Source organism: Coenobita brevimanus, chromosome 72 (genome assembly GCF_032717465.1).
Source record: "Coenobita brevimanus isolate Jiangsu-jjx chromosome 72, ASM3271746v2, whole genome shotgun sequence".
Taxonomy (NCBI): Eukaryota; Metazoa; Arthropoda; class Malacostraca; order Decapoda; family Coenobitidae; genus Coenobita; species Coenobita brevimanus.
Window position 1 is genome coordinate 3,370,676 of NC_137025.1, and position 72,089 is coordinate 3,442,764.

The following is a 72,089-nucleotide window of genomic DNA, read 5'->3' on the forward strand; positions in this document are numbered from 1 at the left end:
GTGTGTGTGTGTGTGTGTGTGTGTGTGTGTGTGTGTGTGTGTTCTTTATCTTTCGTGTGGCCCGACCAAATCTAATATTCTTATCCAGCAGACGATTTTCTTTTCTGGTAAGAGTGAGTCATAGGCGCCTGGGTGTTATTACATCGTTGGTGAATAATTATTTTGGTAATAATATTTAACTCAGCTTTATGTCGTGTCAATGTAAAGTTATATTCGCGTGTGTAGCCTAGGCAGTAGTAGTAGTAGTAGTAGTAGTAGTTGTAGCAGTAGTAGTAGTAGTAGTAGTTGTAGCAGTAGTAGTAGTAGTATAGTTGTAACTGAAACGAACCCAGCCGAGTGTAGACTAAAGTTGCTGTCCTTATACGATCCACCATCCTCCCTTCCGGGGATAGGGAAGTAGTTGAGGGACATTTGTACGACCAGGCAGTGAGGCCGCCTGGTTATATCGGTGCCGCCACGTGAAGGCGTCCCTCTCTTGCACCCAGCCCAGGCAAATGTTAGGAAATGATCCGTTTATGCAATCAAATCCCTTCTCTCTTTTAAAGCACGTTCAGATTCCCTCTTAAATAGCGTTTGAATAGATAGCAAAGATTAAACCTATTAAAACTCTCTTTATATGACTTGTTAAGAGTTGAGGAATTTATTTATGTTCATTTATTACCGGCTTCATAAATTTTCTTAGCGATTCTCCACCTGTAACCTTCAGCATTAATTAACCTTGAATGGCACGTATTTCTTAGGCTTGCTGTATCTGAGTGTTATATTAATACCGGAAAAAGATGGTATTATTTTGTCGTTCGCGAATTTTTATGTAGATTTATTATTATTATTATTATTATTATTATTGTTATTATTATTATTGGCAAACCACGAGTCATTTTGCTTTCACTTGATGGAACTGGGCACATCCAGGGACATGAATACTAGGGCTTATATTCTCGTTGGTTATGGAAGTTCCGTAACACCTCCTCCTTAGCAATTTATTTTTGGGTATGGATGGTTAATATCCTTTTGTACGTTATTTATGCAGAGTGTGGCGATATTGGAAGGATTTATATAACACAGAAGAGGATAGCAAGGTGTAACTAAGAAAATAAATCGCTTAGGAAAAGATGTTAGGGAGCCTCCTCAACGAAAGAGAATACGGGTTTAAGGGTCGTATGCTTACCCTAAATTTTTGACGGATTTTTTAAGTATCTGATGGTGATGGATCGTATTTGGCCTTACTGTGTGTGTGTGTGTGTGTGTGTGTGTGTGTGTGTGTGTGTGTGTGTGTGTGTGTGTGTGTGTGCTGGCAGCTTTCTGGGTAATGGGATGCGGGCTAACCATACATAATAATCACAGGCGTTCCATAAATGACCCGACAGTATTTAGGTGTTTGAACTCCACTTTGCGATTTAAGATTGAAGCATAATAATAATAATAATAATAAGAAGAAGAAGAAGATGAAGAGAAGAAGGAGAAAAGCCAACTCGACAGTATACTGGACACTTGTGATGTGGACACTTGGAGGATGTGACGGGAAGCGACAGGTGTGGTGGCGTGGGTGGAGGTGGGGGTGGAAGCTGGTGTGGAGGTGGAGGTGGGGGTTAGGTCTGTTGACTCACTCATAGATTACGTTGTAGTGAAGGTATCCGGTGAAGCAGAAAGATAATTATATGATGAGAGACTAGCAAGGGTAGATTGGTAATAAGAGGGGAAGGTGGTAGTCGAACTGCTCATGAAGGAGAGAAGGCAGTATCTGGAGGAGCCGAAATGAGATGAATATAAGGTAAAGTACTGGGAACGATGGAGTGTTCAAGAAACGAGGGAAGGTTATTTTATACTAAAAATGTTGAATTAACGTAAAATAATGTAGAATATCTGATTAAATGCCGAAAGAGGATTATATAGTGAGACATTGGTATATATGAACAACTAGGGAAGGGAGGAAGGGCATGATCGACTGAGGGAGTGTGTACAGTTAACCCAGAATGAAGATGTCGTTTGTATGCAGGATTGTAGGTATGCAAGGGCGTGGCTTCCTCACCTCTACCTCCTCACAGACAAATTCCTATACTTCTTGTACCTTAACTTGGCCCAGAGTTTTTTTCCTTACAGTTTATTTCACTTGACGGAGATTTTCTTCCTTACGCAGCTTACTTCCTTGGCCCGGAGTTTCTTCCATACGCAGCTTACTTCCTTGGTCAAGCTTTTCTTCCTTGCGCAGCGTATTTCATTGTCCAAAATTTTCTTCCTACACAGTTTATTTCATTTGGCCGAGAGTTTCTTCTTTATGCAATTTCTTTCGCTTGGCCCCAGATTTTCTTCTTTACACAGCTTATTTCCTTGTCTCAGATTTTCTTCCTTTACTCAGCTTATTTCACAAAGCTCAATAGCAGAAAAAGTGCTGCAACTCTACATCCTCTCCATAACACTTCTTCATGACTTGTATCATAACTGCAGTGTTAATCTATCGTTGCAGCATCACTGAAAGTGGACAGACTTCACTTTTAAGCCAAGTGAAAATGAAAAGAGTATATTTAAACATGAATAAGATGGACGGAAGGTGTACAGTTCGGCTGAGATAAAATGGATGGTTATACGCCGGGATTCTGATAAGGAGAGAGAGACCTTACGCAGGTTAAGATGATGCATTCTTGCCTGTATTCTTAGCTGTATTCTTGATATCACCAGACGATTTTATTCAGCATAGGGGAGACTTTTCGATCTGGAGGGGTTGGATATAGGATTCTTTTTATTTAGCAATTACATATAGCATTCAGTACTACTCCTTCTTCCCTGTAGCTTGGCCTAGAATTGCCTTCTCTCCACCTGTAATGCAGAGTCGTGACAATAGATTAACAGTAGAATAAGATGCTAACCATGAAGAAGTGCTGCGGGAAGGATGTAGAGTCATAGCAGTGCCTTTTTTTTTTTTTGCCGCTGAGCTACGTGAAATAAGCAGGGGGGGGGGGAAATCTGAGCCAAGTTAAGATGAAAGGAGTATAGTAAGCTGAATAAAATCGTCTGGCAGCGGTAAAAAATTAAATAAAAAATGATGTCCTTGAGCTGAAGGGGCTAGGCCAGGAGAGACTGAAGATGTAGAGTAAGATAAAGGATGATGGTTCGATCCTGCGGTATAGTCTGTTTATGTCCACCTGGTAAAGATCCCTAACCTCCTTTTCGTCCAGTTGGTGGCCAGGTGGTGTCAGGCTGGAGGATAATTTGGACTAGTAACCAAGGAGACTCACGCCTACTAGATATCCAGGTCTCGTCGAATTTCAAGCATAATTTTGACCAGTAACCAAGGAGACTCACACCTGCTAAAAATCCAGGTCTCGTTGAATTTCAAGCATAATTTTGACTAGTAACCAAGGAGACTCACACCTACTAGATATCCAGGTCTCGTCGAATTTCAAGCATAATTTTGACTGGTAACCAAGGAGACTGACCTACTAGATATCCAGGCCTCGTCGAATTTCAGGCATAATTTTGACTAGTCAGCAAGGAGACCCACACCTGCTACCGTAGATTTCCAGGTCTCGTCGAATTTCAAGCACAGTTTTGACTAGTAACCAAGGAGACTCACACCTACTAGTTATCCAGGACTCGAATTTCAAGCACTACTGATAAGGATAGATAAGGTACACAGATGCAAGTAACGATGGTATGTGTATTGTAGTAAGAAAAGAATGGGGATTATATACAGGAGATTTATAAAGAAGGATTAGGAGATTACGGGCAAATCCTAGTTGAGAAATGAGTTTATATGCTGGAGGAAGACGGATTGAGAAGGATTAGGGGATTACTTATATGCAGGAAGAAGAAGGATCACACACACACACACACACACACACACACACACACACACACACACACACAAACTTTTCGAAGGGGTTAAACTGGGTGAAATTCATAGACCAAAATAATGATGAGTTGAAATTAAGAAAACACAAATAACTCAAAGTCAAATGGCCACTCCTTATGGGATTATGGCGTCTGGCAATAGATAGATAGAAGTTCGTACTGAAGGACTTTATACAGCGAATCTTACACCAGTTAAACATCTGATTTTGCTAATGTGTCTTTCTTTCTCTCTTCCAGGTGATCCAGAAACCCAGGAACGAGAAGGAAGCAGCTAAAAAGAAACAGGAAAAAGAAGGATTTGAAAACAGAAAACGTTTTTTGAATTTTCCCAGAATCGAAGTGGAGCTAAAAATAAAAGAAAAAAAGAAGAACTCTGATTTGTCTCTTTCTGACGACTACAGACTTGAACTAAAAATTATCCTTCGTGAACGTAATTAAGGAAACGTAAGATGAAACAGTGCGAACAACATTAGTCAGGAAACTGTTTGAAAAGGCATGAAAAACGAAAGCTAAGTGTGAAAAATATATATTACTAACTATTTGGAGAGATATTATGAACGAAAGCCAAATAACACAGACAAAGAATATGAAAAGAATCATTTTTTTTTTTTTTATGAAAGGAATTAAGATTAGCGTTCATAACTTAACGAAAAAGCTGAAAGCGGTGAAAGTGACGAATACGATGCGCAACGAAACTAAGCGAAATCAGATGTCCATTAAGTAAAGAAAAGACTATTATCAGTGTAATTTGAGCTTAATTAAAGAAAAAAAAAGTGACAGTGATCGTTGAAGATAATATTAGGACGAGAGATAAGATAATTATTTAAGATAAGATGGAAGACAGATTGCGTAAGAGTGTATCAGTGAGCAGTGAGGAGTTTTATGACTGTGTGGAGGAGGTGGGGGAGAAGGGAGGAAAGGAGGGAAAAAATGGAGGAAAGAGGGGAGAAAATGAGAGACAAAGTAGAGGGAAAATGATGGGAAGTGGAGGGGAGGATGGAGAAATGGGAAGAGAAGGTGGAGAGAAGGATGGAGGAAAAGATGGAGAGAAGGAACTAGAAAGTGGAGGAAAGGAGGGGAAGAAGAAGAAAAGAGGAGGGAAGGAGAGAAAAGGTGGAGAGGAGAGGGAAGGTGGAGGAAAGAGAAAGAAAACTGGAGAGGTGAATGTTAGAGGAGAGAAGGATGGAAAAAGTGGAGGGAAGAATAAAGATGGAGAGAGAGAAGATGGAGGAAAGAAAGAGAAGAAGATCACTGACGAAGAGGAGGAGGTAAAAGAGGGAGAAGAGGAAGGTGTGGGGGAGGAGAAGGAATGGAAAGGTGAAGGGAAGGAGGAAGAGGAGGAGAGAAGTATAGAGGAGGAAGTGGAGAAGAAAGAAGCCGCCGAGGAGGCAAAGAAAGAGAAGAAGAAAAAGAAAAAGAAGAAGAAAAAAGATGAAGAAAGAGAGGTACAGAAAGAGACGAAGGAAAAGGAAGAGGGAGGGAAGAATGAGGAGAAAGGGAAGGAAGAAAAGAGTGAAAAAGATCAAGAAAAGGCTAAGGAGGGAGAGACAGAGGGAGAAAAAATAAAAGAAGGAAAAGAGAAAGGGGAGAAGGAAGAAAGAGAGAAAATAAAGGAACAGAAAAAGGCAGAAAGAAAGAAAGATGAGAGAGATAAGGAAGTAAATAGAGAAGAAAGAGAAAATAAAAAGATAGAGAGAGAGGAGAAAGAGAAAGAAGAAAAAGAAAACAAGGGAACAAAGAAGGAAGAAGAAAAAGATAAAAATGACACAGAAAAAGGGGAGACTGTAAAAGAAATTCCTTTCACTCCAAACACTGCTAACTCTGCTATGGACTCTCCCTACGACTCTGCTGACTCTCCGGCGGCCTCAGAGTCACCCATACACACCTCGACCACTGACCTTCCCCTCACTGACTTTTATCTCGGTGACTCTCCTCAAAGTGCGTCTGATTACCCCACGAACTCTGCTGAAAACTCTCCACTCCCTGATTCTCCTCTCCCTCCTGCATCAAATATTCCTCCAACTGACTATGCAGAAGATTCACCACTCGCTGATTCTCCTACCTTAACCTGTAATACTTCGAGTGATTCTTTCGTTACTTCATCTGGAAACTCTCCCCTCCCCGACTCTCCTTCCCCTACCCCTAATATGGCCGCAACTGATTCCGGAACCGCTGATTCTGCTGACAACTCCGCCTCCAGCACTTCTCCCATCGCCGCCCCAACAGACTCCGCAGACAAGTCGACACCCTGTAATTCGGCATCCTCAAATCTGGCATCCTCTAATTCGGCACCCTCAGATCTGGCATCCTATAATTCGGCACCCTCTGCTTCCACCCCTATCAGTTCCACTCCCTCTGACCCTTCCTTCAAAGCCCCCAAACGCCCCGCCGGCAAGCCCCTGGTCAAAAAATCGTCTGCTTTGAAGTGGTGTGCGGTGACGCGGGAGATGATACAGGCAGGTGAAGTGGAGAGGGAAGGAGACAGGAGAAGCTCAAGCAGTTCCTCCGGCAGTGAGAGGCGCATGTCATCCTCCGCCATGCTGGATGACATTGCACAGGTGAGGCAGGTGATGGGGAGCGTCTGGAAGGAAAGATCATGAGACAGGTGGTGGGGAGCGTCTGGAAGGAGAGAGCAGTGTCCAGACGAAGATGGGTACCGATATTTATGAAGGCATAGTGGTGCTGACTGTCTGTTTGGATGAGTCATGAGGCCTTGGGATGGAGAGAGGTGTGAAAGGTGACACGGTATAATTGATAGGATTGGCCAGGTTGTGTTGATTCAGGAGAGAGAGAGAGAGAATGCGGGTGAATGAGGTTGCTTTCTCCTGATTTCTGCCGACACCTCAATATTAGCGAGTAACAGCGACCTTGTAAACAGGAAAAAAGCACTTTATATTTACTTATTTATTTACTCAGTTGTTTATCTATTTATTTATTTATTTAATCATTATTCCTTACCATCATCGGATTATTAATATATATATATATATTTTTTTTTACCTAAGGGGAACCTCTCGCAGTGAAGGGGGTAGAAACATTTGTGATAAAATTCCAAGTTTCACAACTCCTCGCTACCGAAGTCCTGTCCTAAGCTAAATAAAATAAAATGTCGGTACCAAGAATTTATAGATGAATTTAGATGTAGATATAGATGGATGTGTATATAGATGGATTTTAATATGGTTGCATGTTTGTATGTATGGATGGATGGATGAATGCGTATTTAACTAGAATCATGGATATACGAGTGAAAAAAATATGTTTGCCGCAGAATGAACGCATGAAGGAGGGCGAATGAATGAATTTGTTGGGTATATGAATGCCTTAATGCATGGACTGAAGATCAGATGGATAGTTGGATTAAGTAACATATTATAAACAAATGAATTCTTTAATGAATTGACGATGGGGTGGATAGAGGAACTTATCGATAAACATACGAATATATGAATGAATGAATGGATGGATGAGGCGAAGAAAAATCTGGGCTTGAATTGATGAACTAGTGAAAAAATGAATGAAGCACAGTACTGGGGAATGAATGAGAGGACTTGAAGATGACTAGACACCTGGGGAAAAAAAATGAATGAGGAACTCGAGGATGAAGAATTGGTCAGAGAATTGCGTAAACCATGACCTTACTAATCTGACACCTATGTTTTAACCCCATATGCCCTGTGCCCTGTGTTTGATTCCATGTGCCCTGACCTCATCCCTAACCCCTATGTTTTGATCCCATATGCCTTGACCTCTGTGCCCTGTGCCCTTATCCTTATGCCCTGATCCCTATGCTTTGACCCCATATGCCCTGACCTTGTTTTAACCCTAATGGCCAGACTCTTTTATTCCTTGATCCCTTTGATGTCCTTCCTTGTATCAGATGCGCTTACCTGTGACCTGTCCTCCCGTAGGGCAACCTGGCCAACTGGGACGCGGAGACTTGCGTGGCCCTTCTCAAGATGCCCACCGTCTCCAACTACTCCGGCCTCAAGAAGCTCATGGAAGTGGTCAGTGTTGTGCCGTGTTTTAGAATGACCCCTTGTACTGGCACAGAATGTATAGTGTTTTCATTGCCGCTTTTTAGAATGACTCGTAACACATGCACGCATTTTTCTCACAACCCCCCGATTTTGCTCCAGTTGTATTCCTGGTTCCACGTTTTAGAACAACCTGTAACACTTGCACTCGCCTTTTTAATGTTGTGACACTTAAGGCTATTAAAACAACTTGCATCTTTGTGTTAGCTTGATTACACTTGAACTACTGGTATCACTGGTATTGTCCTATTTAATATCATTGTGCCTTGTTCAAATTATTGTTATTTTAATAGCTTATCCCTTGCCGTTTTATAGAACTACTTACTGTATAATATTGAATTCCCTCCTGTCCTTTTTAATGCTACTTCTTATATACTTCCCTCCATGGGAACGATGCAGCTTTCAAGAGACTGGTCACCACCCACAGGCTCCTCCGATGATTTCTCAGTGAGATTATGTTACTGATATATCTTTGCTGAGTGAAGTTTGGACCCTGGAATAATAGATGTTCAGTGCTGCCTGTGTGTTGTTAGCGTTACTGACTTGCTGGGTTGGGTCTGTGGTTTATTTTTATTTATTTATTTATTTATTTATTTAGCTTTGTTATGTTAGATACCTCAAAGGCCTTTAACAGAGTGTGGTACAGAGCTTTAGCTAATTTCCAAACTTACTCCTTATGGTTTCTATCACTCGTTTTATCTCGTTCTGTCACCTCTAGTTTCCTCTCTGGTTTTTCTGTATCTGGTTGTCGACGGTCAATTTTCTTCAAAAACTATCAGTATTGCTTTTCTTCAGGGTTCTGTCCTCTCACCATTTTTTTTTTTCTCCTATTCATTAACGACCTCTAGAGCCGTACATCTGTCATCGTATATGCTGTTGACTCACCTTTCATTTTTCCACCTGTTTCTCAAAACAACAGTCACCAGCGATCACAGGATGAGGCTTTGGCAGACCTAACTTCTGATTTCCTCTTATTTCTGTCTGGATCAAAAGAAATCTTGTTGCTTTTAATTTCCCCCAATAACTCGCTTCCTCAGTCTTTCATCTTGACATATCTTGCACGTGATTATCCCCTACCCTTCAGCAAGACACTTCAGCCTTTTATCATCTTTAGCTCTCGTGGATGCCTCCTTTTCTCGTGATGTATCTTAGAAAATTACTTCTCTGTCATAAATAAAGGTTAGATGTCCAGTATATTTTGTAATTCCACTCTGTTTCAGTGTAGAGTACAGCTTTCATGTGCATTTGCGTGTGGGGGGTGTCAATACACTACAGTACTTCTAAACAAGTTGGAGTCATTTTTTTTTTTTTTAATCGTCAGTGGGAAAAGCAGCGTTAAGATAAAGTTGATGATGATGTGTATCGGGTCGGGAAGGATAATGCTGATGACGATTTTTTTTTTTCTAATTTCTTACACTTACACCCACCTCTCTGACGCAGGCGGGGAAGGAGTGGCTGGAGGAGTTTCTCGCCCTTGGAGGCCTGGAGGTGCTGCTGGAGGCCCTGGAGCGGCTGAGTGAGAGGGGGAGGTCGATAGCGGATGCCGTGTTGCAGCTGGAGTGTGTTCTGTGCATCAAGGCCGTCATGAACTCACACACAGGCCTCGAGTACATCACTAATAATACCACATACACCAGGAAGCTGGCTAGAAGTATGTGCCTGGTGTTTATGGTGTTATTGGTGTATCATCTTCCTTGTCTTCGTGTTCATGTTCATCTTCTTCTTCTTCTTCTTCTTCTTTTTATTATTATTATTATTATTATTATTATTATTATTATTATTATTCCGTTTCTTCTTCTTCTTCTTCTTATGATAATGATGATTAGTAGTAATAGTAGTAGTAATAGCAGAAGTACTGGTAATACTAGTAAGAATAATGGTAGTAGTAGTAGTAGTAGTAGTAGTAGTAACAGTAGTAGTAGTGGCAGTAATAACAGTATGAGTATTAGTAGTGGTAGGAGGAGTAATAGCAGTAGTAGCAGTTGTAGTAGCAGTAGTAGTAGTAGTGGCAGTAGTTGTAGTACCAAGAGCAGCAGGAGTAATAGTTGTAGAAGTAGTAATGGGGGGAGGAGGAGGGGATAGGTTTTGGTAGTAAAGGAGGGTTAGAAACAAGCTATATTAACTCCTTTACCTGAATAAAATCGTCTGACACTACGAAATCAGTGAAAGAGTTAGTGAGGCCCCGATCCAACCCCCTGAATTTCAAAGAGTCTGCCCTAAACTGAGGAAAACCGTCTGGAGGCAGCAAATATGAAGTAAACGTGACGTCATAGGATTGGTGGGATTAAGAGTTGAGTAAATCCTGAGTCATGGTGGTGAGGGGATTAGCGTGTGTGTGTGTGTGTGTGTGTAATTCACCGGGTCGGTCAGGATCACTTGATGGTCGTGATGGTCAGCTTTTACCCTCCCAGAAGGGAGCTGAGAGCTCATATAGTCCGATCTAAGGGCGAGGCTGTGACCTTCACACATGCACACACCCGTCCCCTTGCTCAAGGGGGACAGTAACCACCCACTTCGTCAGTGAAACTTTTCGCAACCTGAGCGAGGCGCGAACTCCCGTCCACCAGTTGGCAAGCGGGAACGTTACCACTGCACCAGCGTGCGGTGTGTGTGTGTGTGTGTGTGTGTGTGTGTGTGTGTGTGTGTGTGTGAGTTAGGTGCGTTATTAGGGTGTGTTGTTTTAAAGTGTGTTTGTGTGATAGGGTGTGTTAAGGTGTATTGATGGGTAGGACTGTGCTAAGGTGTGTCAGAGAGATAGAGTGCGTTAGGTGTATTGATAGAAAAGGGGTGTGTTAAAATGTGTTAGGGTGATAGGGTGTGTTTGTTAGCTGTATGGATAGGGTGTGTTATTAAGACGTACAAGTATAGAAGGGTGTGTTAAGGTGTGTTAATAGGTGGAGATCCCCTAACATCACTCCCTCAGCGATTTATTCAGCATATTACATCTCAGTATCCTCATATATGCCATTTTAAAACATCAGTAACACAAGAGAAGATTAAAGTGTAATAAACAAAATAAATCACTTAGGAAAAGGTGCTTGGAGGCCTCCCTTGGCACCTACAGTACAGTACCTTCCCTGATGCACTGATAACCCCCTTACTGACAGCTGGAGATAGCCCTGAACCCTACTATCTCTCTTATCACAGCCACTTCACTACAGGACCGCTCTCACAGGTGGCTTGATAACACGTGAGATAAGGGATTGAGATGAAGGGCGATATTTTGGTACGGTTAGGAAGCTCACTAGCACCTCTTGCTTACCGAGTTATTTCCGATTCTGCTCTGGTACTGTATTGTTGTGTTATTCATGCAATTTATGTCGGTATTGAAAAGGCATAATAAACAAGCCAGAGGATATTAATGAGTAGTCTGGAAAATAAATCGCCAAGGAAAAGGTGTTAGGGAGCCCTGACGAGAACACGGGCCAAAGTTATATATATATATATATATATATATATATATATATATATATATATATATATATATATATATATATATATATATATATATATATATTTCCTTCTTACCTCCAGACGATTTTATTCGGCTTAGGATGTACCCATCCTCAAACTGAAAGGGCTAATTTATAAATCTAGGAGGGAGACGATTTTTTCCATTCTTGCTAAACCGTCTGAGGCCTAAGAGGTTAATGCTCTAAATCCCTGTGACGTCCCCGTTTAGTTTATTCTTGCTGATGCCAGACGGTTTTATTCAACTTTGGAAAGGCGTCTCGTACTGAAAGACGTCTATGAATGCTGCCTCTCACCCCTCCAGTTCGAAAAGTCTGTCAGAAAAAAATCGTCAGGAAACAGCAAGAAGAAAATGAAAAAGATATCTCTGGGTTCAACGGATTCTAAGTAACTGTTTTAATATATACTGCCGAAATGGACTTGGAGAACCACGGTAAAAGGAATGGCAACCCCAAAATGGAGTAGAAGGAAAAGGCAGACAGAGAATAAAGTAGATAGACAAACAACAGATAGGTCAAAGCTGGGAAGGATTGAGTACAAAAAGGAGTACAAAGGAAAACGAACAGTAACAGACCTACTGATTCTTTGAGGATGTTACAGGATACGTAATGACTAAAACGTCGAAAACTGGACTAGGAAAGTGGGAAGATGTGGGAGCATTTGTCTCTCAGCAAACCCTCTCAAACTGATGGTGGTGATGTTAAGCCTAATAATAGCCTAGACTGTCTCTTGTCTAAGCATTTGTATTATTGTTTAATTATTCAGATCACGAGAAGTTTAGCATTAACGTCAGTTTTACGAGAAAGCACAACAAACCGGTCTGGCCCAATATACACAACAGCTTCGGTGTCTCTCTCGCTGCTCTTCCTTACCAGTTTATCTCTGCTTTTGGCACTTAATTACACCCTTGTAGGTCATTCATGCAATCTGCGTCGATGCTAATAATATATATAAAAACTTTCCGGACATTTATAAGCCTTAAAATAAGAAATAAGTTACAATGAAAGCCTAAATTTACGAGAATGTGGGTGGTGGTGGTGTGGGCGGGTGCAGTGAGGGTAGTGACATCAGCCGCCACTAGGGGTCCAACACACCGGCTGATCTACACATATATGGAAAAGAAAATGCATAAGTATTTAATCCCATCGCTGTTTGAAGTTGCCTCTAAGCTAAATTCAAACTATGGTAAATTCAGTCGTCTCTCGGTAGCAAGAATAATACGGCATCCAATCTCTCTCTCTCTCTCTCTCTCTCTCTCTCTCTCTCTCTCACACACACACACACACACACACTAAATAGTCTGGTCGTACTGTGAATGGAATAAAAAAAAAAAAGGTAATGACAGTGAAGGGGTGGAACTTAGTATCCGGGAGATGGAATGAGAGGACGGGGTAACCAGAACCAGAGGCAGTCAAGGGTCAGGGGTCAATTGGATCAGCATGTGTCAAGGCCTGAGAGCAAAAAACGAGGTCAGGGAGGGGGGTCATTATCCTGATGATGGTGGTAGTGATGATGATGATGATGAAGAGGAGGAGGATAAGGATGAATTTAGAACAGTGACCAGCGTTTTAGAGCACATACAATTTACTATTTTCATGATATTAGTGACAGAGAGAGAGACAGACGATGCTTCTAACCCGTGGCCTGGTGGTGGGTGGTTGGGTGGGGTGGGGAGTGGGGGCTGGGGGGATTAAAATTACTTCCTGTTATTGTAAGTTCATTTTGACGATTGATACTTTGACTCTTATCTGGGGGTCGTCTCTCTCTCTCTCTCTCTCTCTGTCTCTGTCTCTGTCTCTGTCTCTGTCTCTCTCTCTGTATATTATTAACATTTGTGTATATATATCTGTGTATATCTACCTATCTCTCTATCTGTATTAATGTTATTTATCCTGCACTGTACATGCTATTTGTAATTTTTTTTCTATCATAATTAATAGACCTTTTGACGGTGAGCTGAGGCATATCCCCGGGTGGATGTAATAATCTGGGGCTGTTCAAAGTATAATGTTTACAGCAGGTGTGGCAATATAAGTGGAAGCTTCAATTTATTTTCAGAAACTGCATCATATAAGACGTGCCCTTGATAAAGAGAACTTATTACTGTCTATCCACACTCACCACACCCCGCCCCAATCTAGCCCCCATCTCCCCGCCCCGTCCCATCGTAGCCCCACTACCCTCCCCCGCTCCAGCCTAGCCCTCACCACCCCGCCCTTGCCGTACCTTTTCGCCCGTGTGGGAGGAACTGACTGCCGTAGGTCATATTCTAGAGCAGGGGTTCTTAACCTAGGGTCCATGGACCCCCAAGGGGTCCATGGATGGAATATAGGGGTCCGTGAAGGTCAGAATAATTGAGAACAATTTAGCGAGATTGCGTGATGCCGTTTGGCATCATTAACTTAAAACAAACAAACAAACAAACAAATTCGAAGTCTTGAAGAATTCTGGTGTTCGTTGACACAAGCCTACCCTCGTCTGGCAAAGCGAGGTATGAGTGCTCTGATTCCGTTTGCAACTACATACCTTTGTGAGTCAGGGTTTTCAGCGCTTGTTTCTATCAAAATGAAAAGTTGAAATCAACTGGATGTCAACGATGACATGCGTGTTGCCTTGTCAAAGACCACTCCACAATTTCGTCTTATTCAAGCCAAACAGCAACAACAACCCTCTCACTGAAATGAACTTTTGAGCAGACTTAAAGTTTTGTTTTGTTTGATTTGCTCAAGTTGGATGTATTTCATTTTTTCGAGTGGTCCTTAGTTTTTGCATGAAAAAGAGTGAGAAACATAATTCTTTGTGAAGATTGTTTTATACTTTGTGATACACTGCGTGAGGTACTTTTCAGTAAAATAATGTATATTCATTGCATGCAAAATGCTGCGTTTGTGTTTATGTGCATTTTTGTAGGGAAGGGGTTCATAGCGTTCACCAGATTCTCGAAGGGGTCCGTGACTCAAAAAAGGTTAAGAACCACTGTTCTAGAGACAAGGCAGGAACTTGGCAAATAATTAGTTGAGTGCAATAATGACTTTTGAGTAGATAAGGAATATAGTAATCTAAATTTTATCCTTGTTCCATGCACTGATATGAACCACCGTTACAGGCCTGGGTTCCAATAACATGCTGGTGAAGAAGCAGGTGTTTGAGCTGCTGTCTGCCCTCTGTGTGTACTCCCAGCGAGGCCACACACTCGCCCTGGACGCCCTCAACTATTACAAGGTGAGCAAATGTGGCCAAAGGTACAGATAATATTACTCTTCTAAATATTGCTCTACGTTTTCTGTTATTACTCTTCTAAATATTACTCTGTGTTTTGTGTAATATTTCTCTTCTAAAAAGCTGTATATTTTGTCTATTAATACTCTCCTAAATATTGCCTTCAACTCTCTCCGATATTACAAAGACTGATAATGATAAAATGAAGTCTGCTAAATACGTTCTGTGTGTGATTAAACTGTGTTATTGCTACAGTGGATAGGAATGGGTGTATGTGGTGATGTAAGGGTGTAGGGTGTATCTGGTGGTGTAAGGGTGTTGAGAATGGGTGTATCTGGTGGTGTAAGGGGGTTAGGAATGTGTGTGTGTGTGTGTGTGTGTGTGTGTGTGTGTGTGTGTGTGTGTGTGTGTGTGTGTGAGAGAGAGAGAGAGAGAGAGAGAGAGAGAGAGAAATGTGAAAAGGAACGAAATATAAATGCAGCGAAACAAAGGAAGGAAAGAAGGATGGATGGATGGACAGTAGGCTAAGAGGAAGGAAACAGAAGAAAGGAGGGAAAGAAGGAAGGAAGGAAAAAGGAGGATAGAAATGGAAGAATAAAGGAGGGTAGGAAAGAAGGAAGGAAGAAAACTGAGGAATGAAAAGAAGGCAACAAAACGGGAGAGGCAAAGGAAGGGAAGGAAGAGAAGGAAGGAAGGAAGGAAAAACGAAAAGAGGAGGAGAGAAGAGAAAAAATACTAAATAACTAACGTATATCTAGGTCAGCAATAACCGACCTTGTGGCATCGTGTCATTAAGGTCATTTGGTTATTGCAGTGATTGCGTGTGCCTTTTTACTGTTTCCTCCATTTACTGATTTTTATCCTTTCCTTCCCTCCCTCCTTCCCTCCCCTTCTCTCCCTCCATATTTTCCTTTCCCTCCTGTCTTTTCTCCCCTCTCTTTCTCTGCCTCCCTTCCCTCCTACTAATCTCTCCCCTCCCTTCCTACCTTCTTTTCTATCCCTTCCCTTCCCTTCCTGTCCCTCTTTTGATTATTCTCCATCCTATCCCTCTCTCCCTCCCTCTCTTTCTGCCTCCCCTCTTCCTACCATCCCACCCTTTCCTCTTTCCTTCCCCTCCCTCCTTATCTCCCCTTCTTCCTCCTCTCCCTCTCCTCCTCCCTCCCCTCCCTCTCCTCCTCCCTCCCCTCCCTCTCCTCCTGCCCCCTCCCTCTCCTCTGAAGGTTAAACTCATGAATATAAAACAAACGAACAATTATAAAACAAGGAAGAAAATTATTGATAAAAAAAAAAAAATGAGCGTGAAATGTAATCAGTGTTAAATAAAATCATGTAGTGTTAGTCTTAATTTCCGAAGTGGGACGCCTTCATGTGGTGGCATTGATCTGGCCGGGTGACTCCACTGCCTGGTTATACACACGTCCCTCAGCTCTCTCCCCATCCCCCGAAAGGAGAATGGTGGACTGCGGGAGAAGGGGAACTTTAGCCTGCAGTCCAATGAGTTCACGTTTCAAATGACCCCGTGAATATAACATCGGCAACAACAATACTACTGCTACTACTACTACTACTACTACTACTGCTACTACTACTACAACCTCTACTGCTACTATTACTACTACTACTGATTCTTTTGTAGCTGCAAAAGGGCCAGTGGATTAACCTCAGCTGAACAAAATTGCCTGTCATCCACATCTCCATTTACCTGTGCCACTCCGACATCTTTCCTCCACCTCTTCCACTCCCTTCCCTCCACCCCCTCCACTATCTTCCCTCCACAACCCCCTTTCCACCACCTCCAGCCCATTCATTTCCATCCACTTCTCTCTCTCTCTCTCTCTCTCTCTCTCTCTCTCTCTCTCTCTCTGTCATCTCCACTTCCTTTTCCTTTCTCTTCTTGTCCCCACTTACCAATTATTTCCCTACGTCGACCTCTCCTTCAACTTTCCTCCACCTCATTCCACTTTCCTCCCTCCCTCACTTCCACTGCGCCTTGACCTTCATTGCCCTCTCTTTCACTTGCCCAACACCTTCCTCCCCTTGCCCTCCTCCTCCCCCTTGTATCCCTTCCCCTCCCCTCTCACGTCGCCTTCCCTCACTCTTTTTTCTTTTATTTTCCTAATCTCCACTTCCTCCACTTTTTAAAAATTTTGTGATGTCTCTTCCACACACACATCCATTTTTGATTTTCAGAAATTTGCCCCGATAGATGATCAGAGTACATGCCAGTTGTCCTTGTTCTTATTTCATGTCATTTTATGCGTATTTTATTCTTATTCATATTCTTATATTCATATTCATATTCATATTCATATTATTATTATTATTATTATTATTATGTTTCCAGTGATGATGAAAAAGTCAAGATGATGATGATGGTGGGGGTGATGGTGCTTTTGTATAATTTTTAGTGGATGATATTACTTTGTTTAATTTCATTGGTCTATATTTTGATGTTCCCTCTGTAGTATATTTTTCTAACCCTCTCCACCACACCCCACAGACGTTCAAACGGAAGCGGTACCGACTGAGCGTGGTGGTGGAGGAGGTGGAGGCGGCGGAGGTGGTGGAGTATCAGTGTACCATCGTGGCCTTCATCAATTGCCTCGTCCTGAAGGCACCCTCAGCGGCCACCAGAACGGCACTGAGGCACGAGTTTATTGGTGAGTGTCATGAAGAGTTTACTGACGGTGTGCGTGTGTGTGTGTGTGTGTGTGTGTGTAAATAGACAGATAGATAGGTAGACGGACACAGATAGATAGACGGACAGACAAACAGACAGACACACACAGAAGAGGACGAATTGATAGTCAGACACACAAATAAATGGACAGACATACAGACACAGATAGATAGATAGACAGACACACACACAGATAGACAGGTAGATAGATAGTCAAACGCCCAATCCCAGAGTTCATGCATCCCTGTACCCTTAATAATAACTGTACCAATCCACTTATTAAAATTCCTTGACTACTATCTACCTTGGTCCATATGATGTCTACTGCAGGACCGGGCCAGCTCATTGAAGGGAGAGTGGTAATAATGCTGGAGAAGTACGAATGAAGGCGTGTGTAGTGAGAGTGGTGGATGTGAAAAAAAAATAAAATAAAACAAGTACTGAATTGTCTGTGTTTGTGTGTGCCAGTCTGTGTATACGAGGTAGGCGCAGAAAATGAGGTGAACACACTGCCAATGGGTATACTCTTGATTAACTTACTACTACTACTACTACTACTACTTCTACTGCTACTACTACTGTGGAGGGTTTTTACGTCTCTCAAACACACCCAACAACCCAGTCACCACAAAATACCACCAATCCCTTCCGCCAGGCTATGAGGGAGGATGGCTGACATGAACGTCGGTACAAAGGAGCATCTACTGACCTACCTTTGATGGGCCCTTGCAGTACGACGACATAGTTTTAATTCATTCTTTTTACTACCAGACGATTTTATCCAGCTGAAGGAAGAGAGAGTGAAGGACGTAATGGAGACAGTATCTAACCCTTGCACTTCGAACAGAAATATTTACCTAACTGTAGTTATTAAGACACAGTACCTTAAAAAATTAACAGTGTACGGTGAGGTGACACAGTACTATAGTTCGTTTACCTTAACTTGGCTCAGGATTTCGTCTCTTTGCAGCTTATTTCAGAGATCAGTGGCAGAATAGAACTATGCTACGGTTCTGCGTCCTTTTCATTGTATTTCATCGTGACTGGTAACATAGTCTAGTAATAATTTTGCTGTTGCATCTCAGTACTGACGATGGAGAAGGTTGCAGTTTTGGGCCAAGTTAAAGTGAAAAGAGTATAGTGTGAACAGGACATTCCTTCACCACTATGACTTTTTTTTCTTTTTTCTTTTATTGCTGCTGCCGATCGATTTTGATTAGCTGAGAAGAAGCTTTTCAAAATGGAGGAGTTATCTATAGTTTTCAATAATCCATTCACTACGAGTACCAAAGCTAAATATCTATAGCAGTATCAAGAATAATATACAAAAAAGACATCAGATGGAATGGTTATGTAACTAAATAAGACGTCCTAACGCTGAAGGCGCTCAGTGGATCAGGTACAGCTGGATGTGATGGATCAGAGGTGGAATACAATAGGTTATTAGTTGATAGGTAACGCTATTATCTTGCAACACAATTCATAGGTCTACAATATATCCTGAAGTTTGGTTCTTTCCGCCTGTAGCAAGGACCTCAGTAATGGCCTACAGTGGCCTTCATTTGTAATGAGTTGCAGGATGATGATGACGATGATGATGATGATGATGGTGATGATGATGATGATATTACAATACTGTTGTGAATATTGCATGGGCAGTCAGCCCTAACACTGCACACGACGGTCATAAAAGTAAGCTCAGAATACATACCTAAAGCCGTCAAATGATTATACAAAACAGTAGCCTTGGGCAGGGATCGACAGCTTTCGCCTGTTTCCAGTGATTTGTGCGCCAGTTTGCGGTCCCAGCTCTTGCTTTAAATACCTTAGTGATAAAACTGGTAAATAAGCAAATGACTGAAGCTAGGATATACTGAAACAAATTAATGGTTCATAAAATAATGAAAAAATCATTGTGAAACCCAGTTTAGGTAATTGTACTGATAGTGACTACGTGTAGGCTATTTAGAAACTAAAGGTAACCATTCGTAAAACTGATGTTTCGAAATGTTCCTTGTAGTAACACATGCTTATGAAGGACACAGGTACCTATATGCGATAAGCTGATGAAGATTCATTTTAACCTTTTCAGTCCAGTGACATACTGATACTGCTAGCGCTAAAAAGGAGCCTACACGTGGTGGCACTGTGCACCCTGGGTGGTGTAGCTGCACTGTCCATGTGGCAGCCAAAACTCGCATTTTCTTGCAAATCGCCATGGGAAGGACCTTGATCCGAGCCTGGTGGGGCGCTGTCTGCCACAAAGGGGCACCTGATCCCTGCACTGTCCACGCACCGTAGTGTGCTGTACATGTAAGACGGATACAGAGGCACTAGCTAACCTGTGGTCGACAGGTCTGCTCAGCCAGGCGGTCCGGGGTTATGCAGCAAGAACAACAACTCCTGATTATTAATTTCTGGCTTATCCTCTCAGGCCTGGACTACTTACGAATCCTGGATGAGTTAAAGAAGAAGGAGGACGAGCAGCTGAACCTTCAGGTGTCAGTGTTCGAGGCTCAGGAGGAGGAGGACCAGGGGGAGGGACAGCTGGAAGCACTTAACCACTACGAAGTCTTCAGTGCATTGTTTGAAAAGGTAAAACACACACACACACACACACACACACACACAAGGTATTACACGCAGGCGCACACAGAAGGTAGAAAACACATATATAAAGGTATTACACACACACACACACACACACACACACACACATACACACACACACACACACCGCTCGCTGGTGCAGTGGTAACGTTCCCGCTTGCCAACTGGTGGACGGGAGTTCGCGCCTCGCTCAGGTTGCGAAAAGTTTCACTGACGAAGTGGGTGGTTACTGTCCCCCTTGAGCAAGGGGACGGGTGTGTGCGTGTGTGAAGGTCACAGCCTTGCCCTTAGATCGGACTATATGAGCTCTCAGCTCCCTTCCGGGAGGGTAAAAGCTGACGATCACGACCATCAAGTGATCCTGACCGACCCGGTGAATTACACACACACACACACACACACACACACACACACACACACACACACACACACACACACACACAGTCCTTTGTATCGTCCCTGAACAAGCGTCGCACCTTTTTACATACATGCCTTCAGAAATTAAAATAAAACTGAAAAAGTAAACTAATAAAAAAAAGCCTAGCACAGGAGGTCAAAATACTATCTAGCATTATTCTTTAGGTTTCATGGTACAGCATAATTATCTAGGCAAACACGAGATGATTTTGTTCCGAGAGAAATGTTAGTAGTCAGAAGATTAAACGCTGGAATAACGTAACTAAATACACTCAGATCAGAAGGTTTTATTTAGCACTGTATTCTGTTTGTTTTCATCAGCTTGGTTTTATAGCTTAATGTAATCGGATCAGAAGGTGGAGCTGATTAGTAACCAAGGAGACTCAGTCCTACCTCATAACTAAAGCTTATTGAATTTCCTGCACCCGTAACTTAGTACTGAAGTTGTTAAAGTTGTCCAGTTCCATCAGATGAGAAAATATTAACTGTAGCTGATATGGACGAATTCAATCCTATTCCTTCTTATCTCAGTCTTAATCATTTTTATCTCAATCCCAGTCCTTTTTAACTCAATCCCAGGCCTTCTTAACTCATTCCTAATGCTTTTTAACGCAATCGTAATCCATTTTAACTCAATCCTAATCCTTCCTAACTCAATCCCAGTCCTCGCCCTTATTAACCCCTTCAGTTCGGTGAGGTGTTTTGATTATATGTTCTTCTTATCTGCAGTTGATTTTCGTCGAGTTTTGGGAGACCCTTTTTTTTTTAATTGTTTATTTATTTGAACAGGTAAACGAGGCCTACATCTAACATCGCCAGGCCTACATTTAACATCCCTAGGCCTACATCTAACATCCCCAGGTCGAAAATTACGTCTAAAGCTGAATGAAACTTTTTGGAAATAGTAAGGATAAAGTGAAAATGTGTCAGCGGATTGAAGGGGTTAGTAACTAGAAATATACGTGTTGCAGGTGCGGGACACTCCTCATGCACTGCAATTGCTGGCACTGCTGCACAACCTGTCACAACTCAACCCGGAGGACACTAACAGGTACGATCGTCGTTCTGTACGGCGGGTTACATGTAGGGTCAGCTTACTGTATCATAGGTCATGGATAAGGGTATCTTTCTATACGGTAAGTCACAAGAGAGGGGACTGCCTTTCTACATGACAGGTCACCAGTAGGGTCATCATACTATACAACAGGTCACTGGTAGAGCTGTCTTTCTGTATGGCATGTCACAGGTTGGGTCGTTATCTTTTTTATATGACCGGTCACATGGTTATATTTATTTTTTTTTTTACATAGCAGGTCACAAGTGGGGTCATTGTACACAACAGGTCATAAGGGATTGGTGCATCATTCTTCACGACAAGTTACAAGTATAGACGTCTTTCTACACAACAGATCACAAGCAGTGTTATCATTCTACACGACGTCATTAGTATGGTTATCATATTATCCGATAGGTCGCAAGCAATCATCTTTCTGCATGACAGGTTACTTGGGCATCACAAGGCAGGACACATAGAATAAGGGCATCTTGCTACAGGACAGGTTACAAGTTGGGTTATCATACTGCAGGACAGGTCACAAGTTTGGTTATCATACTACACGACGGGTCACAATTAAGGATATCTTTCTACGCGACAAGTCACATGGGGTTGGGTCACTTTCTACAAAACATGCCACACTTGTAAACAAACTCTCTCTCTCTCTCTCTCTCTCTCTCTCTCTCTCTCTCTCTCTCTCTCTCTCTCTCTCTCTCCTTTTAAGGTGAGAACATCCACCATCCACTTACTTGATGTAATACTGCCATCATGTGCCTCTACACAGAATGACAAGACAAATGGTTTCTTGTAGCCCAGGAAACCATTTACTGTGATGAACCCCTGGTGGTCTAGTGGGGTAAGGCACTCCAACTCCAGCACACAAAACAACTAATTAATATTGATCTGATTTGACCCAGACTTGGTGGAAGAGCTGAAGGTCAAGCAAGGAGGTGATTTTTTTTTTTTTTTTTTTTTAGAATTATAGATCGAAAGTCACGGTCACATAATAAAATTAATGATAAATAATAATAAAGTTAAGTAAATAAAGTTAACATCCGATTTTGGCCAACCTTGGTAGAATGGCTCAAGGTATTGCAAGGATGAAGGAGTGTGATTTTGATAACAACCAATCAAAGTTCAAGGTCATACGGTAAGGTCAAAGGTGAGGTCACGAGGCACAGTCAGCTTAAATGGTTTTGTACTTGGCGGGAAGGTTATGGATCAGGCAAGAATGAAGAAACAGTCACTCAAAGGTCAAAGCCACAGGGCAAAGTTTAGTCAAGTGTTGTAGGGCACGGTTGTTGTATTCGCTGTAGTAGTAGTAGTAGTAGTAGCCGTAGCGGTAGTAGTAATGTCATCATCATCAACAACATTATTTATATCGTGATCTTTACTCATGTCAGTGTTAAATGGAGAAAGGAAGAGAGAGAGAGAGAGAGAGGAAGGGAGTGGGAGGTGGGAAGGGAGTGAAGGAGGGGGAGGGAGAAAATGAGAGTTAATGGAGAGAGGGAAGGAAATGAGGTAGGGAGGGCGTGGCGAGGAAAAGGGGATGGAGGGAATGGGTGGATTGTGGAATGAAGGAGGGGGCCCGTATGGGAGGGAGGGAGGGAGGGACAGGGAGTGTGTGTCAGAGAGAGAGGGAGGGAAGGAGGAAAAGGGAAGTAATGGGGAGAGGAAGAAACTGTGAGGTACGGGAAGGGGCGAGAGTGTGAGTAAGGGAGGGAGGGGGTGAAGGAAGGGAGATGAGGTGGGGAGAAAGGGTGAGGGTGGGGTGGGGGAGGGAGAGAGTCGGGGGAGGAGGGTAATAAGGTGAGAGAGAGAGCGAGAGAGAGAGAGGTGGAGAAAATGAGAGCAAAAGGGTAAAGGTAGGAAGAACACCTGTAAAGAAAACGGTCATCAAAACACACATCAAATACAAACTTCATAACCTAACAAAACATTAAATACACCTTAAATAAGCCTCAGCGTATTCATTATCATTTATTTATCTCATCTCAGGACCGGATAAATAAACCACGAGATAAAGGGGTAAATAATTTGTGAGTAAAATCAGGTTGCGCGTGACGCCATCTACCAACTGAGGAAGGTGAGGGTAGTCATTAATCCAGCCACCATCTCTCTCGTTCACATCCGCCATTCCGATACTCGCTATTCACTTGCATTTTCCTACGTTCCAAATCACGACGGTCCTTCACGCAGCCGAAAAAGTCTTCAGATAGCATTATAAGTGTAGAATAAAAGTGTTAAGTGTGGTATGTTAATGTAAAAACTCGGCAAGGTTCATTTGAATTTGTGGTTAGTCATTCCTACTCGTGATCTGTACTTTTTGCACATCAAGACAGTCTTTTAAACACCCTGAAAAGTATGCAGATATCGTTATAAGTGTGAGCCATAGTCATTCAAACACTCAGAAAAGTATGTAGATGCCATTACAAGTGTGAAGAAAAAATGATGCCGCATTAAAACTGAAAACTAACAGGATCAGTTGAATATACCTAACCTTGCTGTGTACTTCTTAAAAAACCGAGATCTTTCGGGAACTGGGAAGAACACAGATACCATTAAAAGTGTGACTAAAGCGTGAAGAAAAATGCAGATACCATTATAAGTGTGACTCTAAAGTGTAAAAATATACAGATACTATTATAAGTGTGGCTCTAAAGTGTTAAGTGCTATATGAAAAGAAAAGGCGCTCTAAAGAAGTCGTTTGAATTTTGGTTCCTCCTTCCTGCACTTCTTCTTCTTCCCCCCAAAGTTCGGCAGGCTTTCAGGTAGCTACTGCAAGTGATTGAATGTTGAAAAGGAGTGTAGAATGTTGTAATAGAGTGAATGAGGGATGTTAATGGCCGTGTGGGAACTAGTGACTTGAAAAGGTTAATCTGAATTCGGATTGGTTGAAGGTGAATGTGGTGAAAGTACTCAAGTCTCGCAAGATTTTTTTTTTTTTTTTTTTTAATTCACCAAGTTAGGATTGCCTCTATGTCGTAACTAACGTCGTCTGTGCGAGAGGAATAAGGAGAAGTGCATCATTTTCCCGTGTCCTGTTTTTCCAGCTTCAAAAAAGGTCTTAGTTATGGGAGGGAAATTATCTTAAGTTGTTTTGTGAATAATTATCTGCTCTGGAGTATCCCTAGTGTGAAGTATATGTGTGTGGAAGTGTGTCAAATGTGTGCATGAGAAGAATATGCTACAATCCAATAACCTCGTCACATCTCTAGTTAAAAATACAGCCACTGACGAATTTCAGTGAGGTCTTATCTTGGATGCGATAGTAAAGCCGAGACTGTGAGGAAGTATGCAGTTATAGCATCAACACTACTTGATATCGAAACAGCAGCCTACTTCATTGTGCAATTACAAGCATATATATGATCAATTTCACAATGAGGACATCTTTATTGCCTCCGCCAAAGTAAGTGTAGGAGGTTATGTATTCACCATTGTCTGTCTGTTAGTTTGTAATCTTTAAAAAAGTAGCCTTCGGATTTCAATGAAATGTGGCGGATTGGTGGGCAGTGGGTAAAGGAAGAGTTTACTACATTTTGAGGTGGTTCTTTACCTGGATGCAGAAAATCATACAATTTTTTGGCGTAGGCGGACGTATGCACTCCCTAGAGGCCTAAAGAATGTTTAACAGAGGAGGACAAAACCGTCGACTTAATTGCCTATGTGAGACATTAAAAATTTTCGTCTGATTAGGTTTTGAGGTGATCCAAATCCGGATGCTGGCATAAATAATAAATTTTATGGGCATTGGCGGAGGTTTGTGCCCTCTGAGTGCTTTCCACTTCTGTTTCTATTACAGACGATTTTATTCAGCCCTGGTGCGCTTAAGTAGGGATGAGGTCAGTGAAAACCTCAACTCAACATCATTATTTCGAAAAGTCTAGATGAATAAAATTGCCAGGAGGTAGCAAGAATAAATAAAAATTACGTTCATGGGTTGAAGCTATTAAAACCAAAATCAGGCTAAAATTTAAGAGACTGCATATTGAAATAAGAAAAAAAAAATGACTTTTTTTTTTTTCTTTTTACATGAAAACTGCTGGCCTCATCAACAGTGAAATTTTAACTTTTAACCCGTCTGCATCTTCGTGAGATAGATATAAACCGGTTGTAACTTCAAAATCGTTTAATCTAGTGCGAAAATGTGACATACTACACAAGCCACGGCAGAAAGTTGATGGATGCAGCCAGATTCCTTCCTGCATACACACGAGCCTTGTCCACCACTCCCTGATTTCAAAATAGCGGGTGACACAACAGCTTGGCAGGGTGACCACACAACACCCGTTTGTTAAATACCATTGCAAATACAAAAACGCCTATAATGATTTTGTTTCCAGGTGTAATGTTTATTTTATTTTTATTTATTTGTTTATTTTATTGGAGAAAGGAGTGAGAAGAAAAGAATGAAATGTCAGAAGCGACAGTCGGAACAAGTGTCTAGTTTAGTAAAGGGAAAGGACGGGGGACTGATTTTTTTTTTTTTTCATTGTTAGGAATTATTAAAAGGCAAAATAATAATACTATGAAGTAAATATTTCCCTGGACGTGTGTGAGGAGTGTAGAGAAAATTTGGTGGAAATTACTGATGTGACAAATGAAACCAGTGTCTGCAGGAAAGTTTGTGTGTGTGTGTGTGTGTGTGTGTGTGTGTGTGTGTGAAAGACAATGTTACTCTTCGTATGTAAATACAACAGATGTGAGTTCCTTTTTATAGAACTGACGTGCAGTGTGTGTGTGTGTGTGTGTGTGTGTGTGTGTGTGTGTGTGTGTAAAAGACAATATTACTATTCGTATGTAAATAGTACAGCTGAACCATTTCCTATTTATAGAAATGACGTACTGTGTGTGTGTGTGTGTGTGTGTGTGTGTGTGTGTGTGTGTGTGTCGGTATAACTACTTAGTCGAGCAAGATGGTGAATCATACCTCTGCTCGCAAGTGTGTGTGTGTACGTAAGTGTGTGTGAGTGGAGGTATATGCACAAGTGTTTGTGTGTAAGTAACTGTGTGCGCGACTGTGGAGTTAGTGAGGTCTTAACCCAGGTGTGACTCGCACTGGCGCTTATTAAACTTACGAAATAGCTAAACAATACTTGAAATAACCGAGAATACGCACAAAAATATATAAAGAAAAGTATACCAGCGATAAAGTACTCTATCGTATTTAGAAACAAGACTCATTAGTGAAATCTATAAGGAAAAAAGCTGCATCATACAAATATTTAAACAGTTGTGCCGGTCAAATGCAGATTTAACTTGTTTTTAATTGTACTAGAACACGAACGCTTGGACACAGAGGCGAGGATATTCGTAACTTCAAGACGTAAATTCCTGCACGAATGATAAAGACATGGGAATGGAATATAAAGCAGTAAAGTGGAAGGAAATATAAGTGGACAAAAAGAAATGATGAAGGTGAACACTCGTAAAGCCAAGTGAGAGAATACGGTACTGATGTCTGGCCGAAACCTCCATGAGTCGTACCACCCTGCAGAAGATACGGTACGGAATATGAGTTATGGTACAGTATATGGGTAATATGGTTAATATTGTAAGGCAGTAGTTGTAGTTGCAGTTGTTGTTGCCCCAGGATCATTTGAAACGTGAACCTAGTGGACTGCAGGCTTCACCATTATCCTTTCGAGGGACAGGGAATTATTCGAGGGACGTTTGTATAGCCAGACAGGTGAGCCGCCCAGTTATGACGGTGCCACCACGTGAAGGCGTCCCTCTCCAGCGTCATATTGTACTGCGTCGTGCCAAAGTGTGATGGTGTGTGTTGGTGATACTTGTGTTGATGGTGATAGCGTGATGGTGACTGTGACGGTAATAACGGTGCGTGATGGTGATAGCAGTGTGTGGTGATGATAAACTCCTGTTCGAAAAGGTAGGTAATGAGAGAGAGAGAGAGAGAGAGAGAGAGAGAGAGAGAGAGAGAGAGAGAGAGTAGAATGTTGAAGGAAGATGTTGGAAGGAGGTCAGATAAGGGAAGAAGGGAGAAAGGGAGCGAAGGTAAGCAGAGTAGGGAGGTGGTGGTGGTGTTGATGTTATTACTATTGTTGTAACCCGACCGAGCAGACCCATCGACCGTTAGCAAGCAGCCGCCTTCGTGTGGCAAACAAGGCCTCGCTAGGGTTGAAACAGTGTCCTTCCACACGGCGATATGCAGGGGAAAAAGGAGTTGTAGTTTCAGTTCGAACTTTCACAACTTGGTAAATGTGATTGAGTTCCCCGCCTGCCAGTGTTGTGTAAGGCCAAGGTAGTATCTCCTGGGGCGATAGTAACCATCCACTTACTACCTTCTGACGGGCTGACGGGTGCTTCACTTGATCCAGGGGTGACCAGGGACTATGCAGGGCAGGGGCGTCCATCTTCCCTGAGCCAGACACACGCTCCTAATGGTAGGGAGTATAATTTCGAAGCTTGGAGGGTGAATGGAAGCAGAGAATGGATGATTTTCGTAGGGTATTGTGGTTGCAGTTCTTCCTTTTGTGTGTGTGTAATTCACCGGGTCGGTCAGGATCACCTGATGGTCGTGATCGTCAGCTTTTACCCTCCCGGAAGGGAGCTGAGAGCTCATATAGTCCGATCTAAGGGCAAGGGTGTGACCTTCACACACGCACAGTGTAATTCACCGGGTCGGTCAGGATCACCTGTATATGTGTGTGTGTGTGTGTGTGTGTGTGTGTGTGATGTGTATGTAACGACAGATCAGCGCCTGTAATGGATAAATTCGTAAATATAAAGAATATGCTCGTATGTGTTGCCAAGTGTGCTTACTGGATGTGACGATTGGACGGTAAATGTATGTGTGTGTGTGTGTGTGTGTGTGTGTGTGTGTGAGAGAGAGAGAGAGAGAGAGAGAGAAGATTGTGGAAGTACTGGAAATTAAATGTTGAACCCTTCCACTGTCAGGGGAATGGATGGGACAACTTACCAACAACATATCATTCAGTAGGTCAGAGTAGGGATGGAAGGTGTCTGTGGTTTGCAGGGGACGATCTCAGGCTTTTGATAATGACAGACCGTGGTTTCTGTAGTCAGTTTGCTTTCATATGAGGGAACTGGGTCACGCTTACAATTTTCATACGAAGTTGAGGTCCATAAGATTAAGTGGACCTTAAATGAGATAGGAATGAGTGTCCTTGGTTAATAGTCATATTCCCCTCCAGTCGACTTACACTTGGCCATCACCTTCTCTCACTACTCCAAATGCCCCTCTTGCTTTGTGGGCATGTTACTCCATCAGTGATAAAAGAGAGCATCCTTCAGCCCCGCAGATTAATTTCCCTTCAGATGTGACCTTTAAAATATCTGAAACGTGCATAGTGATCTCCACCCATTTGAAGGCACGAGCAAAGATCATAGCTTCACAAACAGCATACGGCTTATTGCTGACGACAGCCCTCAACTAAACGTAACTGCTAGAATAAAACATCAGCATCCATCCATTACAGCTGAGGGACTAAGGAAATTATGTGAGATGGGATGTCCGGGAACTTAAACACAGGGCAAGAGGACGTGGAAGTAGGCACAGTAGGATGGAAAGGGCGAACCAGGATTTGCTAAAATAGTATGACCGAACGTAAAGACTAAATGTTGAAAGCTTAATAAAGAAAACATACAAGGCGGAAGTTGAGAAGTGGAAGTAACCTGTCTTGGGAGTGTGAGTATCCAGAAGAGTGACATTGTGCATATACTAAACGGAGAAAATTCGGATGATATGACAGGCAAGCAGTAAACTGATCAGGAATAACCGCAAGGTAATGAGAGGAACTCTTTGTGGACGTTTATTTTAGTGTTAATGTAGATTTTGAACCATCATATACGCCAGCTAAGAGTGGGACTGCGAACAAGGTTTTATTACACCCGGGCTTAATTACGGCCACGTGTATTATATCAATCGGCGTGTTTGTGTGTGTGTGTGTGTGTGTGTGTGTGTGTGTGTGTGTGTGTGTGTGTGTGTGTGTGTACAAAATGACCAGTTCTTATACAATTTATATAAAAGTTAGTGGAAGAGTTAAGAGTCAAGCAATGCGCTTAGCGACAGGGGGGGCCTTGGGGAGGTGGGGGTTGCCCCTTAGTAAGACCCTAGGTCCCCACTGCCTCCCTCTCATTTGAATCCTCAGACTGTTTAATATGTGATTATAGGGAAGCAATGGGCGGCCAAAATTGAGGCATGCCCCTCCTGCTCCCTCCGATTTGTGAAAACCTGGCTACACCACTGAAGCGAGGATGAAATGATTTAATTTTGAGGAAGATAGGTCAGAAGTCAAGGTCACAGGGCAGTTTCTACTCTCACAGTCTTCATCTGATTTAAACCAAACTTGGTGGATTTCAGGCTGAGTATTTTGAATAATAATCAGTATATTTTTATCTATCTATTTATCTACTAGTTTATATATGAGGACAGACAGTTTAGCTTCTGTGGTTTCCATTACTGATCCTGTTTGTTTTCATTACTAATTTTAACAAACATCAATTTCTCATTATTTCATCTTAATTCATATTGGTGTATCCTGGCAGTGATGCAGTGTGGGCGCTACTGGACAGAATTGGGCTGCGTGCGGTAGAGGGGAGGGTCACTCCAGAATGGGCCGAAGCTGTCACACAGCCCCAGTTGAACTACCTCAATAATAACAAACCAGGACGTTCCCTCTCACGCCGTTCCTCCCGCCGATCCTCCCGCAGGTCCTCAAAGTGTCGCCCTCCCTCCCCCCTCCCCCCTCCAGAAGTCCCCCTCCACACCCCAACGCCAGGACTGGAGGACTTTGATGTTCGGCCATTCCCCACATCCAGCCTGCCCCCTGGTTACCAAAGAATCTCAATATCCTCCAGTGAAGACGAAAACAGCACTGGACGATACCATATTCCCAATGGCTCCATCCCAGTCACCTCAGTCACAGATGGAGGGGAAGATGTGGATGTGCTTGGAAGAAAGGAGAGAGAAGTGGGAGACAATGAGGTGTTCAGAGACAGTGTGGAGGGAGAAGAGAGTAAATATAAGGACATTACCCCTCTTACCACGTCTCCTGAAGACCATGATGTGAAAGAATCATCGGTTATCCCCACGCCCCCTTCCCCTCCACCTTCAAAAATTGAGAATTCTTCTATTCCTACTCCTCCGCCTCCTCCTTCTTTCCCTCCATGTGTACCTCATCCTCCATCATCTCCCTCCAGTGCAGACATTCCCCCTGCCCCTCCTCTTCCTACGAGTTCCAGCATACCTCCCCCACCTCCTTTGCCAGACAGTACAATTCCGCCACCCCCTCCACTCCCCGGCAGTGAGATACCCCCACCTCCTCCACTGCCTGGTAGTATTCCTCCTCCCCCTCCTCTTCCTCCTGGTTCTGGAATTCCTCCTCCCCCTCCTCTCCCTGGTACTGGCGGAATTCCTCCCCCTCCTCCTCTTCCCCCAGGTACTGGTGGAATTCCCCCTCCACCTCCTCCTCCTGGAAGTGGTCCCCCACCTCCTCCCCCTCTCCCTGGCACTGGTCCTCCCCCTCCACCTCCCCTTCCTGGCACTGGCCCTCCTCCTCCACCTCCTTTGCCTGGTGGTGGGCCTCCACCACCTCCACCACCACCTGGTAGTGGCCCCTCACCCCCACCACCCCTTGGTGGGAGGGTTGGTGGCGTCATGGCGCCAGTGGGGTGGTCTGGCCCACGTCCCAGCACCAAGATGAAGCACGTCAACTGGTCTAAGGTCAGCGGTCACACCATCACCACAAACTCACTCTGGCGTGGCATACAGTCCGACCTCAGAGTCTCACCTCCACCCACCCTTGACTACACACAGATTGAGCAGCTATTTTGCCAGGTGAGTCATGTATCACTTTGACAGTGAAGTACTGTGTTATACAACAATAATTTTCAGTGAAATAGGCTATTTGGGTCACACAGAAATTGAGTATAAATAATATATACAGGAAAAAACACACACCCAGTAACACACTGATGTGTAACACCCAGTATCACAGTAACTGCCATCGGTAGTGCAGAAGGCTGACACATTGCATACATGACCAAGGTCTTCAAAAAATGTAAATGTAAACATAACCATTCAAGCTCCTTCCCACCATATGTAGAACAGCAGGAATAGTTATAGGATGGTAATGAATAATGATACAATTTATAGATAACTATGTAACCATTTTATTCATGCCATGTTCTGCAGGTGAAGCCTGCCCCACCAACCAGCAGTGGTAAAACCAAAAAGAAAGTATCCAGTGAAGTGATGCTCCTTGACTCAAAGAAATCCCTCAACGTCAACATCTTCCTCAAGCAGTTCAAGATGTCCCACAAAGAGATCGTGGCACTTGTAAGGGATTGTCGCAGTAGCCAGATTGGCAGTGAGCGGCTCAGAGGTCTCCTTAGGATTCTTCCAGAAGACTCGGAGGTATGTGGGTGTATTAAAAGCTCTCCTCAATTAACCCCTTCAGTTTAATTATGTGATTTTCATTTTCATCAAGCTACCACCTGACAGTTTTATATAGCTGTGGATAGAGTTTTCAGACTGGAAAAGCTATATGTAATCGTGTAGTAGCCTTCATTAACCTATCCAGTACCAAACTTCTGTCATCAGTTGAACAAAATCATCAGGAGATATTAAGCATTAAACTAAAAATACATCACTGTAGTGAGGCGGTTAACTTTTTTAGCCTGGGGGTGTCTTTTCTTTTTCCTCTAGCAAAAGTTATTGTTTTATTCAACCTGTATCAGGTAAAGCAGCTTAAGTGCATTAAGTTTTCACACACACACACATACACACACACACACACACACACACACTCGCTGGTGCATTGGTAACGTTCTCGCTTGCCAACTGGTGGACGGGAGTTCGCGCCTCGCTCAGGTTGCGAAAAGTTTCACTGACGAAGTGGGTGGTTACTGTCCCCCTTGAGCAAGGGGATGGGTGTGTGCATGTGTGAAGGTCACAGCCTTGCCCTTAGATTGGACTATATGAGCTCTCAGCTCCCTTCCGGGAGGGTAAAAGCTGACAGTCACGACCATCAAGTGATCCTGACCGACCCGGTGAATTACACACACACACACACACACACAGCCTTATTAATTGTCATCTTGTTCTTTGTGCCACAGGTGGGAATAATCAAGGAGTACCAGGGTGAGGCCTCTAAGCTGGGTGATGCTGAGAGGTTCTACTATGAGCTGATTCAGGTGCCCAGATACCAGGCACGCATTGAAGGCATGATACAGGTTAGTTTCCCGTATTAGGAGTTTTCTGTACCAGTGATTTGCAGCCAGTGTGCTGTGTCATACTAATGTGCCATGGCATTCTAGTGTGCTGTGACAATTCTCAGTATGTGATGCAGTGAGAGAAGTCTCATTTGTATTGAACGTGTGAACAAGTGTATCAACTGTTGTGGATAGTATTCTGGGAGAAGATTGGAGCTTAGGAAAAACTGATTATCTGACTTAATAGCTCTTGAGCAGTTGATAGGCATTAATCTGAAGCATTCTTCTTTCTTACTGACTCTTGCACTGTTGATAGGCACTGATCTTAATTCTTCTCTTCTTGCATTTTTGTTTGGGCCATCAGATGGAGGAGCTACACCCAGCAGCAGATATCTTACGGCCACAGCTGGGTGCATTGCTGGCCACATGTGACAAGATCATCAACAACAGTAGCATCAAGAACTTCTTTGCCTACATCCTCACCCTTGGCAACTTCATCAACACTGTAAGGCAACCCACTGTATGGGACTGTGTTCTTGACCACTTTAACCCTTTCAGTCCCACAACATATTTTATATTTTATTCTTTGCTACCCCCAGACAGTTTTACTTAGCTTTGGAGAGACTTTCTGAACTGCAAGGGTTAAATATAGCCTTCATTAATCCTCTCACAGCTAGGCACCATTTTTAAATTAAAGAAAATATTCTGGAGGCAACAAGAACAAACCAAAAAATATGATCAGATCTCTCTCACTAAATATGATCAAATCTCTCAACTGTTTCTTTGATACCACGTAAGGTCTGCCTCTTCCATCAATGCTCTGATTTTATAACACAGAAAGTTTTCTGTCATTCACTGACTTACGGCCTGGGTTTCACTTCCATACAAGATTGTCAGCAATAACAGAATTTCACATATGGTCCTCTTCACTTCCTACTAACCACCTTGCCCTATGAAATACCCCCAAATTCTCCAGTGACATTTCTCCTCTGAGGCAATCTCTCCTGAACATCACACTTCATTTTGCTAGGCTTATTTAATTTAGCTTTCAGATAGTGAAAACTGTCAGTCTTAAAAAACATCACCTCCCATTGGTATTTAGAAATTCTTCCTGTGTCCTCTTCTCTCTTATGCTGCATACCAAAATTTATTGTTATTATTATTATACTTTAATTATTTTTTTCTTTTTCTTTCTGTGTATCCTATTCACCCCAAGGCAGTTATGTCAGTAAGGCACTGTGCTTCCAGTTGCTAAGTTTTGCTCCTTTTTGTCTTCTAGCTTTCCATTCTTCCTCTTCAATCCCTTGGGAAGCTAGGCAGGAAATACTCTGGGCTTCCAGTTGTTAAATTTTCCTCCTGTCTTTGTTTTTAGTCATATTACTCTCCTTTTATTCTCTCCACTACCCCAGGGCAGCTATGCTGGTAATGCACTGGGCTTCCGGTTGTCAACAGTGTCAAAGGTGTGGGAGACACGAGCCAACCAGCCGGGCATGACTCTACTCCACTATATTGTACAGACTGTCAAAGACAAAGACCTTGACATTCTGGATTTTGTTGAGGAGCTGGGAGACCTGAGTGGTGTTGCCAGGTGAGTGTAAATAGTGTTGAGGTGATGCGTTGTGTATTGTGTTGTTTGGAGGAGCATGTAACTGATTTAGCCAGGTGAATTTAAACAGTGTTGTAGTCAGGTGAGTGTAAGCACTGTTCAGGTGAGTGAAGTCAGTGTTGAGGCAATGAAGTGCGTACTATAAATGTTATGGATGAGCGTGTAGTTCATGTAGCTTGGGAGAGAATGTTGGTTTTTATCAAGGCAAGCACAATCAGCTATGAAGTAATGTCTTCAGTGGGCATGTTACTGGTGCAGTCAGAGTGAGAATGATATGTGGAGTGCAGACATAAGATGTATGTGCATAATGTGAGCAAAAAATTACTTTGTATATGCACAGAGTAGAGTCTTACTTTGGTACATTATTTTGGCTATTGCTAGATGATTCATTCATCCAAAGGAAGTTCCTGCACTTTGAAGGGTTATAAGTAAGAATGAAGAGATTGATGTGGTAATGAGAAATTAGAAAAGTATCTAGAGCACTGGAGTGAGTAGTGACAGAAACTGAATGCAATAGGAACTACTGTTAAGTAAATTACGTAATGATGAGTTGGTCATGACACTGAATGCATAGAAAATACATTAGTAGCATGACTGAACTGGTTTATAATAATTAAATTCCTCAGTATCAAATAAGATGGAGAAAAAGTGCTTATGAGCATTGAGTTGGATGTAAGGGGTAAGCTGAAGTTAAAACTTAGCATTAGGTGAGATAATTAGGTTAGAAAAGATTGTGTGATGGTATGTTTATCACAGTCACCTGAAATAAAAGATATGATAGAGTTCAAGAAAAAAAATCAGATATTGATAGGTATACACCTGTTTTTAATAACTTTTCATCAAAAGGTTTACAGTTTAATGCATTAAGTCTGGTGTATCACTATTTAATGCATATAATTATCTCATGATCAGAACTCTGCAGTTGAAGTTGTTTGTTTGTTTGTTTTTTAGAACATTATGTGAATTATAGTGCACATTACTGAACAGTTTGTAGCTGTACTTATAACAGCATGTACAGTATTACTGCACTGCTACTCTAGGGGACTACTGTACTTGATACATGAACCCCTTCAGCCTGACACTAAAAGGGAGCCTACACATGGTGATGCTGTGCACCAGGGTGGAACAGCTTTGGTTTCAGCCTGGAAGCCAAGCCTCCCCATATTTCCTTGCACCTCACCACAGAAAGAACCATGGGCTGACCCTGATGAGGTGCTCTCTACCACACGGGGTGTGCTGAATTCCCATGTGGCATGTGTACTTGATGTAATGCTGCCTACTTCTTCCTTCGCTTTTATCAGTCTTTTTATGTGTCTACCCTCTTCTCTTCCTATATCTCCCATCTTTCCTGTCACTTTTTATTACAGTACTCTTCTTTCCTTCTCAGGTAGCATTACATTGAGTGACAAGCCAAATGGTTTCCTGTAAGCCAGGAAACCATTTACAATGCTAGGTGGTAACCATATACTCAACCCATATGTGTTCCCTATGCATCAACAAGTGGGCTGGTGGAGGGTTAGTGCCCCTCTCCGTAAAAGAACTAACTCAAACGGCCACCTCTTGCAGGATTATGGTGTCTGGCTATAGATAGATAGAGAGATAGACTTTAGCAGGTTTCCCCAAAGTTCGTTAAATCATATGAAAGTAACAAGCATAGAATAAAAAAGATGTAATTATTATGAAAAGGGTAACTATGACACATGACTTGAAGGGCTTCCCCCTAACAGGTTATCAGTGGAAGGTTTGGGCGGTGAGGTTGGTGCTCTGCGTGGTGACCTGACCAAGCTAACCCGCACACTAGAGAATGCACCAGAGGATCTACAGCAACACTTCTCAGGTGGGCATAAAAGTTTTGCACAACAGGGATTTTGGGTCTGTATGCTCAAAATTTGAGAGTGTGAGAGGGAAGGCACGTCTGGAGCGACTAATGGAGATAGAATATGCTTGGTTTTTGTGTATTTTACCTGGATTCACTATGTGATGTGGGGTGCAAGTTATTCATATCTAATAGCCATAGACATCTCACAAATGATCTTCAGTAATAGGGGGGACTGCTTTCCCCTTTAGATGCCCAGTGATGCAATTGGTAGAGCACTCCAGTTGGAATGTGTGCCTGTTAAAATGTACTGCCTGGTTGTTTCAGAATTTACAGTGAAGGCAGATGAGGTGCTGAGGGACTTGGAACAGAGCCTGAAGGAGGTGGAGCGGTCAAGGGTGAAGCTGGCTCAGTATTTCTGCGAGGATGAGAGCAAGTTCCGTCTGGAGGATTGTGTCGGCATCTTCCACACACTCTCCTGCAGGGTTCATGATGCTCATAAGGTCAGTAATAATTACTATATCATGATTATCAGAATGTTGCTAGTGTAATGTTAAATTGATAATGCTGTTGGTACTATACATATGGGGTAGTTGGCTTTAGTTGAAGGTAATGACTGCCACTGATATGGGAGATATGACAGCAGAGAGAAAGTTATAACTACAGGTTTGGTAACTATTGGTAGTCATGCATATAACTATGCTTAAGCAGAAAACTCAGCCACAAATACATTGACACCAAGTTCAAGCTGAGATTAGGACTTACACATCTTCACACATATTTCTTTCAACTTTGCTGTTATCCCTAGCACTGGTGGAATGGGAATGTAACCCATGAATTCTTGTGTGTTGTGGAGAAAAAAAAAAAGGAGGGGGAGGGAGTATGTGAACCAGGAATCTCCTAGATAACCAACAACTTGGAAGTGTACCAGAAGCCTTGGCTGTGATTTCCATGCTTGACCAGGGCTCAGTAAGACTAGGCAGGCTATTTTTGCAGTGTGGAATGCTAAGAGAAGTGAATGAGGTGAAAAAGTGCAGGTCAGTAAAGTGATGCTGACAGAGTAAAGAGGAGTGTGCAGTACTTAAAGCACTGTGAACATGTAGGGCTATCAACATCTGGCACTCACATTTATCCTGGGTAGTAAAATTTTCCCCAGTAAACTTTATCCTGGGTGTAAAATTTTCCCCAGTAAACCAGTCATACCTTGTGCACTCTATTATGTTACAAAAAATGCTTAATTTCTCTTTCAAATAATTTCATAGACATATGAAACCACCTAGCACACACAATGTGAGCAAAATATTTCCAGCTTTATGGTAACCCCTTGAATTTAGTGACTCTATAATCACAAAGGTACAGTAAGCATGACTCCTGTAATTAAAAAAAAAAAAGGCAGGTACAGTAATTATTTTAAATTTGCATGAAGAATAACTTTACAGTAACTGAACCTACCTATTTAACCTAATACCTAGTCATTACATCAGTGAATCAACTTGTGACTTAAAGAACTGAATTCTACCAACCCCAAATTTGTCAGTTCATAACATACACCGAAGCCAGAATCTACTCAGAGTCATGAAACCATTTTCACAGACTTTCATTCCACTGTATATGAAGGATTTCGAACTCTGCTGCTTCTTCACCATGGGACATCTTCAGTCTGCAGCTATGTGCCCTACAGTGTCTGAATTCAACTGACTCTTGGCTCAACTTGTCATTTGCATTTCTTTAGCCCAGAGTTTCAATCAGTCATTCATTTCTGGAAATTTTGGGTCCCCAAGATGGGTGTGGTTTTGACACAGTTATTTGAGCAGATGCTTTCTGCAGTTTCTCATGTTTCTTTTTATTGTACAAATTCTGCTTTCATTGACAGACTAGAGGTAATAAATGTGTGGCTGCCATTAACCCTGGGATTGGCTACAGTACCATGATTATGAAATGTGACTGCAAGCTTGGTAACTTCCACAACCTTAGGCAGGGAACTTTCAGCCACAAGTAGTCAGTTTATGATCATTCTTTTCAGTGACTGTACATAGAATCCAGGTCAAGCTGAGAGATCTCACATTGTTACAAATCTTATTACACATTTCAAATTTCATTTTTCCCAACATCTTCCAGCAACTGTCGGGAGGGAATTACAGTACTGTAGTTAGTTTTGGCACTTGGTTTAACTTCCAGTCCGTAACACACATAGGCTATACCATGGCCAATTCCAACATGAGGATTCCTTAAAAGGAGGGAAGGGATAATTTTTATTTGTGTATGTATGTTGACAGTATGACTAAAAGAGTCTATGGATGAAATTTTAGTTGGAGATATTTATGCTTTAGGGGAAAATATGGGTACTCTTGTACCTAGCCCTTAATTTACATGTAAATATATGTCACAGTTCAGCAAGAAATTCAAGTAGCATGAGGTTCCCAGAATGAGACTCAACTGTACCCCTATTTTCTGGATAACATGGCACACTGGAAGAGAAAAGGAACTTTTAAGTGAAGAAAAGGTATTAATTCTTTAAGTGTTATTATTAAACAGCATTTAAATATGCATTAACTGTACATTCACCTTCAGGATAATGAGGCCCGTCGGAAGAGAGAAGAGCGGAAGAAGCGTATGGAAGCAGAGAGAAAACGTCAGGAGGAGGAGCGTGCCAAGGCAGAGGCAGCAGGAATTCCAGTGAGGCGAGGACGAGGCAACGCGGCAATCCCACCACCAGATGATGGAGGAACCTGCGTCATTGATCGCCTCCTGGCGGATATACGCAAGGGAGACTTTAAGCTACGCAAACAAACACGAACAGCAAGTTAACAGCTCTTGCAATAAAAGCAAAGAAGAATGTTATGAGTAAAGGCTATGCAATGCAAGCTGGCTGCTACAGTGCATACATACATACAAAGTACAGTAACCCCTCCAATATCCGGATCAATAGAGCCATAGGCAGGTCCGGATAGTGGTCCTGTCCGGATATTGGGCCCCAGCTTATGGACTAGTACTTATGGACCCTAACTCTGAAAAACACCTATACAACTCCCTCTGGACATGCATAGCACCTATTTAAGACCCAAATCACACCAATAAGGGACATAAAAGACTGAAATAAATGCAAAAGAACCATAAAATGAGGTTTTAGAGGTGAGTTTATACAATATTAAACATTCTGGGTACTTACAAGTCCCTTGGTCTTGGACTGGTTTGAACCGCCAGTTTGCAGTCCACAGTTAATCCTCTGCACTCTAAATTCTAATTTCTTAACACTGCACAACACTGTAAATTCCTGTGTGTTCTAGTGGCAAGGTATTGCAGTTTATTCACTGTTTATTCACAAAAAACAAGCACCTGTGGCTTGCACTGTTATGAGTATCTGCTCTCCATCGGAGTTAAGCTGTGACTGTTGATGTTGGTGGGGTAACAGAGTTGCCAGATCGCAACAGCCACATTACCAATCTCCTCAACTTTCATTGTCAAATATAACTTTTCATTACCAAATTCGTAAAGCTAGCATATATTCTTCACTAATTATATATACAAGTGGAAATACATGTAATCACTCTCCTTATAACTAACACCATGTTGATTATTTTCACACTATGTAGGGTAGCAGATTAATCAGAGAGAGCAAACAATCCACCATCTCCATCCTGTGTATCCTCATACATGTGAAAAATCCATTTGGTAATGCATTATTCTAATGCATTACCAAACGAATTTTTCATTACCAAATTGGCCCACACTTGGTAATGAAAAATACCAAATGGCAACCTGAGGGGGGAGGGGGAGGAAGGAAGGGGTGAAGGGACCATGGTGTAACAGCTGTTTGGCGCCAGGCGGGAATTTCAAATTATGGGAGGGAAAAAAAGTCAGATTTTTTTCGAATTTTTTGCAGTTTTTGGCCCATTTTGGGAATATTGGATCCCAGGAGGATTATGTCCGGTTAGTGGGGACGTTCGGATATTGGGCGTTCGGATATTAGAGGGATTACTGTACTGAACTTCATTACTTCAGCAGCAAAGACATTTGTTTTTAGGCAGATCTCCCACCCCTTTTGAGTGTGAGAAATATGTTAATATAATGAATACAGTTCATACTGTATTTTATTACTGCAGTAAATGAAGTTTTTATATTGATCATAGTAAGCAAAGCTATCAGATTGATTATTAATACATTTTAAGCATTTTCCATCTTTACAGAACTGTCAGTTGAGTAAGATGGTATAGCATTTGATGCAGAAACCGAATGATGTAAGAAACAGGAGGGCAAGTTGTTAATGTATTTTAATTAGTTAACCTTTTAAGAACAGATTTTAACTTGAAATGCTTTATACAAAGTATGGGTGATAATATGTTTCATTGTTACCAGATATGAACATTGATATTCTGCCCGAGTAAAGGAAATATTAACTGTACTAAGTCTTTCCAGTGACTTTGATAATATTAATAAATTATTTAGATTAAGATGTATTTGCCAAACTATGTAAAAAGCTAACAGAATGCCTAAAATTTCAAGAATATTTGTTATTGGTGTAAATTGAGGCAGCTGTAAATATAATTTAATATTTATTAAATTTGTGGAATTTTAAGGGCTGGACTGATTTTTATTGTACAGTACTGTATAGGTGGAGAAAATTTATGTAAGGCAAATTAGGAATAATTTAAAAGGCAGTTGTAGAATAAATATGCCAATAGACATTAGTGCATTAGAATGAGGGCAGTAGTGCAGTAGAGTTAATGCTCTCATGTTACCAAATCTATATAGTGTTAGAATTGTATTAGAGATGTAGTGCCAAAAGGTAAATTGCCAGAATCAGTAACATTACTTGTACTATATAAGAAACATTCCTTTCATTGTAATATTGTTGTCTGTTTGTCCCATCTTACTCTATAAATTTCCTATGAAAAACATTCCTTCTTCATGATGTTATTGTTTGTTTGTCTCATCTTGTTATATGAACTTCCTCCTAAAGTCCTTAAAATTTTGCCACTAGGGAAACTAGTGAAGTGGGGAATGAGTATGGCGGGTTAAACAGGGGTAGAGGCAGAGGAAAGACTGAGTGACTAACTTATGTAAAAGAGGGTCAGGAATATGGAGAGCAAACCTTTGGGGGGGGAGGGGGGTTAATAGTTAGTCTGCATCTGAACAAGGGGAAATGGAGCAGAGTAGAAGTTGTTAAGGTGTTAAAACAAGTCTAGATGAAGTTAGGTTTATAATACTTTGCACAGGTATTTTGTATTCTGACCCATCAAGTATGGTTGTATAAAAGATATGTACAGTGACAATATGGAGTCTCTGTAGAAGCTGGGCTAGAACTTCACTATTTAGCCATTTAAATCTGGGTGATGTCCATTTTAGTTTATTCTTGTTACCAATAAATGATTTTATTCAGCTAAAGAAAGACCTTTCATAATGAAGAGGTTTATTAATGCTATATCTAGCCCCTTCAGTTTGAAAAAAGTTTGTTTTGTGTTGAATCAAATAATCAGGTAATGACAAGTTTAAAATGATATAGGCATCTTTAGGCTCATTGGGCTGAGATCCCATCAAAAATAAGATTGGAGCATATGCTGTGACAAGTCAATATCCATCCAGTTATCTCAGGCTTATTCTCTGCAGTTTACTGTGTTATGCAGTATATGAGACTCAGAAGTGAAGACAGACAAGCACAAGTTTGCCACAAAGTGAGACTTATACATTGAAATATAAGAAAAGAACTTTTGTATCCTGCTTTTGGTCCTGGAGTTTGCATTCACTTCTATGTCCCTCATTTCATGTATCTTGGTATTGTGACTTTAGGTGTGTTTCCAGTTTTAACCTTAGCCTCTTTAATCAGATGACATTTAACTCTTTCAATTAGATGCAAACTTTTTTATATTCTTGCTACTTTCAGACATCTGATTCAGCTTAGGACACTTGTTGAATCAGGAAAGTGAAATACATTCTTCGTTAACCTCTTTGATACAAGGTTGAGTAAAATCATCTGTAAGTAGCAGAAGTAAATCAGTATGTGTCATTATGTTGAAGAAGTTAATGATCCAACTGTATAAGAATATTGTACATGAGTTGTTTGGTGTAGTGAAAACATTAGGGATACAAGTTCATTGAAATCCAAAGAGATGGTTTTTATATGCAAATAAATTTCTTATACTTGTATTCTCAGTCAGTTCCCTCCTTGTTTTAGAAGAGAATAGGACGAGAATGGTGCCTTAATGCTTGGTACTAATTGTGCCTTATATATTACAATGCTTTGCTGAATTAATGCCATTTCAGAAAACATATGGGTTTCAGGTGCTTGTATGACATTTACTTAGCTTAAATGCTAATGCAGGTGCTTGTATTTTACCATCCAGTGTTTTGGTGTTTGAAAACTTTTACATCCTAGTACAGTCTCCTATGCCTGAAGAAATATGGCCCTGGGATGTAAATGTGGACTTCTTGCCACACTGCTTGCCAAACTTATGATACTGTATTTCTTTAGCTGTATGAAATTTTAATTTTAACGGTACAGTACTGTCATGGAGGTTAGTGATGAATATGTTGAAGAACTGTTTTGGCAACATCAGTTCCTAATTATGACCCATCTATAGCTGAACCATAGAACACACACACGCACGCACGCACGCACGCACGCACGCACACACACACACACACACACACACACACACACACACACACACACACACACACACACACACACACACACACACATTTAGGTTCTCAAGAGGGACAAAGTCATGTGATAACACTGAGGCAGTGGAGCTGCATCATTATACAGACACCTCTTAATTCCTTCCCTGTCCCCTGCATGGAGAGTGATGAACTGCAGAAGGCCACCCTCCGGCTGCACTTTATTGGGTGTGCATCCAGATGAACTTGGGGTCACAGCAACAACATTGCTATGCCTTAAAATAATTATTTTCACATTGCCACGTCTCATATACTTTACACTATGCCACACATTGGCATGTTCACCAAATGTCTGAGTTACACATCATGTTTTTGTCTCCTGCTACACAAAGACTTTTAACATCCTCTGCAGTGAAATTGTACACATATACTCTCAGTCTGAGTAGAAGTTTGGATTTTAGGACTGTGTTGCAACATAGAAAGTTATGGCATAATTCGGCTTCTGTAGATCAAATTTGGTGTCGAGAATGATTAGTACTGTATATGTCCAGAGCTCTAAATACTTGTATGTTAACAGGAATACAATAATCTCTATTGATGTGGCTTTAATTTTGTGTGAAGAATTTTAAGAAATTTTGAAACTGATTTCTGAATCATAAATCTCCTTGTCATTACAGTATTTCCTCCTGTGGGGGATTGTAGTCACTGCAAATCAATAATTTGCAGAACACACCAGTCCATATCAAGACATTCTAAGACTGTTAAAGCAAACCGTACTGTACAGTTGGGGTCAGCAGAATTTTGAATGTAGTGCACAAATTTATAAGTAATGCCTTATTTAATATTGTATTCTTGGAGGGGGATGTAAATTGGGGGAAGGGCATCGAAGTGGCAAGTGTCAGGGTGACATGGAGGCAGTTTGTTTGTGGCCACCCCTTACAGGATTAGGGCATCTGGCTATTGATACATAGTACAGTAATATTCTTATGAATATTTCATAGGATGATTTGTTGTATTTCATTAACAATGAACAAATGAGTTTCATTCTTTAGTCCCCACTGTGGGTGACTATAATGTGATACATACTGTTCTTTTTAATAAAGTCTAAAATCTGAGATTACACTCCAGTTAGACTCTGTGACCATGATTTATTTCTATATTTCTCTCTACAACACCTTTTCTGTTCTTGTTTTGAATTAATGTTGGTAAGTCATTGCCATCTATCCATAGCCAGACACCACAGTCCTGTAAAGGGTGGTCGTTTGTGTTTGATTTAGTTGTTTTACGGGGAGTTACACTAACCCCGCTAACCCACTTGCTGGCATGTAGGGAACATGTACTCATATGGGTTGGTTATATGGTTACCATCCAGTGTTGTAAATAGTTTCCTGGCTTACAGGAAACCATTTGGCTTGTCACTGAATGTAAAGCCACCTGAAAAGGAAAGAAGAGTAATAAAAAGTGGCAGGAAAGATGGAAGAAATAGCAAGAGAGAGGGCAGACACAGAGAAAGAGTAATAAAGGTGAAAGAAGAAGTAGGCAGCACTTCATCAAGTGAGTGGATGATGATTGCCACCGTTTTTTTTTTTTTCTTTCTCTCTCTCTGTCCCTCCTTTTTTTTTTTTTTAAATCTGTATTTTTTGTGCTTTGGACAGCCTGCCAACTCTGGTGCACATACTGTAGGTTCTGACCTTTGTGGACAGTACGATACAGGGTGTCCCACAAGTCACGCACCATAGAGAACTCTGAAGTTTAGAGTATTTGTTTGAAGTGCTGATCGTTGTGCATCATACAAATATTCAGATTGGTGACCCACTCATTAAGGACCTGTCGTAAGATGTCAGGGGCTATTTCTCTGCATGCAGCTGCGATTCTTGATTTCACATGAGGCAGCGACGTTATCCTCTCTGCATACACAACAGCCTTTGAATGACCCCACAGGTAAAAATCAAGAATCACAGCTGCATACAGAGAAATAACCCCTGATATCTTACGATGTGTCCTCGATGAGTGGGTCACCCATCTAAATACAGGTACACTATTTGTATGAGGCATGATGGTCAGCACTTTGAACAAATACTCTAAATTTCACTTTTCTCAGTGGTGCATGACTTGCGGGACACCCTGTACAGTATATGTGAAAGCAATACATAGTTTTGTGGATAAAATGTGTACATTATCCATAAGTCATGAATTTGTATTGTACTGCCATCATCTGATATGGTTGATATACTGTGGCCCCAGTTATCTTATGTACCTGTACAGTTTTGATCTATGTATGGTATTTGAAAATCCTCATTATTTTAGAAATACTGTATTTGATAAAATTACCGGTCCATGTCAAAGTTCCTGTTTGTGTATGACTGTTACCGTACCCTCTTCCATTTCTGTGATTTAGTTATAAGAATACAAAGATGAATCTTTATATTTATGCTCGTCTGTATTTTCAAAATATACATAAAATATGCTTTTATTATGTTTGTTTTTCTCATCTGTAGAGATACTGTACCCTAGTACCTAATCAGTGTACTGTATATTATGCCATCTTTAATTGCAGTGTCAACTACAGTACCTTTATCAAGTTCCCACAGTGAACATGTGTGTATGGTTATGCTGTTGTCATTCTCACGTAGGCTGGTGCAGCATATGAAAAAGAACTCCAGTCACTTAATTTCATTGTTCTTGTTGCAAATCTAGATTCATCTGGACAGTAGCCCAGTAGACTGCAGGAAACTGATCATTTCAACTGGGTTGTTCCAGAGATATTTTACTGAGGCTACGCTGAAGGATTGTCTTTACTGTGAGAGTGACATGCAAGAGGTGAGTGTTGCAGTGTACAGGGCTGCATAGCATTGTGGGCATAGTGGATTATTTGTAAGACGTATTTTATGTTGGTACAGGACTATGGCTGGGCAAGGTGATGGCTACATTATTATCTGGCTAGGCGCACTTCGATCTCCGTGGGTAGGGTAGTTTCTGAGAAGTGGATGTCTAGAGGTGGTTGATAAAGGATGCTGCTTGACCAAAGGTTTTTGACTTCTGTGGTGGTTCTGTGTCTGTGAAGTGTACTGTTGGGTGGGAGAGAGAGGATATTATTGAAGTGCATATGTGTAGTGTTCAGAACTTCATGTTTTCATGTTCATTTCATGTTTCTCTATGGTGTGAACAGTGCAACACAAAATTATATTGGTGGGATAGATCTTGAACTGAAGCAACAAATGTTGGCATCTCAAAAGCATGTGGTCTTTGATTAGGAGTATGTTTGTTTCTTGACGTAAGTGATCTGTATTTTTGGTCTTTGTGCATCCTGTTATCATCTTTAAATTTTTCCTTTTTTTTTCTTCCATGAGGCTTTTCCGTGTTTGTGGTAAGTGGGGACACCCACCATCCACTTACCTGATGTAGTGCTGCCTTTGGGTGACTCTACACTGAGTGACAAGCCAAATGGTTTCCTGTAAACTAGAAAACCATTTATTGCATTTGGATGACAACCATATATTGTATGTGTAATCAAATGATGCCTGGTGGTTTAGTTGGTTAAAGTGCTCCAACTGGATTGAGCATGTAAGAGTTTATATCTAAGGAATGATTGGAGTTTATTGCCCACATAATGCCAGTCAGGGATGTGTGAGGTTGGTCTCACATGCCTTGATTGTCAGGACTGAGTAGCTTAGCCCCAGGCTCCTATGCTCCTGATGGGACAGAAGTGAATTGAAAAAAAGATGGTAAAAGGTAAAGGTGGAGGCAGATATCATGAGATGCTTTGCTGGAGTGCTCATCTCCGTAACTCTGACCTAGAATAAGTAAAACATGGCTGACAACAAATGTTTGTAAACTCTACAGATGTCTCATTCCTCTCTCCATAAAGTTCAGTATTTTCTGCCTGACCCGTGTTATACAGAATGAACATTGAATAGTTGTGTCTGCATGACCGTATGTGTGCTGATATCCACAAAAGGAAAAGGAAACAAAATATCCGAGCGCTTTCATGTATTCACATCTTCTGAAAGAAGATGGGGTTGGCACTGTAGGAGGAAGGAGTTTGCAGAGTAGAAAAAAAGGGGTTAGCAGTGTAGGAGGAAAGAGTTGGCACTGTAGGAAGAAGGGGTTGGCTGTGAAGAAAGAAGGGAATGGCACTCTCGGAAGAAGGGGTTGACATAATAGGAAAAAGGGGTTTGCAGTGTAGGAAAAGGGGGTTTGCAGTGTCTAAGGAATGGGTTGGCACTGTAGGAAGAAGGGGTTTTCAGTGTAAGAAAAAAGGGTTGGTAATGTCCGAATAAGGGGTTAATTGACACTGTATGAAGAAGAGGTTTGCACTGTAAGACGAAGGGGTTGGCATTATAGGAAGAAGAGGTTGGCTCTGAAGGAAGAAGGGTTGGCACTCTCGGAAGTAGGGGTTGGCACTTTAAGAAGAAAACGTCGGCACTGAAAGAAGAATTGGTTGGCACTGTAAGAAAAAGAAGTTAGCACTGTAGGAAGAAGGGGTTGGCTCTGAAGGAATAAGGGGTTGGAACTCTTGGAAGAAGGGGTTGCAGAAGCAGCTGGCACTCTCGGAAGAAGGGGGTGGCAGTGTAGGAAGAAAGGGTTGGCACTGTAGGAAGAAAGGATTTGCAATGAAGGAAGAAAACGTTGGCAGTGTCGGAAGAAGGGGTTATCACTGCAGGAAGAAGAGGTTGGCAATTTAGGAAGAAGAGGTTGGCACTGTAGGAAGACGGGGTAGGCTCTGTAGAAAGAAGGGGTTGGCAATGTCGGAAGAAGGGACTAGCAATGTAGAAGAAGGGGTTGACAATGTCGGAAGAAGAGGTTGGCAATGTCGGAACAAGAGGGTAGCATTATGGGAATAAGCGGTTGGCACTGGAACAAAAAGGCTTTGGCACAGGTGAAGGAAGACGGTGGCACTGGAGGAGGAGGGGCTGGCATTCGAGGACAAAGATGAGGAGGCAGGAACTCGTGTAAACTCTACGGCACGTCTTCTCTTGTTCCATTCCTCCGTCCAAGATGTCTTGCGTGTTCAGTGTTTTCAGCCTAAATCCTGTTGAAAAACATAAAACTGCAAATAGCTGCTAAACTGAGCTGCGTCGATGGGCTTTCTACTACCGTGCCCTATTTTTCAGTGCTCTGTCCCGTGGGCTAGGTCCACTGAGCTCTACAATATGGAGAGGCTATCTCCGCCGCGGGCGTGTGATTTTGGCGGCCATATTGAAACACCGACACTTAAATTCAAATTCAAATAGGCCTACACAGGGAACAGTGATAGGAAATAACGATTACTATATAGCACAAACCCGTCTCCGGTTGCATCCCGTGGATGTCAACCCCCGTTATTCACCCATCTGCATCTTCTCCATGGGGTAGGCCTACCTATGAAGAAAGAAACCTGTACTTTACACAGGGAAAATCATCCAGTAGATTACCAATATGCCAGGAACCGAATCTGGGACTCTCAGGTGAAAGCCAGGCAGCATACCACTACACCATCGTACCTATAGCGTATGTTCCTATTTGGGCACATTTCCTCAGGGGCTTATTTTCCATAGACCTACTTTACCACAAGGGCCTATTCCTACCATGGATTTATTACTCATGTACCTAATCCTTATGGACCTATTTTCCTCTACCTACCCACCTGCCCACCCTGTCCACCCACAACTGACCCCCATTCACTACCTGCCCACCCTACCGACCCATCCTACCCCGTCCAGCCTGTCCACGCAACCCCCAGCCCTGTCCACCAACACACCTGCTACCTGCCCATCCCCTACCTACAGTACCCTGCCTATCCCACCCTGTCAAGCCTGCCCTTCCCACTCAACCTTCCCACCCTGTCAACCCACAACCAACACATCCGGTGCCTGCCCAACCCCCACTTACCCTGCCTGTCCCACCCTTTCCAGCCTGCCCACTCCACCCCACACACCCAGCCCACCCAGTCCACTTCACCCCACCTATCCTGCACACACACACACACACACACACACACACACACACACACACACACACACACCTTTCCCCCCCCCACACACACACACCTTCCCCCCCCACACACACACCTTCCCCCCCCCCCACATACATACACACACATACCTTGCCCACACACCCTGCCCACTCACCCCACTCACTGTCCGAACTACAGTACCCATCCCATCCACGCTGCTCATACTGCACCCCTTACCCACCCCGCCCACCCTACACACTATGACGATGGTGATCAGGGCTGTGATGGTGGTGGTGGTGATGATGAGAGCTAGTGGTGGTGGTGGTAGTGTTAAGGGCTAGTGATGGTGGTGGTGGTGATGATCAATATGGTGGTGGTGGTGCTGGTGAAGACTGTGGTGGTGGTGATGGTGGTCGAGGATTGTGGTGGTGGTGGTGGTGGTTAGGACTGTGGTGGTGGTAGTGGTGGTAGTGGTGCTGGTGAGGCTTGTACACTAGTACAGTCTTTATTACAATCCTTATCCTTTCCTCTCATTTTCTTCTTTTGTTGAGCTCTGCATTTTACAAGCTTTCGTTACTTTCCCTTATTTGCCCATTCCCTATCCTATGTCTTTGTGTTGTCTGACATTTTTTGAATCATTGGGTGTGTTATTTATAAGAATTTCTTATTCATATCCTATATTTCTCAACTTCCGATGACCTTTTGGTATCATTACGTAATGACAGAGCTATGCCCCCTGGCACGCCCACTGTGGAAATTCAAGTCATTTAATTTAGTTGCGACTTATGCATATGGAATTTACAGTATTATCATTAGCACCGCTTTGTTGGAAGAGTAATAAGTCAGTAATCATGGTAATTAAAAGTAATCAACTCTCATTACAAACCAGTGGAAGAAAATGGGAAAACCACAATCACAACATCCTCGAGGTGAGAGAGGGCATAATTTGTGGTTTTCTTGGGCCCTTTTCCTGTATTATCCTGCTTTGTGTGTTACTCAAGTTCAGTATAGCTGTATATGAAGTGCTGAAGTGCAATTTCAGGCCAAGAGATTTGGGTATAATGTAATTTTCAACGGTAGTGAAGTGAAAATAGAAGTTTCCTAGTATGCGAGGGTTGGGTGTGGGTGCGGAGTCAATGGCAGGGTAATCTAGTTGGTCTCATTGTCCCTGAAATTTGTCTTCAAAGACCAGTAAATAAGAAAACCTGTGGTTTATAGAGTATGCAGTCATTAACCTGAAATGTTCATATTTCATTTTTTTTTTTTTTTACTTGATTTAGTTCATTGTAGCGCTATTGAGGTATAAATGTAGGGTATTTATTTACTTTATTGCCGTTTCTTTAGCGGGCAATCTTACCATACCCAGTGGATTTGTGCTGTCATATAGTGTATGCCTGTATGTGTTTTTTTGTGTGCAAATGAATTTTTTAAATTTCAGTTCTCACCTAACCAGTGTCACTCAGCCGGCCAATCACAGGGCGATATTTAATTTTGAAATAGTGCTTTGACTGAGATAGCTTAGCTTGTCAGATGAACGAAAAAGGACCATCAATGTAAGTTAGGTTAGGTTACTTCTGTTAGGTTAGGCTAGGCTAGGCTAGGTTAGGTTTGGTTAGGTTAGGTTACATTACGTTATGTTTGGTTTGGTTTGGTTTGGTTAGGTTAGGTTAGGTGGCAGTCAAGAGCTCCTGCAGGGTTAGGAGGTAACTAAGATTGTCATAGTCATATTATGGTTATTATTCGTTTGCACAACAAATGAGGCCTCAAAACACTCAAGTGAACTAATAAACTATCAAATGGAACAAGAAAAAACACCAGAAATAGGAAATGGCAATAAATATTTTCCAAGTGTAGTGCATTACTTTTCAGTTAGGATAATAGTTTGTTTTGTATATATATATATATTTTGTTTTTGTATTACTGTATTATTTCTGTTCTTCCTTGATGATGCTACCTCCCAACAGTGTGGGAGACTTGAAGGTTAAGGGCAGTTCAGCAATAAAACAATGAAATTAAGACAGTAAAATGGCCAGGCTATCATGTACTTAGATTAGGTTGAGTGGAGTTAAATTGATGTGCTGATATCACTTGTTTTGTGTTATTGTCATATACATTGCCCCTTGAAACATCTGTGATTCACTTGCTACCCTATTTTTCTGGTAACTAAAGGTTGTCTAGAAGGCGCAACATGATTATCACTCATTAGTGCTTGTCATTAACACATTCATATCGCAACACAGAAGTATGCCATATTCATATTTTCATAAATATAAGCATTTTTTGAAAATGACTCTCAGCTTAGTGTTACCAGGATGACGATTCAAAGCTTCAGTTCTTCATTTTCTTTGTAGTAGATGTGCAAGGAAGGGTAGCATTCTGTTCAAAATTTTTACTGACATCAGTAAATAAAATATAGAATATTGCAGTTATTTTTCTAGTAATCTAAATTTACCTTAGATTAAGTAAGTTACATTTCTGCCAAAAATATATACTGTAGCTATGGTACATTCAGTATATATGAACTACAGTACTTAGTTTCAGACTAGTGATAGCAGGTCTCACTGTAGTGGTACAGTATTTGCAGCCAGTTATGCCTAAGCCTGCACTGCTAGGGTTATCCACCACTGAGTACAGTATTGTAAATGTTTACTGTATTATGAAGTGTAATGTCAGTGCAGAACAGGTGAGGAAAACTGAATGGCTATAACTGTCTGACTCAGGGTTGCAGTAGTAGGAATAGGTTCAGTCTGTGGTTTACTTAAAACTTCAATTTGAAAATTTTAAGTGAAATGAAATATATTGATGTTGAAATGATATGGTACCTAACTGACCCAACCTGGCTGTAATGACCACAGAAAGAGACAAATTGTTGCAAAAATTGTGATCCAGCCTCTCAGAAATGAACAGTCAGCATAATTGTTTTATAGGTTTAACCCTTTGTTTACAGTCGACCCTTAAGCTATCAATCTTTTATTCTGGCCAATAATGCCGGACAGTTTTATTCAGCTCAGGATTTACCATTGCCACTGTAATATCAAAGTCTGATATGCTGTTTTGATGTGATGCACAAAGACCCTGAATATGCCTAGAAATGGCCATTATAAACTGTTACTTCGTCCTAGGTTGTTAATGCCAAGGGAACTGCGACATCGGGGGACAATGGAACTGGCACCTGTTGCTGACATTAGGGAAACAGAGGCCGAGGACTTTGGGTGAGTACCATGCCAGGGTCTAGGCTATCAGGTTACTATGATACTTAGTACTGGATATACCATTAATGATATCCTTTTTTCATAATCTTTAAGATGATGGATTTCTGTGATGTCATATTACAGTAGTTGTGGTGGCTTTATAACTGAGCATACTGCACAGTGGGATTTCAGATACCCAGGATAACACCTGTCCTATTCTGTAATGCTGCAGTGGTTGAATGGTTAGCATTGCTGACTGAAGCTACCAGTCCGTTAGCACCAGGGTTCGAATCTTGGTGTGAGCAGTTGGCAACACTCAACTCAGGTGTCCATCCACCCTTTGAGAGTTGGTAGGTAAAATGAGTACCTAGGGTAACACTGGGGGGAAGGTAACTGTAGTAACCTGGATGATGCAGTAGTCTTATATCTGTGACATTTTATGTATTAGAGTTTATGCATGTATCCCCTATAATAAGGATCCCTGTTTGTTTACAAGCAATAAAAGGCGAAAACGCCGGGCTGTCAACTGGGCAAGACTGTTTCCTTGACCCTCCTCTTTAGTCATTAAAATATTACATTTGGCGACGAGGATGGGATCCTGCTGTGCACCACTTGCTCCCGTGAATATATAGGTCGTGTTCTACTATAATATTGGTGACTGGGAAGGAGTGTTAGAGTGCAGAGACGAGTACACAAGGAAGGCAGCCATGGCAGAGAAACCTACTAGCTACATTGGACGTCTTGGGCCCTATGACGAGACTCAGGAAGATTTTGGCTCTTACTGTGACCGGATGGAGTTGTTCTTCATAGCTAACGGACTTACATCCAACGAGGAGCCTGTAATTAACCAGAAGAAGGCAATTTTCTTGACCGAGGTAGGCGCCCCTGTGTACAGTATCTTGTCCAATTTGCTAGCGCCCACAAAACCCAAGGATACGTCACTGGAGGTCATAATGAAAATCCTGAAGAAACACTATGATCCAGCTCCACTAGAGATTGCTGCAAGCTTTAAGTTTGGTTCCAGGAACAGAGAGAAAAGTGAGAGTGTGAGTGAGTATATAGTAGCCCTAAAAAAATTATCAATTAACTGTAATTTTGGCACGTTTTTAGACAGAGCACTAAGAGATAGATTTGTTGTTGGACTTAACTGTGAAAAGATACAGAACAAATTACTCAATACAGAAAACTTATCTTTTGACAAGGCATGTCAGTTGTCCTTGGCAATGGAGGCTGCTGAAAGAAATACTAAGGAATTTGTGAAGGAAGATATGCAGAGTGTGGGAAGGGTTTGTAATATACCAATGGAGTTATGTATTTCAGGAGAAGTGTGTAGTTGGGTAGTGAGATCAAGAAAATGCTCTGAAGGCCCCCAAAAGAGTGAGAGTAGAAGCACACCTGATGTTAAATGTAGGTAGATGTCATGGTTCACACTATTCATCAAGCTGCAGGATGAAGAATGTAAGGTGTTATAAGTGCAAAAGGGTAGGGCCATATTGCAACAGCTTGTCGTAGTGTGGACACCAGAGGTAAAGGTAAGGTCCAAAATGTGAACTGTGAAAGTGACTCTGATAGCAATGAGGCCAAAGTGAAGTCATTATATGCAACACAGGTAAGAAATCCAAAGTTTAAATATACAGCTGACCTGGATATTAATGGAAAGACAGTAAATATGGAAGTTGACACAGCTGCAGACCTGTCAGTAATGAGTCAAGATATTTGCAAGAAAACGTTTGGCCCAGTGAAGCTGGAAAAGGCAAATGTTATGCTGAGAACGTACACAGGAGAAGCACTGGAACTATTGGGACAATTTATGTGTGATGTAAGCCACAATGACCAGCAAGAGAAATTACCGATGATCGTTGTCAAAGATGAAGGAAGGCCTACGCTCTTGGGGAAAAACTGGCTTAGTAAACTAAAGCTGGACTGGCAGAAAATCTTTGATGTACACAAAGTAACTGTAGATGCGGGTGGTGAGGTACAGTCACTTTTAGACAAGTATTCTGATTTGTTCAAGGATTCCTATGAAGGAATTAAGCATCACAAAGCTCATATCACAGTGTCTGAAGATGCTAGACCAGTGTTCTGTAAAGCTAGATCAGTGCCGTATGCTCTCAAAGGCGCTGTGGAAAAGGAATTGGAGAAATTGGAGAAAAATAAAGTAATAGAAAAAGTAGACAAAAGTGACTGGGCTTCCCCACTGGTAATTGTCCCAAAGGCGGACAAGTCTGTTAGGTTGTGCGGGCACTACAAAATTACGGTCAACCAAGCTGTAACTGATGAACAGTATCCTCTCCCAACCTCACAAGACCTGTTTGCAACTTTGTCTGGGGGTAAGGTTTTTTCAAAGTTAGACATGTCCCATGCCTATGCACAGGTGAATGTAGATGATGAGAGCCAGAAGTATCTTACAATCAACACGCACAAGGGTCTTTACAAGTACCTGAAGTTACCGTACGGAATAAAGTCATCACCAAAGATTTTTCAGAAAATAATAGACTCTGTACTTGTTGGTATCGAAGGTGTCTTATGTCAGCAGGATGATTTACTGATTGTAAGCAGAAACATTTCTGATCATTTAGCAACTCTGGAGAGGGTCTTCAGTAGGTTGAGCTAGTACAATATAAGTCTTAATCAAAAGAAGTGTAAATTCTGGGTCAGGGAGGTTACCTATCTTGGTCATAAGGTAAATGAAGAAGGCACTGAGCCACTAAAAGATAAAATAAAGAATATCACAGATATGCCACCTCCAAACAATGTTAGTGAACTAAGGGCCTTCCTTGGGATGGTCCAGTATTATGCAAAGTTTTTGAGTGATCTCTCAACCACATTAGCCCCTCTGCATGAGTTGCTGAAGAAGAACATTAGATGGCATTGGTCAGCTACCGCACAGAAATCATTTGAAGAGTGCAAAAAGAAACTCACAAGTGCAAAATTATTGGTGCACTATGACAATGAAAAAACTCTGAAACTTGCATGTGATGCCTCTAGCATAGGTTTAGGTGCTGTGATCAGTCACATTATGGATGATGGATCGGAACGTCCAGTTGCATTTGCTTCCAGACGTCTAACAAAGAGTGAGAAAAATTATTCTCAGATTGAAAAGGAGGCTCTGTCAATTGTGTTTGGTGTTAAAAAATTTAATCAATATCTCTATGGACGAAGATTCACTCTTGTGACTGATCACAAACCTTTACTTTCCATCCTTGGACCAAAATCACAAGTTCCAGCCCTAGCTGCTGCAAGAATGCAAAGATGGGCTATACTATTATCAGGTTATGACTATGAATTAGAATTTAGATGTTCAAAGGAACACTCAAATGCCGATGCTTTGTCTAGGTTGCCATGTGCAGAGGTTGGAGATACTAAAGAAACTAGTGATGAGTCAGAAATATATACTGTAATGTTAGTTGATGATGAATTCCCTATAACAGCAAACTTAATTGCTGAAGCTACAAAGAAGGACAAAATTCTGGCACAAGTTATACGGTATACCCAGTTTGGATGGTGTAATGAAAGGGAAGTGACTGATGAACTCAAACCATATTATTCTAGACAGTTAGAGTTATCTGTTCAGCAAGGGTGCCTCTTATGGGGTTTGAGAGTTATAATACCTAAAACCTACCAGACTTTCATGTTGAAAGAACTTCATGCTGAACATCCAGGTGTCTGTTCCATGAAGGCTCTGGGAAGGAGTTTCATTTGGTGGCCAAAGATGGATGAGGCCATTGAACAAGTTGTTAGGCAATGTTCAGTGTGTCAAAAGGCACGAAACTTGCCCCCTAAAGCTCCTCTCAACCCCTGGGGTTGGCCTGCACGCCCCGTTTCAGCGTGTACATTTGGATTTTTGTGAAAAGGGTAGTGACAAATTTTTGGTATTAGTGGACAGCTACTCAAAGTGGATTGATGTAAAACCCATGCACAGTACCACAGCGCAGAGCACCATGGATGAACTCAGACTTATTTTTGCAGAGCATGGGCTACCTGAAATGCTAGTATCAGACAATGGCCCACCGTTCCAGTCAGCTGAATTCAAAAATTTTACAAAACTTAATGGCATCAAACATGTACTGGTACCTTCTTACCATCCATCTTCAAATGGGGCAGCTGAACGTACTGTGCGTGTGGTTAAAGAAGCTTTGCTCAAACAAGTCATTGAAGGGTGTAAACACAAGACTATCAAACACAGGCTAGCCAGGTTCCTGCTGAAGTACCGAACCACCCCACATAGCACAACCAATTGTACGCCTGCAGAGTTAATGGTTAAAAGACAGCTGAGAACAAGGCTGAGTATGGTCATACCTAGCCTGGCCGAAAATGTTGCTAAAAAGCAAATCAGACAGAAGTATTATCATGATGGGAACAACAACAAGAGTGAAAGAACATTCTCAGCTGGAGATATAGTAAGAGTAAAAAACAATGCTGCACAGAGGGACAGTACAGAAAAATGGCTCAGTGGAGTGGTTGAAAAGGTGCTCGGTTGCAGGACGCTAATTGTGAGAGTTGGTGATATACTGAAGAAGGTTCACATAGATCACGTGATCAAAGCCAATGACTCTCCGGATCTCAGTAGCGAACCTGCCGAAATAACTATCAGTGACCCACACCCAGATACTGACAGTGTTGATCATGAATCAATGAACAATGCAAGTGAGGCAGATATGGGAGTGGATGGGAGTTTGCCTAGTAAGCTGCAGCTCACAAGCTGCTTCGGATTAATTACCTGGAAAAGACGAGACTCCCTTAAAGACCAGATATGGTAGGATCATAAAGCCTGTGAATAGACTTGATTTGTAAGCGGTCACTAAAAAAAAAAAAAAAAAAAAAAAAAAAAATAAAATTGTAAAGGTACAGTATTAATTTTTGCATAAGGTATTATTTTTAACTGTCATAAAGGAACTTTCTTAATACAGTACTCTATAATCCATGCAGTCGCAAGATACTCATTTTTTTTTTAGGGGGAAGCAGTGTGACATTTTATGTATTAGAGTTTATGCATGTATCCCCTATAATAAGGATCCCTGTTTGTTTACAAGCAATAAAAGGCGAAAACGCCGGGCTGTCAACTGGGCAAGACTGTTTCCTTGACCCTCCTCTTTAGTCATTAAAATATTACAATATCCAAGGATATGGGATGGTTAAAGCCACTGTCACATGGGAACACTGTATGCTTTGTGCAGAAGAGAATGGACATCCAAAAGCACCATTCCCTATCACATGATGTGCATCAACAACCACCATCTTTATCAAGTTTACCCCATGCGGCTGGCCACAACTGAGGTCACTTGTCTCAATTTCCTGGCAGACGACTTGTTTATCAACAGTACCCTAACAGTGGATAAGAACCAACTAATAACTTTTGCAATGGGAATTGGAGTCCTTACTGTGCAGGAAGAGGAAGAAGCTTCTGCAAGAAGCCATTTAAGTTGCATTACCCTAAAGGTTGGCTTACAACTCTAAAAAATAAAGCAGAAAGCATAACGAAAAGGAGCAGAGGTGATAATATGAACGCGAATAATGAGAATGAAAGATACATATCTGCCCCAAACTCAAACAAGGTTTCCAAAATGAGTGACTACTTGTCACCCAGGTTGTGGGAGTGGCCCATTTCTATCGAGTAAAAACAATCAACTGGCTTTTGCTGAAGTAATACCTTGCTTATCCACAGCCCTGGCAATGATGTCCGACCCAGAGGAGGAGATGAGGGAATTGATGATGGATTTGACACGGTCCCATCCCCCACACCCCCAGCCAATGGAGGGCCCCGTCGCTCCCCCTTCCCCCGCTCCCCATCCCCTGTTCCAGACCCCGGGCGAGGGGGCTACATCCCGGTACCCACTGGAGGCGTTGGTGGGACTGTTAGTGTCACCCGTTGGTCAGCTGTGGCATGCAGGGCAGTGTTATGCATGGCTCAGCCACATTTCACCATTGCACATTGATTCCTTGGAAAATTGTTAGTCTAAAGCAGCACACCATAAACTGAAAAGTTCTTGAATGTATAATGCTATAATCAGATGAAGTGACAAAACTAATTTTTTTTTTTTTTTCAGTAATTAAAATTCTCTAATGCCATATGTCACAGTCACTTTGGCCTCGGTAATCACACACAACCTAATATTAAATGCTCGTTGTTTTACTGTTTTACTTATTGTTTTAACAAAGCTGTTTGTTTAGATTTATTCTTATATGTAGTGCAAAATCTTACCATATTTCATGAGAAGTGCTGCACAGAATTGCTCTGCCTTAATATAATCACCTAATGACTAATGCACTTAACAGCAGTTGCTTTTGACCTAACTAATTCAAAAGAAAGCTTTTTGCTCAGTGCCTTGACTAACTTCATGTGTTTTTTTCAAGTGTCTGACATTTTTAATGTTTCCAACTCTGGGCTTAGGCTTCACAGCCTGTCCCCAAGGTTTAGTAGTCCTCTTGTGTCCATGCACCTCCACGTGTCACCACTTTGGCTCTAACACCCACTGTCCATATTGAATATATGCTAGGGCTGTCTCATACAGGACTGGAGAATTGGAATTAGCAGAGGTGTTTTTATGACATGTCAATGGGTTTTATGGGTGATCAGTAAAGCCTGCTTTTATTAAATTCAGATCCTTAAACTGTTCCCTGCCCCAGCCTGGATTCAAACCTGGGTCCATTAGGACTGCAGGCCACCTCTCTGCTGATAAGTATTGCTGTAATTGCCATTCAGTTGAACTAAAGAGTTTCTGAATTCCATTATTCCTGCCATAGTCTATATTGAACTGCCAGTTAAGTTGAGATGTTGATGTTTAAAGTTTAAGTTTGTTCAGTTTGGCATATACAGACATAGTGGCACACCAGCCATGCTTAAAACCAACCAAGGGTAACCCAATAAGGCCTCTGTGGCATATTTCTAGTGGGGTCTTTCCCAGCAGGGCAGCTACCAGGATGGGGCGCTGTCTTTCGACCCTGTGGTCTCAAGTCAGGTACTCTACCACTGAGCCACTTTCTGGTGTATTAACCCCCTCCGGGCTCATTGCCTCGTATGAGGCAATATGCAGGCCACCCCTGGCCGTGCTGATCACCTCATATGAGGCAATGGGTCTTGGCGCCATAATTTCAAGCATAAGGAAACGTCTGTGGTTTTCAAGGGAACGTTGAGTCTCCCTGTTCACCATCAGAATTGTTGCCAAGCCCTGACACACCGCAGTTGCCAAATACCACATAGTATTTAGTAATTCAGATATGCAGGCCACCCCTGGCCGCGCTGATCGCCTCGTATGAGGCGATGGGGTCTTGGCACCATGATTTCAGAGGAATGGTCAGTGGTTTCCATGGGAACGTTGAGTCTCCCTCCATACCATCAGAGCTGTTACCAATCGCTGCCACATTGCAGTTGCCAAATACAGTACCACATATTTAGTAATTCAGTTCTCGTTTGTGGCCCAGCAATGGCAGATTCACACCCGTGTACCTCCCACGGTGCTGGCAACTTATTTTCGCCCTCACACCCACCGAAGAGACATAAATTACTAAAAGATGAGGGTGATGAAGAGTTTGAGCTCAGAAGCACTTGATCTGATGACAGAAGTTCAATTATAAATGCATACCGAGCACAAAAAAGTTAGTGTGTACTCTTAATAGTGTAATATGTTATTACATGCATATACAGTATTACCTTCAGCAAACACAATAAAGGCAGGAGAATAAAAATGTGATTCTGAGATAAGCTGAAGCTTGTATACAGTGGTACTGTGGTTTGTTATTGTGCAAAACATGTGATCTTATTTGTACTGAAAGTTTACAAATGGCAGTATCCCTTTTTTCATTAATGTTTTTGTGATGAAATAGATGGAAGGTGAATGTCTGAGCTGCAGTTAACTAAATTTTACTATAACAGTAATTTGTAAGCTATGAAAGTCTCACTGTAATGCAAGAAGAGCCTGAAAGCATATCACAGCCACCAACTGGTAGACATCAGCAGCCTGCCTGTTGATAATTTAGACCAAAGTGTTGTATTAGCTACTTCATGTGTTAGAGCAGGTGGATATTTGAATGATTGGTTCAGGATCCTTTTTGGAGTGTGATGGGTGTACATGATGTCCTTATGGCTGATCAGTACAGTATGCCATATAAATGTTTGAGATTATACGTGAGGATGAAGCAGGAGTACTAGAAAGGGGAATGAAGCTGGTAATGAATGGTGAGTAATAAAGTGTGGTATTTCAAATTTGATAAATAAAAATGATGTGCTGCTGAATGCTGATAGTAAATGTGATCCTTGCATACTACCAGAGTTTTGGGAGTATCTGTGAACAGTGAGGTCTGTACATGAAAATAGAGAAGTTTAATGTTTTAGTATGATAATGCTGGGAAATGGAGAGGGATTTGAACTGATCAAAAATTTTAAGTAACTTGGATCAGTGATGAAGAAATACATTGCAGTAGCCTTGTATATTATAGTTTACGAGATGCTTTTTTTTTTTTTTTTTTAAACCCCCTCTTATAATGCCTTCTAAAACCACACTGCACTCTGTTAGTTAAGACCGGTGACTGGGGTAAAGTTTGGGGTGTAGGGTAAGTTTTTACTGTATGTGTGATTAATCAGCTACCAGTAAATGTATTACTTCACAAAAGCTTCATTCCATCTGTAAACAGTTGTCTTTCCAGGTCTCCTAGTCTTTTCTCACTCAAGACTGTACCCTGTCAGAGTCAGGCTCATTCAGCTACCCTCTCAGAAAGTGCAAAAATCTGTATTTGTAGTGTCCATTTGCTGCTTTTATAAAATAGCATTGTTTGTTCTGGAATAAAATATTTTTTATATAATTTCTTCATTAATCATTGCCAAAGATAATAGAGTATTCTTATGCCATAATCCAAATGAATTTGTTTACCATTTCCTCTGCATCTAGATAATGAAAAATTTACACCTACCAGTACATGCTGATTGATGGAAAAGTTTGCCTTTTCTATGTGGGAGGCATTAGTGATGGTGATAATGAGCTCATTTAATTGATTTTATGTCCCTGATTGATGAAATATTGTTACTTAAGGACAGATGTAAAGCTGTACCACACAACTGCCTTCAGCAGGTGAAATATGTTGAAGGTGTGCATGCCTGATGGCACAGGCGGTGACATTGTCAGTTTTTAGACAAGTGGGCACTAGTTCAAATGGTAACAGTTGGTTTTTTCATTTATGGAAAAATGGCATTTTGTAAAAGTGAAATTTATGTTATTTGATTCAGTGTTTCCTCTTGATTTTTGACAGGTTTCTTATGATTAGGGAGACTTTCATGTTGAAATTGGGTTAAGTTAGGTTAAATATTACCTGGAATTGTGCACTTTTTTTTTTTTTTTTTTATTACACAATTATTTATTAAATTTGGGTGCATCTAATGCATGGGAGAGTCTTGTAAGCCACAAAATGCAGTAAATGTGTGAAGAAAGTGGAGAGTAGAATGGTTAAAGAAAGAGCAGTGGCTGGTGCTATGAAGGCCTTGGTATGAAATGGAGGTGTGAATGTAGAATATGCAAGGAGATTGCATGAGTTTGAAGCAGTATGAGTGAGAGCAGAGGAACTAGATATCTTAAAATATGTATTTGGGTTCCATAGGTTTAGCAGGATGAGAAACATAAAGATTTAATGAAAGGTGTTAAGTAATGAAATCTGTTGGAGAGTAGAAGAGAGAGTGCCTGGTTGGTATAGTTGTATAGAGAGAGTGGATATTAGAAGTGTGGTTTAAATTGTATTTGTGAGTGTGAAGGTTGGAGAAATTGTGAAAGGGTAAGTAAGGTGGTTGAATATGGGAAGTGGATGTATTGGAAGGCAAGTTGGGGAAGGAAAAGAACAGACTGAACGGATGGATGAAGTATGTCTGGAGATGCACAGAACAAGGCTTACACCCTTTTTTAACCTTGACACCATGCGCTCTCTCTCTCTCTCTCTCTCTCCAATAATGGTTTGTTTATAAAGCAGTGTCAGGAGTTACAGAAGGCTTGAATGTGAATTTGTGGATGTGTGGCTCATTTCACTGGCCATTCTGTTAATGCTTTTTCCCACTTTTTTGCGCTCCTTTTCCTGTTTCAGGATTCTACCTACCCCAATTATTAATGGGATATAGGGTTTATATTACAGTTTTTATTTAGTATATTGTGTAATATTGATGATAAAGTATACTCGATCAGGGTACAGAACAGTGTACTATTGTGATCAAAAGTTCACTGACTATCCCCAGGCAGAATTGTGTTGCACCATCCATATCTCATTCTTACCCAACATACAGGGAATATCCTTCCTTTTCATATGTTTTCATTGTGTACTTCATTGCTACCACATGAAAATATGTTTTTAAACATGTTACCATTAATTGTCGCTGCTGGCATAGAAATGTCATCTGATTTTTTTTTATTGTGATAGTCCTTGATGCATCTCCCACTTTTCACAGGGCAAGAGGCCACTGGATGTAAATTTGTATGCAACTAAAAAGACCATGGCACAAGGGATGATGGACTTGGCTTTGCTAACTGCCAATGCCAACCAGCTGCGGTATGTCATAGAAGCTGGAAGGTTTGGTACTCTGGGTGCCAAATACTACATCAGCATGACACTCATCTCACTCAGCATTATCATGCAGGTTAGACAAGCTGCAGGATTTATTATGCTTGAATCCACTTTAAATATTCTTCTTTTTTGCTGATCTTCCTTTTAAATATGTACCATAAATAAATTTAGATAAATAGATCATGTCCTACACTGGGCGTAGATATGATAGTCCAGTTCTTGAGACACAACAGTCTTACTTTCCGTACATCTTCACTTACTTTCCGTACATCTTCACTTGTCACTTCTTCAGAGCTAATGTGCACCATCCATACTTTAAACATACTAGGGCTGTCTCATGTTCTGTCTCATGTTGGACTGCTGTGATGGTATTAGACTTGTCACTCATTGTAGAGTCACCTAAAGGCATTATTACATTGAGTGTGTTAGGTAATGGGCATACCCACTTTATGAAGAAATTTTATCTGCCATCCACAATTTATTTACAATAATAATTTTCATTATAGGTACAAGAATGTTGACTTAGTTTGTTTGTGTTTAAAGAACACCACATAATAGATGATGGAGTGCCATATGGTGAGCTATTTTCAGTAAGACATCATTTGTAATTATTATTTTTTTTTTCCCCAGTTGGTAATTGGCATTGGCCTCATCATCCTGGGTCGATACAATGTGACCCGAGAGGGACACGCTCAGAAGGCAGAGAGCCTCAACAACTGGGTGGTACTGGGTGTGTTTGTCATCACTGTTATCAATGTCTTCATCTCATCTTTCGCCATCGAGCCCATGGAAGGTGTTGACCCAGTGCTCCTTAGATCAGTTATGGCTGGAACTGTTACTGAGCGAATTGAGAGTCACTAGCATGAGGATTTGTTGTAAGTTATGGGAATTGTGTGGGTAGGATGTATTGTTAAAGAGAAAGAAGCTGAGAACTAGCATTATAAACAAATGTCACCTTGTGACAGTTAAGTACATAATTTTTTAATGCCCAAGTTATAGTTAATGTACCGTAATTGAGTCACTAGCATAAATATTTGTTGTAAGTTATGGGAATGGTGTTTGATAGAGAAAGAAGCTCAGAACTAGCATTTTAAACCAGTGTCACTTTGCTACACTTGTCCATAAGTTACAGTTAGCCATTTTATTGCAAGCATAGTTTTTTGATTGTCTACCCTCTCAGAATGAGTAACTGAGGATTACAGAACTTCACCTCCCTCTTCCATGTATCTACATCCTAATATCCTGAGGTCAGAGCAGAAGAGGAAATTCGTGATTATGGTACCAGTAGTACTATATACTGAATAAGCCAAGAATTTTTAAGGATTTGATGACAAGTGAATGGTGGTGTGATCCTTTTCATTGGGTATTCTTTTAGTGGTCCTCATACAGTTGTGTTTTCCTTTTCATGTTTAAGGATCTCACCAACTCCATTTACAAATGGAGATAAGGATTATTCACCTTCATTGACAACCTCTGTCACCTTTGCATCTTCAGCCACAACCTCTCATCTCTGCACCTTCATTCACAGTCTGCCAGTCCTGCATCTTCATTCACAACCTCTGTCATCTATGCACCTTCATTCATAGTCTCTGAAAGTTTTGCACCATCATTCATAATTCATGTAGCAGCTGTGGCTCAGTGGGTTAGAGCACTCTGCTCTGGCCGAAGGGTTGGAGGTTCGAGTCCACCTAAGGGTCACTGGTGGATATCAGGAAGGGCATCCGGTCATAAAATGCTACAAGCTCCAAACCTAAGTCCTCTACCCAGGGGCAATGCTTTAGCCCTTATCGAAAAAATGGGTACGCAGCATAAAGCTAAAAAAAGAAAGAAAGAAAAAAAATAATCAGTCTTTCTGCATCTTCATTCACAACCTCTGTCATCTCAACACTTTCATTCACAACTTCTTGTCACCTCTGCATTTTTTTCACACTGTCTTTTACTTTCATCCACCTCCTCACATACAATAATTTGTCCTGTGGTAGCTAAAGTTTGTTGTGAAGCTAAGATCATGCCACACAGGTGTCATGAATGTGAGTGTGTATTTACACTGATAATGCATCACAAACTGTTGGACATTGCACAAGAGGCTAAAACACCAGATTTGAAGCATTTTTTATATGAATTTCACATGGGAAGTCTAAAATGATCTCTCCTCCCTCCCCTCTTCCTGCCAAACATACAGACCCTGAGCTAGGCTGCTCAGTTCAGATGTTTATAGCTAGGGGACTTCCATAAGATTAGTATTAGTAGAGTAACTCAGGTCTGTTTGACCAAGCAGACCCATCAACCACAGGCAATCAATAATTCCTGCAGGACTATCCTGTGCAGTGAACTGATGCTCCCCTGTGGCAAACAGCACCTTGTCACAGTGAGGCATTGGGAAGAGTGTGGAGGTTTGGTTCCTGGATGGATACCACATTGCACCTGTCCACCCAGTTAACAGGGGCACCATAGTAGGCTCTGCATCACCCCATTATTTGGTTATATATTACCCTTCATTGTTGTAAATGGTTTCCTGGGTTACAGGAATCCATTCAATATGTCACTCAGTGTAGAACCACGTGAAGTGGAAGGAAGAGTAATAAAAAATGAGGAGAAGGATGGGAGAAATATGAAGAGAGGAGGGCAGACACAGCAAAAGAATGATTAGGGTGAAGAAAGAAATAGGCAGCATTACATCATGAGTGGATGATTGTCGCCATCACCTCCGACCTGTCCGTGCATAAATGTACGTGATAAACAGGATTAGGATGATGAGAATGTTGGTTCACTTGTCATGGTCTTGTATATGTGATTAATGAAAGTTATTTTTGTAATATAAAAATAGTTCATAAGGCACTGACCAACTGATTTTGCTCTAATTTGCAGAAGGGCTGAGTGAGGTGGATTGCAGACAGCACTGGAGTCAGCTCAAAGGTTCAAGGAAGCAGATGTTCATCTGGTCTTTCAGGGCTAATGACCCATCTGTATTTATCTCATCCATCCAGCATATATAGTATGAAATGCATTAGTGCCTTTATATTTTGTTTTATGAGTGATATATATATATGTATTTTTGTAGTACATATTTTGTAATACATTATACAGTAATACATTATATATTTTGTTACATTAATGTGACAGTCATCATATATATATTTTCTTTTTAAGAAAAGAAACAGAGATTATGCATTTCGGGCAGAGTTAGCTAGTGTGCATCTACATTGTATATGTATTATACTTTATAATGAATAAATGGCTACTTAATCTCTTATTGTACAGTGGTCCCTGGAGTAATAATCCTAACTGATACAGGCAGGTTGTGGTGTTACAAATATATTGGAAAACATTCATAAAGACTTAAGGTAATTGCTTCTGGCCTCTTCTCCAAAGTCACCCTTTTTTCTCCTATACACACCTTGGCAACACAAATGCTATAAAAATCTACAGCGCGCGCGCGCACACGCACACACACACACACACACACACACACACACACACACACACACACACACACACACACACACACACACACAAACACACACACACACACACACACACACACACACACACACACACACACACACACACACACACACACACACACACACACACACACACACACACACACACACACACACACACACACACACACACACACACACACACACACACACACACACACACACACACACACACACACACACACACACACACACACACACACACACACACACACACACACACACACACACACACACACACACACACACACACACACACACACACACACACACACACACACACACACACACACACACACACACACACACACACACACACACACACACACACACACACACACACACACACACACACACACACACACACACACACACACACACACACACACACACACACACACACACACACACACACACACACACACACACACACACACACACACACACACACACACACACACACACACACACACACACACACACACACACACACACACACACACACACACACACACACACACACACACACACACACACACAGAGCTCGGCTTAAGTTGAGTGTGACGTCACAAAGGACTGCACCATCCCTAAATCAACTGTCGCTTGTGAGAGGAGTCTCGGTATCATTTCCCACACTACTTATAATACTCATGCAACAAAATGACATGTTACCCGAGGGACCACTGTAGTCTGTCTATCTGTAGCCAGATGTCACAATGCCGTAAATGGTTGCTACAAATGAATTGCCACATGTTTCCTTGTCCCCCACCATTTGAATGCCCTCTCTCCATCTTAAACCTCCCTCTCTCATATATCTCTGCTTCATTCCTCCACTTCATACTCAGTCTCTTTTTCTTTATCCTCTCCAAATATCAAATAATCTTGATGTATTTCTCATAATGACATGTTCCTTCTGTACCTCTACACAATTGTTGACTCAATACACGGGTTTTATCCGCCCATGTGGAGTACAACTCTTATGTGTGGGGAGGTTCCCCACATACAGCTCTTCTCAATAGGGTGGAGTCAAAGGCTTTTCGTCTCATTAACTCTCCTCCTCTTACTGACTCCCTTCAACCTCTGTCTCTTCGCCACACTGTTGCATCTTTGTCTCTTTTCTGTCGCTACTTCAATGGTCACTGCTCCTCTGAACTATCTGCTTGCATTCCTCCACCTCTATGACGGGCGCGTAGCACCTGTCTAGCAGCAAACCCTCATCCCTTTTCTGTCCAACTTTCTAATGCAAGAGTTGACCATTACTCCCAGTCTTTCATTTATGCAACAGGTCAGCTCTAGAACTGTCTCCCTCTGTCTGTATTTACTGCTTCCTATGATCTCCAGTCTTTCAAGCGCAAGTGTGTCCAAGCATATCGAAATGATTGGATTTTGAATTTGGCTTGCTCTTGTATTTTGTTTTTCTCTTGGAAGGAACAGTTTGCAGGCTTATGGCCTTTGGTTCCTTCTTCCTCACATAAAAAAAAAAAAAAATCACATCCTCATCAACACAGCAACATTCCCTCACATCTTCAAATGTCATTTGTCTCAATGTAACTCCACACATGCTCCTCACAGTTAACTCGTTTCCACTGCTCTCATTCTTGTGTCCATCCAACAGGTTCCAAGCTTCACTAATATATGTTAGAGTGGGGATCAGAGTAAGATAATGCAATTTTTTTTGTTTTTTTAATTCATCTTTTTCTTCAAAATCACATATCAATAAAGCTAGCAACCTTTCTTCCTTGCTTTATCTTTTCTTGCACTTCATCCCCTAAACTTACATCTTTACTCATCCCACTGCCTAAGTACTTGAAAACACTTAAATTTCCATTTCCTCGTCATCCAGCCATACTCTGCGTTCTGTGACTTTCTTTCAGAGCATAACTTTTACTCCTAGCTACATTCATTTTTAGATCTAGTATCTTACATACTCTCAGACTCAATGCACCAAGCCTTTCAACTCCTACTCTTCTTTACTCAGCAATACAGTATCATAAGCAAACAGCAGTACAAGCAGTTACAAAACCTTATCCCCTCACACTAAGGGCACTCCAGCACATATAATGTCTGATGGACTGATAGATATGCTGAGTAGCTGGTATGTTATTTTATAACCTATTTTCCAATGTTGTAATTAAAATAAAGATGTACTGTACAGGACAAACTTTGTATTGTACTGACGCTTTACCATGTTTTTATATGGTAATTTATTTTGTTGTTAAGTGCCAGGGTACTGAAAGCATTTGTAGCCTTATAACTGTTGCCTTAAACATATTCATTTATCTACAGTAGTATGTAATGTTATTGTGGTAGATCATTTCTTAATCTTGTGTTCATTATTAAGGATGGTAGGTATACTCATAACTGTAGATATTTTGTACAACATTTGCTGTTTAGGCTAAACTTCTACCAAGTTGAACATTTTTATCATAGTTCATAATAGTATTAGCAGTCCACAAGTAATTGCTGCATTCTTCTAAACTCTGTTCATATTATCTCACAGTATTGTTGGTATGCTAGCTTGAAAGCCAGTTGAGGGAACATTACTTGTCCATACTCATGTGATGTAGAAGAGACAGGAACAGTACATTAGTCTTAGAGAATTCTGCCATGGCCAACACATGCTAAAGGGCTCCCTGGAGAATGTCAGAAATCATGACAGCAGCAAATGTTAGGTACTACTGCATTTTTCAGCTTTAGTATAGGTTACATAATTCCTCTGGCAAGTGAACAACCAGGCATATGAGTAAAAACATCCTTTTCTGTAAATAGCAGTAACTATGTATTTTATGAACTCAAGAAATATTTGCCTAACCCTGTAATGTGTCATCATATTTATTCAGTAAAATTTCACATGCATAGTACAGCATCCCAGCTCATAGCAAGGCCTCAAAGATGAAAACCCTTTTTATGTAATACCCCTACTTAAAACCTTATCCCATGGTTGGAAATTGGTCGGAAAGTATGTAAAGTGAATACTCAAAACCATGGGCTGAAACTGGCTGGTCAGGGATAATTGAGCAGTGTTGTATGATAACCGTTAGAAAGTGACAGTGTATATAAAATGATGATAATCTTTGTGGTCACACGTAGTAAGCCACATAGAATGGCATCAGGTAGTTGATGGAATGCAGAAAATAGGATTTATATGGGTTTTGGTAGCTTCCATGAGGAACTTGACGCATCGGTGTTTGCATGATGGATATATGAAGGCAATATGAATACTGTATACAAGTGTTTGTTTAACTGAGAGAATCTCATTGCATTTAAGAGAGAAACCAAAGTTTTATATGATTTGAATTCTCAAAGATTTCAGTTTCACTGTAGAAGTTTTAATAAGAATTACTGTATTTGGTGTGCTAATGGTACAATAATTTCTTTCCTGACATATTGTGATAAATCTGGTGTCTGAGGAACCTCTAATAAAGGAGAGCCAGTACAGTATAAGGTGAAGTTTATGTATCCATTACACTGAACTCATGAATGTTTAGCTGACTTCTGCACACTCCAACATTTATATAAAACCACTCAGTGGTACAGGTTTCAAAGATTTAGCATAGACTTCTTAGCATCTTTGGCAAATTCAGCAGCCACAGCTTTATTGTCCGGTAAGAGAAGAGTATAAATACAAATGCAAAGACTGACTGAACATTGTAGTGCTAGGTTACAAAGGCTATATGGCACAGGCAATGGCAGAGAGGGAAAAGGCTAAATTAAAGGTTAGCTATATAAATGATATGTAAGTAAATGGGAATGAGTTATAAACTGGAAAGGATGTTTCTGTGACCAAGAAAAGACATATGACGAGTAATGGAGAATTAGTGAGATTCATAAAGAATGGCACCAATGTTCGGGGTCCTACTAAATCAAGCCAGGGGTGGAAATGCTGTAAGTTGTTGATTGTTAGTTAGCAGGGGATGTAGAAGTATGTGGCAGACAAACTAAATTGATGGCTTTAACAAACAGGGGGGTTGATTTTGGTCATGAGGTGACTTGGCAAGTTGAAGTGGCCAATTTGAAGACGAGCAAGCACAATATCCCTGTCCCTGTTTGTGTCCAGAGGTGGACCATTGAGAGAGAACTGGTTTTGACCCTCATGTGTTTTCTTAACCCTGCACACTACCTCACTTTAAGTTGTTGTACTGGTGAACTGCAGGCTTAGGACTAAATAAAACAGTATCACAGAAGCAGAAGGAAAATAAAGAAATTACTGTATTGAAGGGATCAATAAAAGTATTGTACTCAGGTCGAAACAATGAATCACGAAAATATAAAGAAAAAGCATTTACCCTATCAACGTAACCTGACACGAAAAAACAAATAAGTAAATGTCTAAATTATACTAAACTAAAAGTTCTGCAATATCCTGAACTCAAAGAAAATTATAAAGACATTTGGATATATTTTTTAAAGGGTGATCCCTCAGTTCCTGCCCTGTTGGTAGTTATATGACTATCCCATTTTTTCATCGTCCCAGTGATTACGTAGGTTTGTGTGTGTGTGTGTGTGTGTGTGTGTGTGTGCTAATACACCTGTGCTATGCTGTGGCATGATGTGACAGGTACACAGATATCCTGCTATACCTCCCTGTCTCACGCTGGCCTGATAACCGCTATCTCTGCATGTCTTGCGCTTGCCTATCACACTGTCATTATTATAGGGATTTGGCTGGCTTAAGAGCTTCAGCACGAGGACGAAATATGTAATGTGGCACCTGTTCCTTAGATTCATCCTGCATTTAACACCTTGATACTCCCTTGTGTTGTTCGTGTTTCTTTGTCATATATTTTGCCATGGTTTTATTTATGTGCGCAAGCAGGTTTGTGTTAACGTCTGAAAGGACTATTCACATCCACCTTCGTATCTTTTTGTATTATTATTATTCGTATTTTTTTTTTTTCTGTCGACATAGTTTACATAGGCAACATACATGAAAACTATCAATGTGTCATATTCAGACCTAAACTAATCATCATGGTGTAGTGGGTTAAAGCGCACGAAGTCAACCAAACTAACTGACTAATTGACTAACTAACTAAATAAAGTAAAACAAAAAAACAGCGAGGGTGTATTTATATCTTGGTTTGGATATTCATGTGGAGATCCATGCCTTGGTGGGCCAATTTTGGGTTGCAACGCAGAGGTTAAAATAAGTGCTTCAGGCCGTATTCTCATGCCCCTAGAAGCTCCCTAGCACGTCTTTCTATCTAGTAGTACTAGCAGGAGTTGCAACCGCAGGCTCATCTGAAGGTGAGCCCAGCAGTCTCCAGGCTGAAGTTGCCCTCCACCTGTAGTCCGTCCTCCTCCTTTCGAGGGGATAGGGAGGGAGCTGAGGGACATTTGTATAACCAGGCAGCGGAGTCAGTCGGTTATATCGGCGACGCTGCAGGATGGAGTCTCCCTGCGCACATCTAACGGAGTACAAGGCAGTTTCTCCTAAGCTGAAGTAAATCGTTTCTGGCGACAGGAACAACAGACTGTTATGTTGTCATGATACAGAAATGGCTGATATGGGACAATTTACGTACTGCGATTGTTAAGGTGTCATCTTACTGACGTCAGAGGTCAGATGAGGATGGTGTGTCGTGGGAGGAAGGGTCGTTATTGAATAGGGACGGAAACGTCTGAAGGTTCTTTTGTCAGGGTCGCCTCTCACAAGATGAGACGTCGGGCGATAGATAGCCAGCTAGACAAATAGACGGAAAGACACTGGTAAATCGATAGAGAGACAGATAGATATAGCGGAAAAGACACCGTTAGATGGATGGATAGACAGACAGGTAGATACACAGGTAGATGGATAAATAGGTAGATATTCAGTAGGACATAAGGAGTGATGATGGAGGAGGGTGATGGTAAGGCGGTGGGAGTGGAGGGTAGGAGGGTGACCCAGTGACTTAACAATACACTAACGTAAGGCGCCTTATCGCTTTTTACATTCCAGGGGCTTAACCTATAAATTGGGGATGAGGGTGGGGGTGCGGAAAAGGATGGGGTTAATTGATATGTATTCATTTTTTAAAACGGTAATTTTGTAAAGCTTATATTTTCAACAGCGTGTGTTGTTTGGGCTGAGCATTTTATTTATTTTTACTTATTCTATCTGTGGTAGGTGTTAACGCTCTCCATCCATCCACTCGATGTAGCGCTGCCTATGTGAGTGCCTAGGTCGAATAACAAACCAAATGATTTCCTGTAAGCCAGGAAACCCTTTGCTACTTTGGATGGTATGCAAATGACGCCAGCCGGCTTGCTGGTGCTCCAACTTTACAAAGCCTATCAAGGTATATATCTGAGGGGTATTGTAGATTTTTTTTAATGCAAGAAAGAAGGAACCAAAGGCATACTTAA

At 41.4% G+C, this 72,089-nt stretch overlaps 2 protein-coding genes across 3 annotated transcripts; both read left to right on the forward strand.

The window, feature by feature from the left end:
• Positions 1-6,129: 6,129 nt before the first annotated feature.
• On the forward strand, positions 6,130-38,852 carry LOC145407032 (inverted formin-2-like). The gene is made up of 15 exons (XM_080278052.1): positions 6,130-6,407; positions 7,761-7,856; positions 9,327-9,537; positions 14,464-14,579; positions 17,077-17,236; positions 19,691-19,851; positions 21,255-21,334; positions 29,870-31,160; positions 31,518-31,739; positions 32,441-32,557; positions 32,901-33,041; positions 33,946-34,124; positions 35,870-35,979; positions 36,286-36,461; positions 38,530-38,852. The coding sequence occupies exons 1-15, from the start codon at positions 6,297-6,299 to the stop codon at positions 38,764-38,766; spliced, it is 3,408 nt and encodes a 1,135-aa protein (XP_080134178.1). The 5' UTR covers positions 6,130-6,296; the 3' UTR covers positions 38,767-38,852.
• Positions 38,853-51,637: 12,785 nt separating this feature from the next.
• On the forward strand, positions 51,638-65,219 carry LOC145407143 (ninjurin-1-like). Of its 2 annotated transcripts, XM_080278162.1 has the most exons (5): positions 51,638-51,723; positions 57,368-57,557; positions 62,123-62,311; positions 62,869-63,113; positions 65,107-65,219. In XM_080278162.1, the coding sequence occupies exons 1-4, from the start codon at positions 51,641-51,643 to the stop codon at positions 63,097-63,099; spliced, it is 693 nt and encodes a 230-aa protein (XP_080134288.1). In that variant the 5' UTR covers positions 51,638-51,640; the 3' UTR covers positions 63,100-63,113; positions 65,107-65,219. The 2 variants fall into 2 exon arrangements, with proteins under 2 accessions (XP_080134288.1, XP_080134287.1); XM_080278161.1 differs by lacking the exon at positions 65,107-65,219 and having other exon boundaries at positions 62,869-63,154.
• The last annotated feature ends 6,870 nt before the right edge of the window (positions 65,220-72,089 follow it).

Coding starts and splice junctions, on each gene's coding strand:
- LOC145407032 (XM_080278052.1), top strand. CDS start 6,297: ATGATACAGGCAGGTGAAGTGGAGAGGGAAGGAGACAGGAGAAGCTCA. Junction 6,408..7,760: donor TGCTGGATGACATTGCACAG/GTGAGGCAGGTG, acceptor GTCCTCCCGTAG/GGCAACCTGGCCAACTGGGA. Junction 31,161..31,517: donor TTGAGCAGCTATTTTGCCAG/GTGAGTCATGTA, acceptor CATGTTCTGCAG/GTGAAGCCTGCCCCACCAAC.
- LOC145407143 (XM_080278162.1), top strand. CDS start 51,641: ATGCCAAGGGAACTGCGACATCGGGGGACAATGGAACTGGCACCTGTT. Junction 57,558..62,122: donor CTGGAGGCGTTGGTGGGACT/GTTAGTGTCACC, acceptor CACTTTTCACAG/GGCAAGAGGCCACTGGATGT. Junction 62,312..62,868: donor CACTCAGCATTATCATGCAG/GTTAGACAAGCT, acceptor TTTTTTCCCCAG/TTGGTAATTGGCATTGGCCT.